Genomic DNA, 60,948 nt, shown 5'->3' on the forward strand with positions numbered 1-60,948 from the left:
CTCTTTTCCTCCGGTGAACAAGCACATGCATTTGAAATATTTGTTACTGAGAGTTTAAAACAACATCGATAAATAAACACTCGCATTTGTAAACATCTTGTCAGAGCCATCTGCTTTGTGTTCTCATGCGTAAATCCGTCCCTTTCACTGACTCTACCGATAGCTCTTTGTAACTTTTAGTTCCTGATAACAACAATGTATCACATAGACTAATGTATCCTATATTACAATGATAAAGATAAGCATAATCCCAAGAGTTTAAAAACAAGAACGAAAAATAATCACACAACATCTTGTGAGAGCCATTAGTTTTGTGTTATATGACAGTTTAACCACTGAGTTAAATCTCGTTGTGTAACTCCTCTGTCAGAGTTTGCCTCCTTCTCTTCCCGCAGTCAGTACGTATTAATATTAATTCCATTAACCATTTACAGACAGTTGTAAGCGTTTGAAGGGATCGGATTGTGATTTATAAAGGGAACAAGCTTACAAGGGTGCATATACACGGTTTTGCAATATTTTTTTTTTTTTGGCGTAAGCCATTTTGTCTTTTGGACGCATGTACACTTGTAGCGAGGTTTCTGGGTACGTTTTTATAATTGAGACCCCTGTTCTGCATCCCCCACAGGTATTTACAGCCCTCTACTGCCATACAGGTGGAGTTTAAAACAAAAACGAAAAATAACACTAGCCTATTTCATTGTTGTTTACAACAAGTCACGAGCTATTTCTTTTAACTCAATGCCATCATTGTTAAGTGCGTGGACTGCAACCTAAATACATGTTTAAACACAGGAGGAAATGCATTTGGTTTTGGTCTTTTCAAACGGGGGAATCCAGGGGTCGCCCTGTATTGCATTTGTAGGGTCCCCCTTCGATCAGTGACGTCACTACTCCGGAGGAATGCGAACAAAAACGACGGGAGCTTTATTAAAAATTACTGAAAACCTCCTATTTGTATAAAATACAAAAGATGCTTTGTTGTTTATGTTTTCTTAAATTTTTCTGGTTAGATTATAATGTTTTTTGCCAGTAATTTGATGGGGCTGGTGACCGAACAAAGCACTGACAAGCTACTGCTACTGGCTGATCATTCAGTTGGTCAGTTAAAGCGCAGTCATTACATTATTAGCGAGTACGTACTGTGGACGAAATCTCGGAAACTCAGTTGAATCCATGTGGTCAGAGAAATTGTGTCGAATTAGACTTGTTGTGCAAAACAGCACTAGTCACGTCAAACTCTCTGAAACTTTGAGCAACTAATAATGCTTAAGGTGTTTCGTTGAACTAGACTTGTTATTGCACCGCTGTGGCCCCATGGTGGGCGATTTCAAAAGATAAACCCCAGAAAACACTCAGAATATAGAATACACTCAGTCGTGTGTTCTCTCTGCCTGTTGGATTTTCCAGTCAACTACCTGTAAGCCTGTTAACCTATTTCCTTTTGGATTAAAATCAATAAATCAATCAATCAATCAAAATTTATTTATAGAGCACCTTACGATCCAAGTGGATCCAAGTACTGTACAGTAAAACAGTAAATGAATACATAAAAGACACTAAAGACAAAGCTCACAAGACCCATAAAATACAAATAAAAACAATACAATAAAACAACCATACAATAAAACAATAAAATCAATACAACTAAAACAAGAAATGTCAACTTCACTTTTCAAAGGCCAGAGAAAAGAGGTGGGTTTTAAGAAGAGACTTAAAAACAGATGCCTGTCTAATGTGCAGAGGTAGATCGTTCCACAGTTTAGGAGATGCTACAGCAAAAGCTCAGTCCTCTCTGTGCTTGCGCTTAGTTTTGGGCACACTTAGGAGCAGTTGATCGGCTGACCTGAGAGAACGGGTGGGTCTATAGGCATGCAGCAGGTCAGAGATGTAGGGTGGAGCAAGGCCATTAAGACACTTAAAAGCAAATAAAAGAATCTTAAAATGGATCCTATGCTGTACAGACAGCCAGTGGAGTGAGGATAAAATATATATTAAAATATATTACATAATTACGCGTTCCAGTTAAAAGACGAACTGCAGCGTTCAGTACCATCTGGAGGCGAGCAATAGAGGACCCGCTGACCCCCACCTGCAGTGCATTATATTAATCCAACCGAGTGGTAACAAAGGCGTGGATTACTGTTTCAAAGTGCTGCCTAGAGAGAACTGGCTTTATTTTGGCCAGTTGCCTCAATTGAAAAAAGCTTGTTTTTACGACTGTCCTTATCTGTCTGTTGAGCTTAAGGTCGATTTTAACCCCAAGGTTAGTGATCAGCTTGATGTAGTGACTCAAGAAACCTAGATCGACACGGGGGGTCCCAGTAGTGCCACCAAAAAACATCTATTTTGTCTTGATTTCATTCAGATTTAAAAAGGTTAGAGCCATCCAAGCCTTAATGTTACTGAGACACTTAAGTAACGGTCCAACAGTTTCATTCTTTTTAAGAGGCATATAGATCTGAGTATCGTCTGCATAACAGTGGAATGACATACTATGCTCCCTAAGTATGGAACCAAGTGGGAGCAAATAAAGAGAGAAGAGGGCCTAATATTGAGCCCTGTGGGACCCCACACGAGAGAGCAGCAGAAGAGGACACAGACTCTCCACAGCTGACAGAAAGTTCTACCTTTCAAGTAGGACCTGAACCATTTCAGTGCAATGCCCTTTATGCCCACCCACCGCTCCAAACGAGAGATCAGGATTTCATAAAAACCCTGAAGAGAATCTCTGCTCCAGTGTCTTTCGTATGGCTCACCTCCTCTGCGCTCACCAACAAAACCCTGACAGAATGCCTTTTGCTTACACAGATTAAACAGATACATGTAATTTGGTCTACAGTGGACAGCAAGGAGGAGTATAAATTTATATTACCGTTGTGCTTATCTGATTGGAGGCACCGCCAGAGTAAGTGGGTGAAGGTTTCCATCATTTTCCATCAATAGTACAGGTTACAGCACCAAATTATAAAACTGCCCCACCCATAGTGACCTTATACAAAGAAGTTGGTTAACATTATACAATCACATGGGATGGGTGTTACACTTGTTTTACTTGCATAGATAAGAAGATTTGCAGATGTGTCTTAAGCTGCAGGGATGGGCAACATTTTCATTGTCCTAAGTGACAAAACTGTTATAAGAAGATGAAACATGGAAGGACGGCTTGCCAAGTTGCCACGCGGTCATCCACTTTTAGCTGGAGCCCAAACCAACGCTAATGTAGACCAATCGGCATCTATGCCTTCTTCCTTGCTTCCACCAAAGACACCCCCTCTCCAGACTTGACTGCTCCTCCAACCACACTTGTTGTTCCCTCCTCACAATTAGGTAAAACATCATGCATCCCCTCCACAGAAGATCCAGATTCCACAGTGACCCATTTTAACCTTGATACTTCAACAACTGTACCGATGGTTTCAAGTTCAAATGCAATGTCCTCTTCTGTTCCTGCTGCCATGAAGAATAAGGCGTTAAGATTAAGATTAAGATTTCTGAAAAAGGTAAAATGTCCTCACTGCAGTCTTATTTGCCTTAAGAAGAACATTGTGAAACATATCCACAGAGTTTAGTCCACTGAGACTGGACGAGACGGTGTGTGTTTTTGTTTGTGAGGTTTCTGCCTGATCGCAGGTGTTGTCGGTTAGTTTAGTTTTCCCCCGGCATGAGCACCTCCTCGTCTCATCAAGTTCTGTGTCTGTCAGACAATCGAGGGGATACTTCCAGCGAATCACTAACGTAATGCAGTATATGGCATGTAGTACAATATTATGAATTCTCTTTAAATACGTTATTCTCATAATATTATGACTTTTTTTCTTTACATGTCAGAGAACACATATAGGCTATGTGGGATAAATTCTGAATGTGCAGAAAGTTTTGAACATGGGCAGATAAGTTACAGTGTTTCCCAAACGTTCATTTATTTGTGGTGGCACGCCGCAATTTCAATGCTGACGCCACATATTGATTTTGTTGATTGAAATTGTAGTTGATTGCAGAGCCCCGTAGCACATTCGCGCAGCACATTCTCTCACTCGTCTCTGTCTCTCTCTCATCCCTCGCTCACCCGCTCTCTCTTTCTCTCCCTCATGAACACCACTGCACAAATTTGTCCAACACAACGCTGTCAAGACCCAGCTTTAAAAAAAAGTTATTAGCCAGCATGTAAAGAGCCTAGCTAATAAGGAGAGCTAAGTTAACGTTAGAATACAGCTTGGTTTTCGAGGCTAGCACGCTGTATATAGCTGCGCCATAGTTACACGGTCATTCCGTGGGAAACGGAGCTAATAAAGTCTAGTCAATAACTGAATTAAAATGGATTAATTTATCACTGGGCCTCAAACACATTTAAATAGGTTACTTCTCCACAAAAGACACAAAAGAGGAGATTTAGTCGTGTGTTGACTCAGTAGGGATGATATTAAATAAGTTGATCTATAGGAGAAAAATATTTAAAAGCAATAAGAATGCCTGAGAGACATTATATTCAATTATTTTTATATATTTTGAATTGTCACCTACCACCTGAATTTTGTGTTTCCTTTTATATAATAGGACATTTCCACCATAAATTGGTGCAGAAAAGACAGAAATTGGAGCAGAAATCTTCACCAGAATGCAGGAAATTAAGTATTTAATGCTCAAAATCTTCTGGGGGAGGACCCCCCAATATTCAGGGAAAATAGCCAACATCTTTTTGGATGGGGGTTGGTAAGGGACCTGGTTAATGGATAGGGGGCGCTGGCCCAAAAAAAGTTGAGAACCACTGATTTAAGGGGTGTTGTGTGGATGCTATGAATGGAATATCTGCAGTACAAAAACCAAGTCATGGCTTTTCCGTCCCTGTACATTTCCAAAAAAACTGGGGTTATGTGCATTAGGTTAAGAATGAGTTAGAGAAATGCAATCAGTCAGAAGTTACAGTACATTACTTCAAGTCAAACAACTTTGACATTTGTAACCTTTTATTATTGATGTTTCCATGAATACAAGATATGATTTTAATTTGTTAGACTTTTGCTTTTGTATTACAAATAATTTTTGTTGTATAAAATTGATGTGACTAAATTTACTTAAAATAAAATCACATTCTTCATTCATCAGTTTCATATGTTAATTTAATATAGTGTGATCTAAACATTTTAACTTTTAAGAGATGAAGGCACGTTTCTATGATCTCTTTCGGGATCCAAAAATGTGTTCCCTAAACACAAAACCTCAGTTGGGGAAAACAAAGCAGGAAGGGAAACTTCCTGTGGCTGTTTGCGCAGCAGCGGAATGGCAAGGACAGACAAGTGCGCTCTCCTTTCAAGGGTTCAGTGACAGCATGGCCATCTGGTGATTCAGGCACTTCCTCTAAGGGCTTGGCCAAAGAAACCAAGTGTTTTGGTTTCAACTTAATTCACACCTGAGTGTGTCTGCTAATAGACATTGCCTTACATGCCGGCGTCTTCTTTCTTTCTTCTTTGCACATACATATCTAAAATACACATACATACACATTAACATGTGAGCAATTGGGGGTTCAGGATCTTGCCCAAGGATAATAATAGACTGGGGATACCAGGGATTGAACTACCCACCAACCCGCCCTACCTCCTGAGCCACAGCCGCCCCTTGAGTCAGAGGCATGAGTTACTGGGTGGGTCAGTTATTAGATTTCCATTCTACACTCATGGGCTTATGAGACAGCATGTTGAGCCTTCTCATACAGCACACTTCCAGGAAACTGGCATTCCTCCTTACATGAATATCACTGATCGGACATTTCCACACCCCAAGATAAGGAGGACATTCTGCTGAAATATTAACATTTACACAAAGTCTGAGTGTCTTCAGACTTCATCCCTGACTGCACATAAAATCCCACAGGAATACTTGGTTGAGTACAGCACAGAACATATATCTTGTGTATTGATACTGACACTTATAAAACGGTTCACACAGCTCCATGAAAAATCCACTCTACTATTACCGCCCCACAGGACCGTCCGCCATCTCAAACACACTGGGTAACCGGGCAATGGCTGCAAGTCATCTTCTTTTGAACGAGACTGGCCGAAGTGTCTCCTTGAGCACTGCATTTTAAATTACAATACAGCCACAAGTGTGACTGTGATTAGCAACATAATGTGATAAAGATTAGTGTTTTCAGAAAGAAAGGAGTGTTACTTTTAAAATCCTGATTTATTTGATCATTACCAGGATCACATTTATGAAGATTAAGCACTGTGAGCATTTGTTTTTACATGTAAAGCAGTCAAATCTAACCAAATTAAGCTTTACAAATGACAATATATACAATACAGCATACTAAATACCAGAGGATATTTTAAATTCTATTTTCATTATATATATGACATGGTGGTATTTAACTGCAGTTATGGTATGGATCATTGAAGGAGCGTTTTCACATGAAAACTATGAATTAGTAATTACAGACCCCTCAGTATCTTTCCATCAGTATCAAAAATTCCAGAATCGATCCAAACAGATAACATCTCATTTAAAGCGATTCTTATCCAATAAACTGTTTGTTTATATTCTCTCTCCCACTGCTTCGAGCTCGCTACCTCCACCTTTTTTGCTCCAAGCAGCTTTGTTTGAGCTCAATTTCTTGCAAAGTATCCCTTTAAACGCTAAGTCCTTCTCATTACATCCTACGAAATGTGGTTTTCGAAATCATCATTCCACTGAAACAGCCAATTGGTTTCTTTTGGAAAACATTAAGGCTAAATTGGACCAAGGAGCAGTGTTGGGCAAGTTGCTCAGAAATTGTAATATATTACTAGTTACTTATTACTCCTTAAAAAGTAATATTACTTTACTTATTACTGGGTGATAAAAGTAATTAGTTACGTTACTATATTACTTTCACTATGACCCCCAAACAAAGCAGTCTCTCCCGACTTTATCATCTTCATAACAGCAGCAAGGAGTGTGATTTTTACAAAATATACAGCCTAACGTTTCTTAATAAAATATAATAAAGCAAGTAAATCCCTACTTTTGAACTAGGCTACATTTTTTTCTGCATATGTATTTATAAGAGCAGTAGCCTATTCAATATTTAAAAAAAATGTTGTTGTTACGTTGCATGCATCAGTGGCAGCAGCGGAGTTACTTTCTATAAGATTCACATTGCTGTGCTGCTTTAGCAGATGCTTCAACAAATTAGATGGAGAATGAAGGCTTTGCTGGTAACAACGTTTACGATGGACGTCAATGCTCTTTGCATCATAGACTGTTACACAAGATTTGGCAGTTGCTACTTACAGCTGAACGCCTCTCTTCCTCGTTCTCCGTTCTTCCTTTAGTTTTTGGCTAACAGCTGACTTGAATAAGATAAGGTCCGGTGCCGCTGAGCTGCTGTACAGTCGCGCATTCACGCCAAGGATGGTGTGTTCAGTAACACAGTTACGCAGCGTTACTTGGATTATTAACTGTAATAATATCACTGTTTTGGAAAAGTAATCCGTTACACTATTTAGTTAGTGGGAAAAATAATATTATTACCATAACTAAAATATTATTACAGTAACAGTTACTGTTACTCAGTTATAGTAGGCCTAATTTAACTACAGAGGCCTCAAAATTGTACATCAATGCCATGATACTCTCACATATGAACTACTGTATGACCAGCTGGACACAGACAGGAAGGACCACGTTACATTCAGTAGAAACAGTTTATAAACAGGCTTTGAAAACACAAAATTAATATTCATATCATCATTGTACCATTTTAAAGCATGGCTTTTTAAACAGGGAAAATATGGTCAACTTTGCTGATATCTTGCTTGTCTATAAAATGTTCCATAGCGACTCCAGATAAAAATTAGTCTGTATGGCTAAATCTCATTTACATTTTGGACATTGCACTCATGTTCATTTATGTGCTGTTCCTTTTAAACAAACAAACAAACAAACAAACAAACAAACAAATAAAAATTGCGCATTATTAGGCATGGAAAACATGGTGACCATCTGATCTTCAATCGTCATCATCTGCTCTTGGCAGGTTGTTCACTTCTGTCTTCATATTTAAAGTTCAGCAGGTTCCAGAAGTTCATAAAGATTAGACGCCTTATTTTGGCATTACAGCATGGATTTATTTATATTAATGCACTAGGTTTTCCAGTCCACAGTATTCCTTGTTAATTCCATTCTATTACAATTTCCTTGTTTTTGCCTTTAGTAAAGGCTTTACGACCCTCATTTTGACCATTGGAATGCAATAGATAAACACATTCATATGAATTTTACAATCTCATTCTTGCCAGGGAGGGGATATGTTTAAAACAGCATTAGACCATCCACGGACACTAATGCAGAAATAGTTTAAGTGGTAGGCAGCTCCATAAGGCAGGGCGAGGGCAGTTTAATTTCTGGTTTTTCAGATTGCTGAATAAAGTCCTCCCACGCTCTACTGGAATGATGTGTCAATCTCTGGAGAGAATCCTTGCCCTCCTCTCAGCTCTGCTACAGAGCTCCCAGATCTCTAAGTGGTCGTTCAACTTACTTTAAGAACGTCTTGTCACTTTGAAAATCAGATTGATTGATTTAATCAGAGGCGTTCCAAACAAACTAAATTAATTTCATCAAGCAACAAAACAAAAAATGTCATAAAAAAGTGCTCAAATAGTGCTGGAAAACTGAAACTCTGCCACAGCTCAGTTCAACATTTACTGAGAACTCACCTCATCACTTACCAAGGTAGCAAAACATGACCATTCAACATCACATTTAAGCTTACGCAATTAGTTGAAAAATTATGAACTGAACAGCCAAATGGTTACATAATCTTAAATGCATGCACAAATGAAAAATCTGTTTTAAATGCATCACTCCAAATGCAGAATACATTAAATCAATTCAAGTCAACACTCGAAAAGGCAAAGGCAAAAAACAATTTAAAAAATGTATTTATAAAGAAATTAACAGTATCCCAAACAAAACATCTTTCTTCCTTAAAGTTTGTACCTTTGTAATATCTAAGCTAAACGATTAAGAGTGAAAGCCAAACGATTATCACTCTTAATGCAAAGGCAAATAATTTTAATATTTGGCTTGTATATGTGTCAGTCAGTCAAACTGTTTCTATGAAGGCCCCCCAAGAACCAGAATCAGTGGCTTCCAACATCCTTTTCTTCACATTTCTCTCATTCTCACAACACGACATTTCAAAAGTCCGCTTAAAGAGGTGGTATTATGCTCTTTGCCTTTTTCCCCCACCTTTATTGAGTTATATATCCTTTTTTTTGTGCATGTAACCCCGGACTCACACAGGCGGCATGTGCGCTGTGTTACAGCTGCTGGAGAAAATTGCTGCCATTGTAGTTAATGCTTGTGCTCACACCTGAAGCACCGCAGTGCGTCCCAGAAGTGTCTCTCCCCTCCGTTGTGCAAAGAATAGGCAGCCGGTCTATTTTTGAAGACGTGTCAAGCAGCAGCGAGCAGATGAGCTGGGCAGGAAGTCAGACACAGAGAAGAGAATCCGGTCGATACCTTGTACAGACTCCCGATCGTCTATCAACTATAAACACAGTTAAAACAGACCAAAAAAGAAACAATTTAACTATGTAGCCTTCTTAACCACGATAGAAGCACAAAAATCAAGAACAACTTACCAAATCAACTAAATCTAAACAATTCAGCTAAATCAGGCAGGCAAAACGAAATATTCTGAAATGCTTCATGTGGGAATTTCAGCCCTGCAGGGAACTGGGGGAAAACGGTTCACAGAGCGCTGTGATCGGATGTAGAAGCACACAAAATGACAAATAAACAACAAGTCAACAAGCAGGCTAAACGCGCTGCTGCTGAAACACTTCTGAAACGCTTCCAGTGCGAGTTGACGCCGGGCTGAGGACGGGTCAAAACAGTGGCGCAGCCGTAACGCAGGCCAAAGGAAACTCTGCTCTGAACTGCCTGGAAACAGCTTGTTTGCGGTCCAGCCATTTCCCTTTATCTCTCTGACGACACAGGGATGAAAGCAAAAAGTGCGACATATAACACTCGCCAAGCGGCTAGTCTGACACGCCCTCACACACAGGTGGAAAAACAGTGAGCTGCAGCACAGCTCTCCCCTCCCTTCCAAACACTAGCTACCCTCCAGGCAGTCAGTGGACATAAACATACTGTGCTGTAGAGACAGAGCTCAGTTAAAACTTTATGGATGAAAGATACTTTTGTTACAGATTAATAACTCACCACTCTCGCTCCAGTCTTTGTTGCCAAGCTGGTCCGCAACATGTAGCCTACAGCTGAACCGAAGCTGTTTACCGGCTTCTCGCTGACCCGCCCTTCTCTGCTTTTGATTGGCTAGTAGTCCTTAACTAGGAACTGCACATGTGCAACTCCCAACAAAGATCATGTAGAGTGTTCCAGTTATGCTGGCTACCTTATCAAATTGGAAAACATGACATTTGAAAGTGCATTATTTTCAATGTCAAAATTTATTTTATCTTTCTCAGTTACTTGTAACAGATAATTAACAATAAATACAATAAGGATTTGAAATTAAGGGGAGTAAAAGTTGAAACCCCCATAAAAAGAAAATACTCAAACTCAACATTTGACATAAGTAAAGTACTTGAGTAACATAACCCCTAAGTGGGGTCACTAAGACAAAACTTTTGGAGCTTTTTTGCTGATCCACATTCTGGAGACTGAAATGACACTTATTTAAGATACTGTAGAGATCTCATCTTTTGATCAGAGTAAGACAGAGATGAGTTTTTGCTCCTGAGGCCAATATGAGATCACAGGAGTCATAGCTGAGTTTTCTTTGAGCTATTTCTCTGATCTCATGGTCCAATGTTCAGGAGACTTAAATTCTCTAATTTTGAGCAGAGTCAGACATAAATGAGATTTTATATGGTTGTTTCTCCTGAGATGAATTTGAGAAGTGGGAGAAAAGGCCTTTGGTGTTACCTTGGTATTAAGCAGCTCATTTGTGTCTAGGAGAAAAGAAGGAAACAACTATGAGATCTCATCTAGGATTTTGCTCTCCTATGGGTAAACATGTTTCCGTAAAAGTAAGAGAAGAAAAAGTTCTGGTCGCTGCATCTACACGCGCTGCCATTGCCATGGTTTCCTACAAAATGTCAAAGCAAAGATAGTATTAGTGTAGAGAGCGAGTTGAGTAATATGAACACATTGTGTCATTCTGTCTCTGTGTGTTCTCTGAGTTTCTGTGTATGTGTGGAGGCAAATCCCAAACTAGAACAGTCAGATGGGTTCTAATTGCTACCAGGAGGTTTCCCCCCAAATGACACACGCTGCTGAAATGTTCCCACACAGTTGCTCAATGCTGTTGTATGTGGAAAGAAAGAATTTTTACAGCAGATCTCTGATCGACCTAAATGCCATTACTTTAAATAAATGAAATTACCTGCGTCACTGATTCTCACAAGAATCAAAAGACCCAATGCTTTAGCTGTGGGTCTATCAAGTGTATGCTCAGTTTTCTTCAGTCCACATTCCTTGGCTTCTTTCCCTGCTCTGCCGTCCCAGGGGGGCTAATAGAGGACAGATGGCCATTTCAAATATGTGAGAGAATTTGGTTACGTACAACAACAAAGTTTGTATAGTAAATGCAAAAAAGCATTGCAATGGGTTGCCATAATTTTTTTTAATGTTGATGGGATGAATAAACATCAAAAGACAATAATGTGATATTTCATTATCAAGATCATAACAAAATAAAAGACTTCATACTGAAAATAATTTCAGTAACTATATTATTGTTATTTTCTGTACATTATATATTATTTTGTCTCAGCATTAAATTGCAGTTTCCATTAAATGTTATGTTAATGCCACTTTTGAGTGAGGACCAGTAATATTTTTGTGGATTGTATACTGAATTTGTAATGTGACCTTACTTTTGTGGTGCAACTTTCACAATGCCACATGGCCCCAATGTCAAAATAAAAATCATTAGAGCCTGTTTAAAGCTGCATTCAGTTCTTTTTTTGCCATTTAGAGTCAGCTGAAGAAGCTTCAAACGCAACACTGACATATTAATGCCTAAAAAAGGTACCATTGGAAACAAGTTAGCAAACAGTTGCATAGTACACATCCATCAGACACGGAGTGGAGTGGTGTTTGTCCAATAATGACTCATTTAGCTCTGCTTTAGCCTTTGTGTGCTGCTGCTGGAAGACAGTCGATGAGAGTGGAGTTTGAGGGAAACCAAAACGAGCTAAAAGTGGCTGAAAAGCAAGAGGGAAACTGCAGAGTTGGTGATAATTGTCTGTGGGTTATTCTCTATGATTAACCATTTTCATATTACACCATTCATCCATCCATCCATTGTCAACCGCTTATCCTGCGTACTGGGTCGTGGGGGGCTGGAGCCAATCCCAGCTGACATCGGGCGAAAGGTGGGGTACTCTGGACTGGTCGCCAGTCCATCATTTAATTAACTGTTACAGAAATATTTTTAAAAACATGACTACCGGAGCTTTCAATACTTTCTTAGATTCTCAGCTGCCATTCATGGTCCAAGAAATAGGTCACTAGAAAATAAGGTTAAATTCAGGTAAATTGAGTTGTTAGAAATTCCATGCTGCTAACATGCGTGCGCTGGTTGTTATCCTTACCCTCCTACTTATCCACAAATGGTAGAAATGGGTTAACCACAAGATAATTAAATGCTCAGTTCCTGTTCTTTAAAACATATGTAATAGTGAGAGGAAATCTTAGAACTCTTGAATCTGGTCTGATAAGGTGTTTTTTCTAATGTTCATGTCAAAGTTTATTTTCATGGTCCCAAAACACATATTTATGTACCAAAGAAAAAGAAAATCTTTAAAAATAGTTCACAAAAATATAATTTCAAAAGTCTCTGTAATTTCCTTAAACAGCTGTTCACTGTAGTTTATATTAAACCTTACTGGAACAGTGCAACAGTGAGGCTTACTGATCTCTATAATAGTTTCTGTGCAACAACAGAGCAGAGGAAGAAGATTCATCAGGCTGTGATACACACACAGTACCTGTCATCCCACTGCCTGATTTGGAACTTTTAACTTCAGATCTATGTAGTGACGTCTATGATCATCAAAAAATACCTTTTTTCAGAACTATCTACATCTGACATTGACTGGATACAACAAAAACATGTAGAAAGACATGTTTCACATTGAAATACATCATGTTCATTCAAAGTATGCAATGCATAACTTTGGATAAGATTTTCTTCTCTATTGTTAAAAAACAAATTGTTCCTAATTGATAATCGCTGAAACATGTGCTTAATATACATGTATGTATTGTTATTTCATTTGATATATTCAGATTCAAAACTTCAGAATCATCACCCTAAGGTATGAGAATTTTATTGTATGTGACCTCTGTAGGAGTCAAACCTACAACCTTAGTGTTGGTAGCTTAGTGCTCTAACAAAAGAGCCACAAATAACTACTTCAATGATTACAGTAGGTACAATAAAATACTGTAAAATACATTACATGATTATCATCCATAATAATATGTTATAGTAGTAAAATACAGTAAAAGTTTGTTTCTTGCATCACTGATTGTAGAGGATGTCTTCATTGATCACAACTTGATTACATATAGGATAGATATTATGGAAATGATAAGATTATGTAAATGCTGGGCAATGTAAGTGTATTGCCTAATGTGAAAACTGTGTAATCTGTCTTTTACAGTACTGTAGCATACTAATTTCAGTACTTTGAAACATGTATCTCCCATTGTTTGTTATTGAATTCATTGGTAGTTAAAACTAAACTGAAAAGATATCATTATGTTCTGTTTTGGTGATTAAACCATTTCTTCTTATGACTTTTCATGAGAAACTTAGATTTTAAATGAATGGCTTGTGTTGAGAGATGTTTACCATCTACATGAATGCACAATGGCATGTATTGAATTTAAGACTGGCTGTTTTACAGGTTAGGTTAAGTGTGATGAGTTTGGAGTTTTGTACTAAGAGTTGTGAAATTTTACCACACTAATAGTACCAAAACAGTCAACAAAAACTGTATTTATTAGGTATATCAATAATTGGAAATTTAAATTTAATGAATCTCAGCAGATTGGAGGCTCTACCTCCTGAGCCACAACCGCAGCTCAGGAGGTAGAGCCTCCAATCTGCTGAGATTCATTAAATTTAATTTAGAGCGGGTTGGCCGTTAATCGGAAGGTCGGCGGTTCAATCCCTGGCTCCCCCTAGTTGCGTGTCGAAGTGTCCTTGGGCAAGATACTGAACCCCGAATTGCCCCTGGCGGCTATTCCGCCAGTGTATGAGTGAGTGTGAATGTTAGTTTCCGTTTGAGCACTTAGGCTCAGTGTATGACTGGTGAATGCAGATGTAGTGTAAAAGCGCTTTGAGTGGTCGAAAAGACTAGAAAGGCGCTAAACAAGTACGGAGCATTTACATTCATTTAAATTCTTAACTATTGGTATAGGTATTGGTGTGCCATATCTGGTTTCCTGGTGAGCTAAAAGCCACTACTTAACTGGATTACTTGGGACAAAGTCTATCAGCCATCAAGGCAACAGGGTATCAAGCTGTTTGCTGAGTACATGAGCTGCCTGTTGCTGAGAATCTCCTTCCTGCAAAGAAAGATCCAACTATTTGGTTCTTGTCAGGGTGGGTGTAGGTACTACTAACAAATGACCCATGTTTCTCTCTTAGTTTACACACTGCACAGTCAGGGACAATTTCCAAGTTTTCAAGGGGCGCTATGTGTCAGCCCAAGGACATTCATGTTTTTCATCTGTGTTTTGGTAAAAGGAGGAGTTAAAACTGAGCAAAGTGTTGTCCAATCCTACATCAGCAGGCAGTCATGTGGGAGGGATCAGCAGGCGGAACCCTGAACAGTCCCCTAGCTCCCACACTCTGAGCAGCTTCTACCCAGAGAAAATTGTATCTACTTTTCCTGTGTTCAGATAGTTTAAACAAGATCAACGACTGAAGCAGAAAGGATTTTGGGTTGTGTTACCATGGCATCTCTGAAAACTGTGCTTTATCTGGGAGTCTGTCTATCTGTTTGGATCATTACTACTGCAGGTAAGACCACTAGATAGATAGATAATTTATGTAACATGTCCCAACATTCCCATTAGATTGAGATTAGAAATATTAAAAAGGATTTATGATTGTTATTGATCCATAAAAACTGAACTTAAAGATAAATAATTGTGAAACACATAGACAAACATAGAAACAATAATAATCAATTATTACTATATGGCTTGACAATAAAAATAAAATACTGCTTGCAGGCATGGCATACAAATGAGAAAAGACTATATACAACATTCCAGCAGCGAGACAGTTTTGTGTGGTAGCCAGCCAGAGACCGCTGTTGTGAATTTTAGAGCATTATAGCCTAAATTGTTATCATTAATTACTAGAGCGATGGTGGTCTACGGTGGTCTACATTGTCATCATTTAAAGTGTTATTTTATAGTGTAAAGTTAAGATCATAGTGTTAAAACTCTATAGCTCTGAGTGTGTGTGTGCTCCTTTTTGTATCTAACTGCCCACAGGCAGTAGCACATGGTTGTGTGTGTAAGCAGGCACGTGTGCTCTGGGAACAGAATGAGCACAGCAAGACATCATCAAAAACACCAGCAAAATTTAATCAGTATTAATAAATAATCATTCTTAATTCATCATTTTTAATCATTCTGTTATCCTTAATTAGTATTAATCATTCTTAATCACTTTGTTTTCACCTAGATGTGTCTTGTCTTTACTTAAAAGTGCTGTACTGTAGTCATGAATGCAGTAACAAGCTCACTGTGGTTAAGATCCCTGAGTGGGAGCATTGACTGCAGACACTGAGACTATGCACGCCTTGTTCAACTGTTATCTACTGTAGATTTATGACTACATGATGAACTGCTGATGTGTTAGTCTGCTGATATTAAGACTACATGTTTAATTACCAACTAGGACTACATGCTTAATTACTGATTAAGGGGTTGATTGTCAACTTCCAACCTCTGATGCTTATAGCCTGTGTGAGCTTTGAGTGAACTTGCTTATAGCACCATGTGAGCATTGGGTGAACTTGCTGAAGGAGCATTTGCTAGCTTCGCATGGCAGAAAGGTTGAGCTTCTGAGGCAGAAAGTGGATGAACAAATGATGATAAGCAGAAAGTAGAAAACAGCCAGCATAACTATTACTGTAAGAAACCAAGCATTAATGAAAGGCACAGCACTACATATGTTATTCTTGTAGTAATTTTTTAAGAAATATAACTGTGTGTCCGATTATGCATGCATAACTTTTGAAAAAACAGTGAGATTTGAGTTGAAATGTAAATGAGGAATTTCTTATCCTGTAATGTAAAAATATAGAAAGTCAACAACACAGAATGATGAATGATAGCTGGAAAACGTTGTTAATTGGTAAAACAATACGTGTAAGTAGCATAAAAGCAGAGGATAAGAAATTCACCATAAAGAAAGGAGTGGGCACACCAGCCCAGAATGGATATATAAGGCGTCTGCAGACCATAGGATTGACTTCATCCTCCGGCCTGCTGGGATGTTGTACGGGTTTATTTGTCCTGTTTTGGAATAAACTCTTTTGCACCGACTCTTGACCATCTCCAGAGAAGTTTTTGACTGCAAACTTATTGACTATAGTGGAAAGCTAATGGCGTATTTTTTGACAAAGTTCATAAAGCTGGTGAAGGTGGGGATCAGGTCTAACTGGCCCAGCCTGGTCGCACATCTGACCCAATCCGCTCCTCACTTTTGTCACAGAAACTGTTTTTTTGCACACTTAACACAGACACAGGCAGAGGTGGGCCTGGCTCAGGCGAGTCATCTGCGCTATAAAGCTTTGCTTTTATTCATCCAGCTTTTGAAATACTTGCCTGTGAGATTTCTGCCTCCACACCAATACAGTGGAGGTAATTGGAATTTACACAGACCTCACTGTGCACAGTCTCAGTGTGTATTCATTCATCTCCATTGTGTTGGTCATTGTGTGATGGTCAGACCTTAGTCTCTGTTGCCATGGCCACCACTGGTCACTCCTTGGCACATCCCCCATTGTTGCATATAAGTAGTAGCCTATTTACTGTTGCAGGGAAAGAATCAGACGGATACACAATGTAGATAAGGATACATATATACTATCTATACTAGAAATGTATGCATGTACTGTATATTGGTAAATGTTCATGTAGTAATTATGTTTACAAAGGGAGGATATTCATGCGATTGATGCAACAATAACTTTGCACAGTTGTAACATTCTCCAGTTGTTCTGTGGAGGGGAAGTATTTAAAACATGCAGGTGTGGGGCGCCGGTTAGGTCACGTCTCTCTCCCACATTTCCTGTCTCTCTTCAGCTGTTCTATCAAATAAAGACAAAAAATATTTTAAAAAAACATGCAGGTGGAATCAGTAAATGTTCCATGACGCTATTTACCTAATCATGACAGATGGAATGTTGGTCCTACTAATGTAGCAAACAAAATGTCTCACAACATTCTTTAGATGTTGTTTTTAACTCAATGTGAACCTAATGGAATGTTACAAGAATATTGCTGGACGTACAGTATCTCAAACTCTATAAAAATCATTACTATTTACTATTAAGGAACCTCTTACCTTTGGCTCATATTCAGCTTTGCTCACTTTTGTTTATGAGAAAGAAAGGATGAGATGTGATTGTCAAAGTTTTTCTCCAGCTGATTTATCAAAACTGATGTATGTTTTGTTTATACATTACGATCACTCATTGAAAAAACTGAAACAGGAATGGAGAATATTCAGACATCAAGGATGAGTGGAATATAATGCTGTGTTATATTGTATTCATAGATAAGAACTTTGTGCCGGCTGCAGAGGAAGTACACTGGATATCTCTGGACTTTAAAACCACCCTATTCTGGACTACTAAGGCATCAAAATACACATACACTGTCAAGTACTTTAGGTGAGTAGTGAGTGGGTGTGCATACTCATTCCCCTTTGTCCCCCCAGTCCTATGCTCCTGCACACAAACACACACACACACACACAAGTACAGAAAGAATAGAAGTGCATTAGAAGAAACCCTATTTTTGACAGTGCTGCTGCCAGTCATTTAAATGTTTCCATCCGTGCAGTAATGTCACAGCAAATATCGTGGGACAAATTAAATTTTTAGCTTCTATAATCCATGTTTAGACGCTCAGACGGCGCTCAGGATAGATCAGGACGACGGTTGCTTTACTGCAATGATCTGTATGATCCTGGACTGTGTGTGAGAGCTTTTGGATGTGTAGAAGAACACAGAACATGAATTAACATTAGAGTCTGGCCAGAGGTGGAAAGAGTACAAAAATATTCTACTCAAGTAAAAGTACTTTGATGTACTTTTACTTAAGTACAAGTAAAGTTACTGTTATACAAATCTACCTAAGTAAAAGTAAAAAGTAGCCCAAAGACTTTGGCGGGCCGCACTGGACTGGGAAAATGGGAAACACTGAACTGTATGAAGTCATATCCCTATTTACATTCAAACAGGTGGTCATTTTAATGGGATATCATAAGCATTAGTAGAATAAATAACTAGTTACCAGCAGGTTGCTAATGCCAACCAATATTGTCATGCAGTGATGTCTTTTTGGCTATTAGGAGCAAAGCATCTTGAATTTTAAGCCCCTTCACAGTCCATTGTGGAGACTGATGCACATGAGTGTCCACATTTGATCTTGGATGATTTTCACTGCACTAGCTTTCTCATGATGCATCAGGGGTCCTCAGCTACATTAGTTCTAAGCAGACACTGTGGGGGCCGGACTTTCAATTGCCATATTACTGTTTAATATTTTCAACTTTCGCAAAATGAATGTTTTTATTAGCTTATATCAGTGTGAACAGACTCCTTAAAAACATGGTAGGCCTAAATCCATAATGATAAATCTACATAGGCTATACTAAACAGGCCTACTTAACTAGAAAATGCGCAGCCAAGGAGTTCACTGAGGAATGATGGCTAAAATCTGTAATTGTAAATGTAAGTCTGATTTAATCAACCGGTTTTGGCGCTATTATGCAGCTGCCCGTTATTGTGCATGAGACACCTATAGTGACTGGTGGTAACAGCAGATGCCTTTTGATACCACAGGGCACAGACGTCTGGGCCAGCTAAACAAACTACTGTCAGGCAGTTATAGGTATTTTCCATAATTATGTGAGCAGTCATGATCTGACTTTATGCTGCACACAGCTGCAAACAGCGAAAGTGAAAGGAGTTGGTTACCTGGCTGAGAAGGTGTAGGTGTGCAGCCTGTCTGCATGCAGCTCGTTATCTAACAGCTCTCTGTGTCTGCTGCTGACTGTTGTATTACTCACTGCAATATTTCAAACTGGTCCGCTGTCAGTAAACTGCTGAAAATGACGGTTGTCTTGTTGCGTAGCCACATTGCAGGAAATGTTCAATTTGCATTAGCAGAAAGTTAATACAGCATTTTTTCACAGCTTACACTGCATGATAAAGCTGTTGTTCTGTTGCACTTGAAGCCAAAGTTGCAAGTTTTTCCTTGCACATTTTTTTACTCAGTAACGGATATGATTGAAAATGTAGCAAAGTACAATACTTTAAACATAACATACTTAAGTAAAAGAAAAATTACAGATTTAAAAAACTTCTTCAAAAAGTACAAGTACACAAAAAGCAACTCAATTCAAGTAACGTGAGTAATTGTAATTCGTTACTTTCCACCTCTGATCCTGTTGGTGTGGCAGGAGATTTTTAATTATTAATTTATGTTGCTGCGGCTCGTGCGTAAATGCGCACATCGTCTCTGGAGTGCTGCTTCCCCTGGTATAACAGTCTGAGCCTGTCAATGATAAAAAGAAGCACTTTTGTGGACGTCATTTTAACAGGGGCAATCGCCCAGCTGCCGGCTGAAGCATCTACTGCACTGATTCAAAACCTTTTGTACCTACAAGTAATTTACACACCAACATATGTGAATTAGGGCCAATGTTTAAAAATACTGAAATGACCCTTTAAGAACTTGATAAGTGTCTCACTGTCAGACAAATCTTTGATTCTTGATGACTTTGTTACTTCTCACAATTTGGCCATCTAATGTCTTAGTGAGACATAGCCCAATCAAAGGACTGCTGGCCTCTGGTGGAGCTTTGCCCACCTAACCATAAGACCCTGAATCCCCCAAGGGCCATAGGCCATGATGGAGTGATAGGAACTCCAAGAGTGGAGGAGGTGTGTCCACCAATCCGAACTGACTGGGGTCTGTTTGTGAGGAAGTCCAATATCCAGTTGCAGAGTGTTTTTGTATTTGCATTTAAACCCAGATTGCTGAGCTTGCTTGGTGCATGTGTCTGACTTAGTTTCTAATCATTCGTGTATGACTTTTGACAGTTATACAGTCAATGCTGATTTCTAGTAACGGAGGATGCTAATTTCAGTCCCTCCCAAATCGATCATCTTGTTGATAGTGCTGCAGGCTCGCTGCGAATAACACTCAACTCTGTTGCCCCTCTAAAAAAGAAAATAATAAAACAAAGACGGTTAGCTCCATGGTATAATACTGAAACTTGCAAATTAAAGCAAATATCGCGGAAACTTGAGAGGAATTGGCGTTCCACCAAACTGGAAAATTCTCGTTTAATTTGGCAAGATAGTCTTAAAACTTATAGGAAGGCCCTCCGTAATGCCAGAGCAGCGTACTACTCGTCATTAATAGAGGAAAATAGGAACAACCTCAGGTTTCTTTTCAGCACTGTAGCCTGGCTGACAGAGAGTCACAGCTCTATTGAGCCATGTATTCCCATAGCTCTCAGTAGTTACGACTTCATGAGCTTCTTTAATGATAAAATTCTAACTATCAACTCAATCTTTACCAACTAACTTCTTCATCTAGACCATCAACCTGCCTCTTAGACCCCATCCCGACTAGGCTGCTCCAAGAAGTTTACCCTAAATCAGCACTTCTCTACTAGATATGATCAATCTATCTTTATCAACAGGCAATGTACCACAGTACTTTAAAGTAGCTGTAATTAAACCTCTTCTGAAAAAGCCCAACCTTGATCCAGATGTTTTAGCCAAATATAGACCTATATCTAACCTTCAATTTCTCTCTAAGATCCTTGAGAAAGCAGTTGCCAAACAGCTGTGTGACTTTCTACATAGAAATAGTTTATTTGAGGATTTTCAGTCAGGATTTAGAGTTCATCATAGCACAAAGACAGCACTGGTGAAAATTACTAATGACCTCCTAAGTGCATCAGACAAAGGACTTGTCTCTGTACTGGTTTTATTAGACCTTAGTGCTGCTTTTGATACCATTGACCATCAGATCGTATTACAAAGACTGGACTCCTATTTATAAGATCGATTTCAGTTTGCACATGTTAACAATGAGTCCTCCATGCACACCAAAGTTAGTTAGTTCCACAAGGATCTGTGCTCGGACCAATCCTCTTCACTTTATACAGTATATGCTTCCTATTATCAGGAAACATTCCATAAACTTTCACTGTTATGCAGATGATACTCAGTTATATCTATCGATCAAGCCAGATGAAACTCATCAGTTAGCTAAACTTCAAATGTGCCTTCAGGATGTTAAAACCTGGATGACCTGTAATTTTCTAATGTTAAACTCAGATAAACTGAAGTTATTGTTCTGGGGCCCAAGCACCTCCGTGACGCATTATCTAAAGATATAGATTCCCTTGATGGCATCGCCCTGGCCTCCAGCACCACTGTGACGAATCTTGGAGTTATCTTTAATCAGGACATGTCGTTTAAATCTCACATTAAGCAAATTTCAAGGAACGCCTTTTTTCACCTACGTAATATTGCAAAAATCTGGAACATCCTGTCTAAAAATGATGCAGAAAAACTAGTCCATGCATTTGTTATTTCTAGGCTGGATTACTGAAATTCCTTATTAACAGGCTGCTCAAAAAAGGAAAAGTTTAAGAGCAACAATTTAGTTACAGTAAACGGGCCTGACTCAGTTTAAAAACTGGTTTACAGCAGGTTCCTGTTCTGCAGCAACATAGAACAATAAACACAATTTCAACACATTTTCAAGTGAACAAGTGAAACATTAAGTACGGGAAAACAAGACTAAAAACAATATATGAACAATCAATGTGTACAAGTATGAGTGTTAAGAAGAAACAGTTTATATGACTTTTTGAAATATGTGATGGATGATAATGTCCGAATATGATGGGGAATGTCATTCCAAATTTTAGTGTAAATATAGAAAAAAGATTTCTGACCGTAGTTGTTTTTGTATGATGGAACTGGAATGAGTGCCTGTGAGACTGACGTAGTGAAGCGTAGTGGTCTCATATTGTATGTCGGAAGAAGACCTTTCAGTGCCGGTGAAGAGCTATTTTGAATCTGAAAGTAAAATGCAATAGTATGACTGTTTACGTAGTTCTGATAAGTCAGAGCATTTGTGCGTGTGAGCGCACTGCAATGATGAGACCGCTTTGGAAGATTACTGTGGATCTTAAGTGCTTGGTAATATAGTCGGTTCAGTGATGGCCAAGATGGCACCGCAGACGGCCGCCCCGGGGTTACGCTCCGTAGTGCTTTTGTTAATTAACGCTGTTTTCTGCCGTCCCTCTCTGGTAACTTTTACCAGAGAAGAGCTCTTAAACATTGGACTTTCAACTGCTCATACTATTCCACTGCTCTTTATTGATGCTGGAACTTTCCTGGAGTTACTAGTTGGAGGAGCGGCAGCTCTGTTTAGGATTCTTTGGAAACGGTGCAGGGGAAAACGTGCAGGCGCGCTGGTTAAGCTGAGACAGCGGGAATCCACCCTCCCTTCAATCCACCTGGCGAATGTCCGCTCTCTGGCCAACAAAATGGACAAACTGCTTCTCCTCAACAGAACTAACTCGGACTTCTGCAGATCTGCTGGCTCACCGAGCGCATCCCGGACAGCGCACTTCATCTACCGGGATTTAATCTCATCCGCGCGGATATCACAGTGTTGAAGAAATCATGCAGGCCTCACCTAGAGTCATTATTTATAAACTGTAAACCATTTTATTCACCGCGGGAGTTTTCCTCGTTTGTTCTGGTCGCTGTTTACATTCCATCTCAGGCCTGTGTTAGTGAGGCGCTACTACACCTGAAAATCTGTGCAGACCAGCTGGGCCCCATCTTCACCCAGATCTTCAACAAATCACTGGAGCTGTGTGAAGTTCCCTCCTGCTTCAAACGCTCCATAGTCATCCCGGTCCCAGAAAAAACCCTCCATCTCTGGACTAAATGACTACAGGCCCGTCGCCCTGACATCTGTAGTCATGAAATCCTTTGAAAGACTGGTGTTGGCCCACCCGAAGGACATTACAGGCCCCCTGCTGGACCCCCTGCAGTTTGCCTACAGGGGATCAGTGGATGATGCTGTCAACTTGTATCTGCATCACATCCTGCAACACCTCGACTCTCCAGGGACATATGCAAGGATCCTGTTCGTGGACTTCAGCTCGGCGTTCAACACCATCATCCCGGACATCCTCAGCACCAAACTCACCCAGCTCACTGTGCCAGCCTCCACCTGTCAGTGGATCACAGACTTCCTGACTGACAGGAGTCAGCAGGTGAGGCTGGGAAACATCACATCCAGCACCCGGACTATCAGCACTGGCGCCCCCCAGGGGTGTGTGCTCTCCCCACTGCTCTTCTCCCTCTACACCAACGACTGCACCTCAGGAGACCCATCTGTCAAACTCCTGAAGTTCACTGACGACACAACGGTCATCGGCCTCATCTGGGACGGTGATGAGTCGGCCTACAGACGGGAGGTTAAGGAGCTGGCTCTCTGGTGTGGTCAGAACAACCTGGAGCTTAACACGCTCAAAAATGTGGAGATGACCGTGGACTTCAGGAGGAGCCCCCCACTCTGCCCCCCATCACCATACTCAACAGCCCTGTGTCTGCTGTGGAATCCGTTTCTGGGTTCCACTATATCCCAGGACCTGAAGTGGGAGCCCAACACTGACACCATCATCAAGAAGGCCCAGCAGAGGACGTACTATCGGCGTCAGCTCAGGAAGCTCAACCTGCCTAAGTTCCAGCTCCTCCCCTCTGCTAGGCGCTACAGAGCACTGTACGCCAAAACCAACAGACACAGAAGCAGTTTCTTCCCACAAGCCATCACTCTGATGAACAGCTGATTTCTGACTCACAGTGTCAGGAACAATTCCTGTGCAATAACCCAGTAACTCTCTCTCTAATCAGCCACCTGTTTACTGGTTTCCACATATAATTTATTTATTCACAATTCTCTATTTCAGTGCTGTTCATACTGTCATATTGTATATACTGTATACCAATACACCTACATCAGGTCATAAGGTCATAGGTCTTATTTATTTTTTCCAGCATCCTTTGCACTATGTTCCATCACACTGTGTACATGTGTACATGTATGTGTACCAGTATATCATATCCACCTTCAACATGTACATAATGAGAATAATAGTTTACTCTTGCATCCTTTGCACTCTGTTCATAGTGTGTATGTTAGTGTTGTCTATACTGTAGTTTGTGTCTGATTTTATTTATTATTATTTTATTGTTGTGTTATGGTATTTTTGTACGAGTAAACACATCGTGAGCAATGTACAATCCTGAGTCGAATTCCTCGTATGTGTACACATACCTGGCAATAAAGCGGATTCTGATTCTGATTCTGATTCTGATGTCCTTAGTGGTAAGAGACCAGATTGGAAGACAGTAGGACATTGTTGAAAACACAATGGCATGTAGGTAAATTTCAGAAACCGAAAAGGAGAGATATGACCTAACCTTGTTATACACATTGAGTTTCTGATTCAGCTTTTTTGTTAATCTAGAAATGTGTTCCCGATATGTAAGGTGTGAATCAAGTAATACACCAAGGTAGTTGTAGGTCTTTGTGATGACAATTTCTTGGTTTGCAAAAGTAATAAAATTAGTAAAAGAAAGACTTTTTCTGGGTGAATGAAAATACATACATTCAGTTTCTTTACATTAATGGTCAGATGGTTCTTTTTCAGCCAATCATGTAGCAAGTGAAGATCAATTGATAGTTTATGGATATGGTGATGATGATTAGATAATTTATGACATTAAGGTTTCACTCAGGTGAGTCCTGAACCATCCCTTAGTTATGCTGCTATAGGCCTAGACTGCCGGGGGACTTCCTATGATGCACTGAGCTCCTCTATCCTCTTCTTTCTCTCCCTCTGTATGCAACCTCATCCCATTAATGCATATTACTAACTCGACTTCTACCCTTTCCAGTAGTCTTGTGCTTTCTCGTCCCTCTCCTCTCTCCTCCTATCACTTCCTGCAGGTGTTTATGGCTCTGGAGCTGTGGAGTCTGGATCTGTGGTTGCAAGTCACCTGCTGCCCCCGTGTTCCTGCTCGACACCCTCTGCTACAATAATTGTTACTAGTCCTATTGCTATTATTACTGTTATCATTAACATTACGATTATTGTCAGTAACACTACTATAAATACTGTACCATTTTCATTCAGTCTATAGCAACATCACCTTTACTGTATGTACCTGTGTGTATATTGTGTAGGCTGCTTCCCTCCTCCCTTCCATCCCTCTCTCTTTCCCTCCCTCGGTTTCACCCCCAACCGGTCGAGGCAGATGGCTGCCCGCCCTGAGCCATTGTTCTGCTCGAGGAAGTTTTTCCTTGCCTCTGTCACCTAGTGCTGCTCTTGGTGGGAACTGTTGGGTTTCTGTAAATATCATCACAGAGTATACCTGCTCTTTTATGAAAAGTGCTCTGAGATTACTGTTGTGATTTGGCGCTATATAAATAAAATTTAATTGAAATGAATTGAATTCTTAGAAACCACCAACACATGACATGAAAATTCCTAAGTTTTCCGATATTAATGACTCTGTTATCTGGTTTAATGAATGGTTCCTTAGTGGTTGACACCTGTTCTCGATGTTAAACCAGACTAGCCCCAGTTGTCAGTCCGTCCCCTTGGTTAAATTATTCCATTCAACGTCAGAGAAGAGATCATAAAAAGATGGAAGAAACAATCCTCCAAGTACAATACCTTCACATGAAGGAGCTACTAACCATGCCCAAGCAACTCTTAAAAGATCAGAGAGCAGCGTATTTCTCTGGCCTGATCAACAATAACAAGCAAAACCCTATTAACCAACTTCTGAATCCTGCCAATTCTGGATTTCCTGCCACCTTCTCTGACGATTGTGAAAGTTCTTCTTTGGCAGGATCAATGGTTTCTATCAATGGTTCCAGTTTTCTCTCTATTGTCAATCTCTCTCTTCTGGCTGCATACCACACTATTTCAGCCAGTGTCTTCCCCTTCCTCAAATAACTCTCCCTAGATACCACCATTTTAGTTTTCCAGACTTTTATTCTTAAAAGTTTTAATATTTAAAAAATGTTGTCTCCTACCAGCTTCTCCAACTGGTTGAGGGAGATAATGTCTTTGATAAATTTCAATCTGTCTTCTGTCAAAAACACAGCACTGAAACAACACTGCTCAAGTAACAAACAAAATTAAAGCGATTTCACACTGTGTTGCTTTGTCTCCACATTTTATCTGCATCTTTAAAAATAATAATATTTTTATATATAATATCATTTTTAAAAAAATGTAAATTTAGCTTATACAAAAGTGTCAGATGATGCCAGTGACAGAATGTGTCAGAATGTCAGCAGTCTGTTGGTTCTTTTGATTTAAGTCATTATTCTCCTGTTGTGTGTGTTTTGTCATGTGACTATCAGTGATGATCATGACTGGATGGAGAGTCTTGACTGCATCCGAGTGTCACATTCAGAATGTGATCTGAGCAACTCCCTCCGTCCCTTTGACAGGTAGGAACAAGACTTCTCTCATCACTTCAAGGCCTGTATAATATTTATATAATAGTTACTTTACAGTGAGCTGAACATAAATCATATTTATTTGTAATTTCTAATGCCACTCAAATATTCATACCGGCCAGCAAGCTAACACTGTATCATGTCAGCTAAGTGCAGTCAATGTAATGTTATCACACAATAAGCATGGATAAGTTCAACATCAAACAGATAAAAATATTACTCTAACATTGCAGTGGGAGTTTACCTGAGTTTCTTGCTTGTTGTGTGAAGCTCTCTGTGTTTGTCGCTCATGAGTTCAACCATGTGCACGAGCACAACTACTACTATCAGCAGCTACTGCTACCTACTCAGTTAGCCTTTCAGCTAGCCATCCTATTGCTGATTCTGCCTGGACAGGAAGCTTTGTGCTCCGGGTGTGGGAAAACATTAACACTCTCAAATTACCAAGGTGGTTGGGGAAGAAAAAACTGACTGCTGGAGAAAAACCGTCAAGCTTGACGGTTTTTCAGAAGCAAAATAATAACAATTAGTTTAAGCATAAATAACAAGGCAACTAACAGTTGCCAACCATGGACAACCCAAATATGTGTCTGTGGGTGTGGCAGCAGGCAGGGACGAACCCAAGCAGCTAGGGCACCTTGCAATCCCCACAGAGCAAGAAAGACCACAGACCACATGCCCCGGGGAAAGCCACGCCCCATCCCAAGGGAGAACCAGAGGCAACAAGGTACAAAATAAAAGGTTGTTAAATTAGTCATTATACAGCACAAGGCTGCATAACGAAACAAAATTTGTAATTCCTTTGTGCTACACACACAACATATAGGCTAAGTAAGTGTATGCCTATGTTAAAATATGGTAACATATAAAATAAAATAAAACAATAGTTATTTATATACATATATACATACACATATACACCTCAAACATTCCACAGTGCATTTTTTGAATTTTCTTCTGAGGTGAATGTAAACAGCAGCAACCAGATGATAATATGAAAGTTTCATCTTCACAATAAACAGTCTGACATCTGGGAAACAGAGTCCATCCTGACTGCATAATTTGTGCACCAAGCATCATTGATGTAAACACACAGTCCACTTCCCCCTCATCTTGCCGGAGTCTTGCGCTAACAGCTCGGAACATGGACCACCTGCCGAGTGTTTGATCCGGGGTGTTGATGGATGTGGGCACGACAGTCTCTGAATTCCGTTGTTTGGTCAACATGAGTCCCATTTTGTCAAGACCGGATATTTAGGAGCAAAATTAAGTCCAAGCTGGGCCAGCATGGCTCCTCTCCTGGCTCTCTTTCCTCTCCTCTGAGCGATCAGCACCCGCTGTGGCGCATGGTCCAGTTGTGGACCAGTTGTGGTCTGCTGCTCATTAATCCAAAAACCCCATCTTCATCTTCCAATGACTGAGGTAATGCATGTTTTGGCAATAAAGCCAGAATAAACAGATAAAAAACAAAAGTGTAGCAAAGTTTGAAGGAGTTAACGACTGCTGTGTCTACAAGCACTGCCGGTTGCCATAGAAAGCAACAGCCCCCAGCCCAGCGAGAGGCCACCCCCTAAATGCCGGCAGAGCTAACAGCACCCACCAGCCACTTTATCAAAGAGGAAAGTCTTAAGCCTACACTTTAATGGTGTCTGCCTCCTGAACCCAAACTGGAACCTGGTTCCACAGGAGAGGAGGTTGACAGCTGAATGCTCTGGCTCCCATTCTACTTTTGGAGACTCTTAAGAACCACAAGTAGGCCTGCATTCTGGGAGCGCAGTGCTCTGGTGGGGTAGTAAGGTACTATGAGCTCTTTAAGATAAGATGGTGCCTTTGTAGGTAAGAAGAATGATTTTAAATTCTATTCTGGATTTTATAGGAAGCCAATGCAGAGATGCTAAAACAGGAGAAATGTGATCTCTTTTCTGGTCCCTGTCAGAACACGTGCTGCAGCATTCTGTATCAGCTGAAGAGTCTTAGTGGATTTATTTGAGCAGCGTGATAAGGAATTGCAGTATTCCTGCATGGAAGTAATACATGCATAAACTAGTTTTTCAGTGTAATTTTTATACAGGATGTTCCTGATTTTTGCAATATTACGTAGGGGAAAAAACGGTTTGCTTGCTGAGTTAAACAACTTGTCCTGATCAAAGATAACTCAGAGATTCCTCACAGTGGTGCTGGAGGCCAGGGCGATGCCATCCAGAGTAACTATATCTTTAGATAAAGCATCTTGGAGGTGCATGAGCCCCAGTTCAATGACTTCTGTTTTATCTGAGTTTAACATTAAGAAGTTACAGGTCATCAGGTTTTAACATCCTGAAGGCACACTTAAAGTTTAGCTAAGTGATTAGTTTCATCTGGCTTGATCGAAAGATATACTTGACTATCATCTGTATAACTTTAAAATTTATGGAGTGTCCGCCTAAAGGAAGCATATATAATGTGAACAGGATTAGTCCCAGCAAAGATCCTTGTGGAACTCCGTAAATGGAGGATTAATCATTAACATGTATAAACTGAGATCGATCTGATAAATAGGACTTAAACCAGCTTAGAGCAGTTCCTATAATGCCAATTAAATGTTCCAGTCTCTGTAATAGATATCCTATAGGTCAACTCAAAGACATTAGTCATTTTCACCAGTGTTGTCGCTCTGAAAATCCTCTAATAAACTATTGCTATTTAGAAAGTCACACAGCTGTTTATCGACTGCATTCTCAAGGATCTTAGAGAGAAAGGGATGGATCGATATAGGTCAATAGTCAATAGACTAAATCCCTTTGATCAAGAGTGGCTTATTAAGAAGAGGTTTAATTACAGTTACTTTAAAGTACTGTGGTACATAGCCTGTTAATAAAGACAGATTAATCATATCTAGTAAGGAAGTACTGACTAAAGGTAAAACTTCTTTTAGTCAAGATGAGGTCTAAGAAACAGGTTGATAATTTAGATGACGAAATTATTGAAGTTACTTGGTAAAGATTGAGGGAAGCAAGGTAGTCTAAGGTTCCTGAGTTTAGAGACAAGGTGAATTTCGTCTCTAATAATTAGAAGAATTTAATCATTACAGAAGCTTATGAAGTCGTTGCTATTGAGGGCTGTAGGAATACATGGCTCAATAGAGCTGTGACTCACCGTTAGCCTGGCTACAGTGCTGAAAAGAAGCCTGGGGTGTTCTTATTTTCCTCTATTAATGACAAGTAATACGCTGCTTTGGCATTATGGAGGGCCTCTGACTATCTTGTCAGATTAAACGAGATTCTTCCAGATTGATGGAACGCTATTTCCTTTCTAGTTTCCGCAATAGCTACAGCAATCATCAACATCAATGCACAAGTGACGAGCCCAACGCGCACATTGCGAGAGCACGGCGACACCCAACGCCCGGCAGCCCCCCGCGAATCCCGCATGCGAGGCTGGGCAAACGAGAGAGACCGAGCGCCATAACACGACAGCGAAAGCCAGCGGAGAGAAACACCAGCAGCAAGTCCCACCCCGGCAGCAAACGCGCCACGTAGGTCACCGTGCACCCACCAATAAAAGTCTGCCGTCCCCCCAACCGCCGGAAAAACTAAGGCCGCCCGCGCCAACCGACAGCACGCCCCCAGGCCGCTGTGCAACACCAGCCAAACCAGGCAAAATCAACTAACTTAGCTGCATGCCACCACCAACCCACCCACCCATCAAGGGCAGAGAACTCCAGGCACAAACCCAGAATAAACCGGAGCACAGCCCTGCCCCGCACCCACATTGCACATCCCGAAAACTAACTTTATACTTCAGTATCCAGAGGGGCCGACAGAGAAATCTGGAAGCATGGATCTGAGGCCAACGAAGCAAACCAGGGACGCAAACTGGTCCCTCCAAGCCAATGAGGAAATGCCTCCCCCGGACTCCAATGCACAAACTAAACGCCCAGTAACCATCCAGAGACCCTGCACGGGGAAGGGAAAAAACCCCCGACAATGCATCAAGATGCATCGACAATCGCCCCATAATCCCACCGCAGCCCTCCAAACCGCAACCGGATCAACCCGCGCAGCGCCCAGAGACCCCCACCCCTAGTAGCCAGGGCACCCCGCGACCCCCCAAAGTGCAAAGGACCCCAGACCCCAGAAATAAGCAAAAGCCAGAAGCCCAAGTCCCCAGACCCCTAGGTCCACGCCAGGGAAGCCACGCCCCCCCAACCCACCCCAGATCAGGCAAGGCGGACACCAACCCCACGGCATCCCCGACGCCTGGGGCTCCAGGGGCAGGACACAAGGCCAATGAGAATCCCCCCACTCCTTCAACCCCTCTGCCTGCCTCTGTAAATGTATTGTTTTGTGTTGGATGTCATGGATTGTGAAGTGCAGTAAGGGAGGTAGAAGGCCGAGGCCGCAATAAAGCAGCCCCACCCACCAAACGCCCTGCAGCCTGCCTGCTTTATTAGAAGGCCGAGGCTGCAATAAAGCAGCCCCACCCACCAAACGCCCTGCAGCCTGGACGCCAGGTCCCTCCAGCCCAGGGCTTATAGCAAGAGCCCCTCTAGCACCGGCAGCACCCCAGAGTCAGCGACAACCCCGCCCAGCCCCCCCAGTGCGCAGACCCGCCCAGACCCAGAGATTCCAAAGCCCCAAACCCCAGACCCCCACACCCCGAGGCAGCTCAGCATAGCCCCGACCCAAAGCCCAACAATACCCCGCACTCGCCGGGGCCCCTCCGGCAGCCCCACTGCCACCCCCCACCTCACCGTTCCCACACAATCAGGAGCACTCCGAGCACCACCAGGTTATCGGAGCTGGCACAAACCCCCCACTCAGGCCAGGCCAGGCCAGAAGACCCCCACCCAAGCGCCCTTCCCTCCCTAGCAGCGAAGCATCCCACACACACCCCCACCGTCTCCAAAGAAAAGAGACAGCAATCACCCCGCGACAGTAGCAACAGCCCCTCAGCCCTAGGAAGTCAGCAAATGCACCCAGCCCAGCCCGCACCCCCAACCCACCCCGTCAACCCCCTTCTTCCCGGTCCCCCACCCCTCCAACAACCAGTCGCCAGACCCCTCAGAGAACCAAAATACAATTATCAGGATGCACACAGAACAGAGCCGCACACCAGCCCAGTCCAGGCCCGCAACTGATGCCCCCAACCCCCGACAAGTACGCAAGCCAATCATGACCTACAGGTGAGCCAACCAACACTACCCTGCTACCAATCTAACTAACGCCACACAACAGCCAAGTAATGCGCTGCACAGGAGAGAAGCCAGCCGGCGCAAACCGCCCCCATCCCCCCACAGCCAGGGAGACCACAGACCCCCACCCACGGCTACACCGTGACCGTTCATCATACCACAGTGGGGAATTTAGTGTTTTCTTATTTTGCAGGATGTCAGGATTATTCCAGATTGGGGTAAATCTGCATGGGATAGGTGAAGACCCAGACATTTTGAGAAGTTCCCACCAAGCTGCCAGGGAAGTGCTTATGTTAATGCTTTTAAAGCAGGTATGATGTTTGATGCTGGAACTGATGAATGGCATATCGGAAATTTTAATTTCCTTACAGAATGTTTGTTCTATGTCCATCCATGAGTGGTCCAGGGGGCTCTGATTGATCCATTTTGAGATATATTGTAGTCTATGGGACAGAAAGTAATGATAAAAATTTGGCAGTTCTAAACCACCACAATCTTTTGCTTTTTGCATAGTTTTTAAACTGATTCGTGAGGATTGCTTTTTTTCGGAAATATGCAACTTAATTTAATGTGAAAATCGTATATTCAAATTAATCACAATGATCAAAAACTATAAAGAATACCGCGGTCTACAAAAAATACAGCGTCCCATTCACTCACCCTCTTTCTGCTACTGGCGTTGAATAGGTGTTTAAATTAACTATATGGAAATCACCACCCACATCCACATGACTTACCAAAAAAGTGCAAAAACAAATAAACCTATATACAATTAATTCCAAACGTGCATGACTCCTACACCTACTTAAAGCTGGGAATATTACTCATAATCCTTAAGAAATAAATAATTAATTTAGAGATTTTTATAAAAAACTTAATAATTGATAAATAAAAAGACTTGGTGAAAGAATTACTCCGGAAAGCCCCGCCAAACTCGGATTTCGACCTTCAGCCAACCACATTTTTTACTGCACCATTTTCCCTGTCGAAAGTCTGTGGTAAGTGTCTCTAAATTACTTATTAAATCATTGTTTTGCATTTTAATAGAAGCAGCAATGTAGAATATTGATGTCCACCTACACTGCAGCTGGTTGTATATCTTAAAACCTATACAGTCTATGCTTAAAACACAGAATTCCGAAGGGCTAACGTGACAGAGTTGATGGCTGACGTTAGCTCCAATGTGCCATTAAATGGACGATCAAAAGTAAAAAGCCTTAACTTAATCCAACCTGCTAAACTATATTTCAATTTAAAAAATAATTTACAACATGACAACTGATGGTCCAGCAGCAAGACCTTAACATAACTTAATGACTTTAGCTTTCTATAGGATCACGTTCCAAGTTTCTCAAAACCCAAAAATTCCGGAGCATAACATTACACATAACACAGATCATGCTACACCGTAGCCCACATTCTCAGCTGATTATAGGTATGAGAATTACTGTATGATGAAATGACTGTATTTCAAAGTGTAGCCTAGAACCTCTACAGTAGTAGAAATATGTTGTCCAACTTTATATTGTATGGCTACGGTAACACAATTCACTCACACTGTATTTGTAATCACTGTTCCACCTACTCCCACACCAGTAGTGAGCACAGACCCAGCTGATTTTAGTTTCTACACCCCTGCTTCCAACTTGTGTGTGTGTTTGCTAAATGAGTGAGTGATATGGGACATGAGCGACAGTAGATACAGCTATTGGATAACAAGTTAACTTGAGCATGTACCATGGCCACAGCTGACTCCATGCTGGTGTTCGGAGTGTAACGTTAGCCTAAACAGACTGTTTCACTTACGCATGACAAACTGTTCTCACATCAACTCAACGCCAGATAAATAACGATACATGATACAAATGTTGACTGGCAAGACAATGTTGGTAACGATTGCAAAGATAGCGGAATATAAGTTTACGGGATCGATGGTACGAAGCTGTATCACAGGTTAATCAGGGCACTCTGCCACAGCTAACAACATCTCCACTTTGCGGTCCATCTGAGCATCAAACACCTCAGCCTGTTTCCCTTATGTAAGTAAGAACACGTAAACCTCCCGTAGCACAAATCAGAAAGACAGCATGAACTTTTGGACAGTTTAAATATTGACGTTATGCAGTGTTTTGAACAGCGACGCAGTCACGTCCATGATCACGCTCACAGTCCTCGCTTTGAACTAATCTGCAGGTGGGAGTGGTCCCAGTGAATCATCGTGCAGCTAACGATGCAGCCTGCAAACTACATTCAGAAGCATGTATCTACATGACGATACATTACGTAGATAAACAAAGTTTTCGGGACGTTTGCAGTCAGTGGATCCTGAAGCGACGCATGCGACACATCTGGGACTATCACCAGTTAATTTCCACCAGTTAAACTGTCACACTGGCAGTAACGTTAAATGACTGCAGAGAGAACAGGAGGAGGACAGAAGGAAAGACTGAAACAGACTGATATCTTCATTCTTTGTTAACATCACTCAGTACTGTGGTGTCAGATGTTGGCTTTATATTGACTTTGCTGTTGTTAACATTATTTTGCTGCTCTATAAACAGCATTTAGTTGTATTTAGAATATTCAATACAAACCCTATATTGAATTTAAAAACAACCAGGCAGCCAATATGCGCACTTCGATATTTTTTTATTTATGGCAAGTGATATATCATCATCTGAATATATAACAATTTTAATGCAGATTTTCCTCTCATCGTTCAGGCCTACCTCACGCCCACGTTTGCTTCATTTCTTATTTGGTCTGTTGGTTGCTTGCTAGGATGGCTGAACATTTTATTTAAAGCCAGAGATAGTGCTAGTGCCAGTTAATATTTACAGACTAATGGAGTGTTGCAGGCTGCGGTTGTGAACGCTGGTTTGAAGTCAGTACAGCAGAGAGTAGTAACTGTGTCTGTTGTGGTAATGCTAATAAGTTAAATAATACACACACACACACACACACACACACACACACACACACATTTTCGAGCAACGGTTCGGTTCGTGTCGCGGTCACCCCCCCTTTATTTTTTTGATAAAGGTAAAATGTGTCAAAAAACTGCATCATGAGATGCTCTGGCCTACAAATCTTGTTCTCAAGAAGTCATGTTTGTTTGTGACAGACCCCAATTTCTTTCACATAGTGATATTTAATAGTTTACTACTACTTATGAATTTCTAATATAATAATTCCCACACTAATTGAGACTAAAGAGTTATATGGCAATATCATGTTTTAACCAGTGATTTGTCATGACCAGTGATTAGTGTCATGGTCAAAAGGTATCACTGAGTGTGTTTCGGGGTATACCCTTTGGATATCTTGAGCATTTCATGTGGGATGACTCAGTTTGTGTTTTTTCCCTTTCATCGAGTTCTCCATCCCAGCTGGTCTACGTCTCTGAAGAAGTAGCACAGCAACCCAATGCTGGTGTATTTACTATCAGATTTGACAGGGGTAAACTTGATTCCCATTTCTTTCACCATAGTCCATGTAACAGACTATTTATTATACACATATTTATACTACGTGTTTGGTCCTTCTCTTTTTGTCAACTGTGAAACCATTAGAGGACTATGGAAATGGAGACCCTTAGATAGTGTTGGGTCAGATGTGCGTCCCCCTCTCTGTGTCCTAGGCATGCTGATCATGCTTTTTTAACCATAACCTGACTTTGTGGAATAAGCTGGTGTCTTTTGTGCTGTTTGCTAAAGACAGGACATTCCTACTATTTATATATGTTTTGTAACACAATTTTCACTAATTCTGCATACATTTTCCTTTGCTGGTGTTTTTGATGATGTCTTGCTGTGCTCATTCTGCTCCCAGAGCACACGTGCCTGCTTACACACACAACCATGTGCTACTGCCTCTGGGCAGTTAGATGCAGAGAGGACCACACACACTCAGAGCAATAGAGTCTTAACACTGTGATCTTAACTTTACACTCTAAAATAAAACTCTAAATGATGACAAGAGCTATAGAGTTTTAACACTGTGATCATAACTTTACACTCTAAAATAACACTTTAAATGATGACAATGTAGACCACCATCGCTCTAGTAACTAATGATAACAATTTAGGCTATAATGCTCTAAAATAATTCTCAACAATAGGTGCACTCAGCATTGGTCTTAAAAATTTGTTGGAGCTTTTTAAAATATTTAAACAGATGTTTTGAAAATTTGCTTTAAAAATACTGATCACTCATCACAACTTTACTGTTTACCAGCAGCACCCACACAACCCACACCTAATGTAAACAAGATTACTGAACAGTATTACAATAACTTCAGTAAAACAGAACCAGGGGAATGTGTTGCTCTCAGGAGGAGGCTAGAAGGAGCACATACTGGCAGTGGAAATCTACATCTTTCCACTGCAGAGGCTCTGTCTACAACATGGAGGAGAAACTAGTTTTAATGAGTGTATAAGTACAATTTAAATTAGATAAAAATATCTATTTTAATCTAATAGTTTACTGTTGGTATGTTAATATATAAATTATTTAATTTTGCTATATGTAGGCTATTGTCATTTTATGTAATAGTATACTAAACAGCCCACCACTAGTATAATATTAACTCCAATTGGACAAAATAGCAGTTTCATATTTGTGAGTTGTTTTCAATTACATTGGTCTCTTAATTTGTTAATGATACTATCTCATTAATGATCAGAACCATTCATTCAGGAGGAGTTCAACATTTGAAAGTTTACTGTAGCACGTCAAACAATTATTATGTCCCGCCGCATCCAGGCTGTGATTGGCCAGTTGATGAAAAGTGAAATTGAGGAGCCCATCGATATTATGAAAAGTTGAACATGTTTCAACAAAAGGCACCTGATAAAGCTAAACAGCCAGCTAGCTAAACCCACAACTTCCTTTTCTTCTCCCTGTTGGTTTTGAACGATTAGCGGGCGGGTGGGGTGGATTACGGTAAGGTTGTAGTTACTCGCACATTGTGCTTGTAAATCATTTTTCCTGTTCGCACGTATCGATTTTTAGGGGCATATCCGAGCAAAATGGTCGCACCGTAGAGCCCTGTGTAGGTGTATTTACTGGAAGTTGTTTATGATTTTATTTCTATAACCTTATAACCTGGTGGAGGTCGTATCATCAAGGCAAAGAAAGCTCAGACTCCTCACAGCAACAGATGGTTAAAGGATAATCTCAGTATTATATATTTAAACCTGGGCCCCATTGTCACTTATTTAGGTGTAGAAATGACTCGTAGGTACAGAAAGTTTTAAATCAGTGCAGTAGATGGATTCCTCGCGAGACACATTCAACACAAACACACAGCACGCACACTCCGGCATCACAACGCTCTCGAGCTTATTTGGTAGATTTTGGTTAGAGTTGATTGGTAGATTCCAAATGATGGCATGATAATGACGTTCGTTATGGGCTACAATTCTTCCGTGCAATGTACTTTAAACCAACATTTTTATTATTAAGAGAGATTTTACATGTACCATGTCTTTTAACAACAATTTCAGTATTTAAAATGAATGTGCAGTATAATAGTGAGTGCTAAAGGAGCTGTCACACTGAAGCAGAACTACAAACTAAACCTTGAGGGTAAATGTTTTTATTTTTAATTGTATGGATTACATGAATGTTATGGTGGTTGTTGTTTTCCCCCCTGCAAACATTAAAAGGTTTCCTTGTTTTAAGTGTAAGCTGGACATGCTAAAGTAGAAAATTGTAAAACACTAGAAATTAGTTATTTAGATTTTTATTTCAACAAGGTGTTTGGCAAGAATAACACTTACGGTGAGTAAATATTAGTGAATCTCAGCATTTGCAGGAGTCAATGAAAAGGTTTAACACTAATGAAGAGTGAATTAATGAGTGTAAATTATGAATAACAGTGGATGATTTTTGTGGTTTTAATTTTCATTAGGTTTTTATGCCCAAGTCCTCTTCTGTTTATCTTCGATTTAAATAATTTAAATGGTTGGGGGGCAGACACCATCACTATGGAGCTATACCTAGCCAAACTGGCTATGGCTATGAAATAGAAGTGCAGCTAATTTCACGTTTCTCATAATAGACTACAAATAAACTACACTTGTTACACGTACCATTATAGCTAAAGGAGGCAGAGGAGTAACTGAACATTTAACGCACCAAGTAGGAGAGAGCAGGATAGCAAGAGGGAGACAAAGAAGCTATCACTAGCTGCTAAGCTAAAGTACAATGGCAACTCTTCCCATAAGTGATATTTAATATTCCCCAATATTTAATATTCTCTGACTGTAGCAGCATTGTAGATATACTGTGGAAATTACACATTATACGTTAAACTAAGGATTTACTCCATTCAATGGAGTAGAGATGGATGAGAATGTATAAATAAGTGTGATTGTCTCTGAAAATGAAGTTTGTGAGTTTAGGAGGAAAAGTAATACATCATCTGCATAAAAGCTTATCTTGTGGTGTACATTTTCTGTTTGAATATTTTTATTTTGTCTGATAGCAGATGCTAATGGTTCTATAAAAATGGCAAAAAGCAAGGGAGAGAATGGGAAACCCTGCCTGACCTGCAAGACTGAAGCTTGGAGAAGTATGATAATTTCTCCTGACAGCAGCTCTTGGGGAGCTGTATAATGTTTTAATCCAGTCTATAAAGGAGTTCCCAAATCCAAATTTATGTAAAGTAGCAAACAGAAATATCCAATTTACCTTACACACACAAAAAAGTGGTTTTTCAGTGGTACTTTGGGGTGGTTGGGGTACTATATAGCACTGCTGCCTTACAAAGAACCTGTTAAGCCCCTGTATAGTTCTTTATGCTGTGTACACATACAACGCAAATTTAATCCTTGCGATGCTTTCCTTGTGCGGGTTTTATCGCTGGACAACTGTGAGTGTTCCCACAACGCGATAAGCGAATAAACATCATCCGCGAATACTAAAGTTATAGGAAGCCAAAGTAAACATTTTGCTGTGATTTAATTGCAATAAACGGATCAAACTGATGCCAAAATAACTACAATATGATGCCGATTTGTTAGACATATGAATACATGCTTTGTCAGGTCTCTCAGCACGTCAGCAGGATGACATTTTAAATGTTTGTTTTCAGAATGGAGTTCTGGACTCCCTTCACCTTCACATTCAGTGAGCAAACTAACAGGCTGCTATACACAGGTACAGAATCTAGGAACAGAAATAGGAACTAATTACAACTGATATGTCACTGTAATAACAAGCAATATCTGTTAGGATTTGGTTTGGTGCTGTTTTTCCTGTGTTTATTTGATATTGTCATGGTTTGGAGTTTTGTAGTGTAGTTTATTATTTTGTTCATTCGCTTTAAGTTTTCTTAGTATCTGTCTAGTTTCATATTCTAGTTATGTCCTGCATTTTTATCCGTGTCTTAGTGTATACTCCTGGTCCGTGTACTTTGATATTATTTTGTCCATGTTGCCATGCGTTCTGTTTAATCTTAGTTCAGTCTGTTTTCCCTGTTAGTTGTAGTTTGGGTATATTAGTGATCTGTCTGCTTATGTTGTGGTTCAGTCACTTATTCTCTGTTTCCCTATGGCCTTATTGGTGTCTATCTGTTTTCCCCTGCTGTCTCTCTGCCTACCTGTTTCTCGTTAGTCTCATGTCTGTCACCTGTGTTACTCCCGCCCTGCTCGTTAGTCCCTGGTGTGTGTATATGTTTGGTGTTTCTCTCCAGTCTTCGTCTGGTCATTGTTTGAGTTACCCCCTGTCTGTCGTGTGGATACGCCCCATCTTCTGTTGTCTTCCTTGCTCGTCTTGTCACCTTTTTTCCTTTGGAGTTTGGATTTCTGTTGGGATTATCTTGTTTTTTGGACTCTGTCAGTAAGTGTGCTTGCCTTTTGTTTGTTTTCTCTCAATAAACCCCCGTTGAACTGTGCCTCCTCTGCCTTGCGTCCTGCGTTTGGGTCCTCCAACCTGCCTTACCACCACTTACCGTGACAGAATGACCGGACCACAAATAGACCCAACAGACCTAGCATTGTTGGCAGAGGATATGAGGGAGTGGACCTCGACCTGCGAAAGGTTAGGTTCCTCTATCCTGGATTCCACAGACTTGAATCGCAGACTGCTTGTCTATGGCCTCATGGAGAAGACACTGTGCAGCAAGCCAAAGCTGCTGAATCTCCCCTCCATGGCTGAGCAGTTGGGCATCATCAGATGGATGAAGAGAGACCCGGAGCGGATACTGGACGCTCTCAAGGGTTCACAGCCTGGTGGCACTCAAGCCGCTAGCCCCGGGCTGCTAGCCGACCTGCACATGTCCGGCCCCTGGTCTTCTAGCACAAAGGCTAGCCACCCTCCGAGTTTCCCGCCTGTTCCACCTACAGAGAAACCTTCTGGAGGATGACGGGGTTCTCGCCACAGCAGACAGGCTGCTCAGGGGTCCAGCGCCTTGTCCTCCAAGTCACCCAGGGTTTCCGAGACTGTGCTCCTGTGCGGCATGGAACCTGAGCACCTCCGTCCTACTGAGCCGACTCATGTTCCTCATGCTCCGTCGGTGGTCCAATCGACTACTGGTCCCTCGTCGTTGGTCCGACCGGTAACAACTCCGCCGGAGGTCCAGCTGACTCCTGCTCCTTGTTCCCTGTTGGTGGCCCGATCGGTACCAGTCGCGCCGGTGGTCATCAGCCCAGCCGCTCAGTCTGTGGTCCTCAGCCCTGCTGTCCAGTTGCTGGCCTTCAGTCCTGCTCTGCCACTTGAGGCCCCAGGCCTCCTACGACGGCCTCCTGCCCGACCTCCAGAGAGGTCACGTCTCCACCGCTGGCCTCCTGAGAGGTCTCGCCTTCATCAGTCACCTGTCTGGCCTCAGGTGAGCCCTTGTTCTTTTGGTCGTCCTCCGGGACGTCCTCCTGAACTGTGTTGCCCTCATGACCCTGCCGGCCGGCTTGGTCAACCTCCGGAACTCTGTTTTTCCCCTGATCTGCCCAGCCTCCTGGGTCATCCTCCGGAACGATCTCCTGAACTGTTTTGTCCCCCTGGCATGTTTTTCTTAGTATCTGTCTAGTCTCATATTCTAGTTATGTCCTGCATTTTTATCCGTGTCTTAGTGTATACTCCTGGTTCGTGTACTTTGATATTATTTGGTCCATGTTGCCCTGCGTTCTGTTTAATCTTAGTTCAGTCTGTTTTCCCTGTTAGTTGTAGTTTGGGTATATTAGTGATCTGTCTGCTTATGTTCTGGTTCAGTCACTTATTCTCTGTTTCTTCCTGGTTATCATTAGTTTCCCTATGGCCTTATTGGTGTCTGTCTGTTTTCCCCTGCTGTCTCTGCCTACCTGTGTCTCGTTAGTCTCATGTCTGTCACCTGTGTTACTCCCGCCCTGCTCGTTAGTCCCTGGTGTGTGTATATGTTTGGTGTTTCTCTCCAGTCTTCGTGTGGATACGCTCTGTCTTCTGTTGTCTGCCTTGCTCATTTTGTCACCTTGTTTCCTTTTGGAGTTTGGATTTCTGTTGGGATTATCTTTAGCCTTGTGTTTATTTTCCCTCAATAAACCTCCTCTGCCTTGCGTCCTGCGTTTGGGTCCTCCAACCTGCCTTACCACCACTTACCGTAACAATATCAAGAATTCCAATGTACCTATACTCAGGAATGGGCAAAAATACATCAAATTTATTTTGAAAAAAAATACAAAATACCCAAGTTTTTAAAGGAGACCTATTAAACTGCTTTTCCAGTCCTATGTTGTAGTTCTCTGACTCCTGTATGGCAGCTATTTTATTTTCTTATACTGACTTTTCATGTAGGGCTTCATTTCAGCCTGTGTGTGATACAAGCTGCAAGTGTGTGTGTGTGTGTGTGTGTGTGTGAGGCCTCCCCTCTCAAAGCCCACTGTCTTCTGATTGGCCAAGACCTGAAGCATGTTACCAGGCTGTTGTTGTTGCTGGGCAGAACAGGCAGACGGAGCCGTTGTTGGGCTGTTGCCATGCCCATATATGGAACACCAGCTCCTTCTGGCTCGGTATTAGTCAGACTTTAGTGATGCAAATGAAAACTGTTGGTTGAGAGCTTTAGCTATTAGCTAGCCGTAATCATGTTTCCTGTCAGTGGTGTTAAATATGGATTAATTTCATGGCACCTACTTATTCTCCAGCCTATGGTTTGGCTTTGCTGGTTACTTAGCGAGACAATCAGCTGATCAGTAACGTTAATTGGCAATAAAACCATAACGTTAGCTTGGAGCATGGAAGCATCAGCCAGCTAAACTTTTACTGACTGGTAGAAAAAAATGTATTAGATGGATTGGTTTATTCTCCAGCGCTGTGCTTTGGCTTGTGGTGTTATGTTAGTTGGATTAATTTCGTGTAGTTATCTCTCTCTCCAGCGCTCTGTTTTGGCTTTGTATGTTACGTTCTTGAGAATCAGCTTTATCACTAATTGGTAATAAAACAGCAGCTTCCAGACTCAAAGCTCAGATCAGCCAGCTAAACTTTGAAAAAAATATGTAGGTGGATTGTAACTCCATATAATTATTCTCCAGCCTCTGTTATGGCTTTGTTACGTGGCCAGAAATGTGCCGTTACCTTCCTGAGACAAACAGCTGATGAATATTATTGGTAATGAAATGGTAACAGCAGAGAAGCTCAGATCAACAGCTAAACTTCACATTTTACTGCCCTGGTGGAAAACATGTATTTCTTTTTACTGCTAATCGTGATATATAACAAGACTGTGTCTATCAAGTGACCAATAATAAATACTTTCCGAATTTGTATTAAAAAATGTTATTGGAAATTGTGTCCCACTGTGCACATAAATATTTAATTTTTACTTTCACATGCTAATGCCCATTAAAAACGTTGCCGTTTTACCACACGCTGAAATTATGGCTGTTAGTACTACTTTGTGTTTCTGTTGTATTTCAAAAAAATTAAATAAGACATGTTGGTAAGATTTGCATGCTTGTCAAAGTGAGAGGAGTCTTGATCCTCACCTGACAATGCCTTTGTAAACTTCATGTATTATGTGGTTTATAATGGACTGTGGTGCAGAAACAGTGAGGCTTACATCGTCCTGTTATCTGTCAGTGGTTGTTACATGTCAAGCAGGCCTGTTTTTGTTTTGTTTTCCTCCCCCACTAATTTCTGTGACTGGCTCACACCTGTGCAGCCTGGCTGAGCTGCACATTGGCCAAAGGAGGTTGGAGCTGGCCAACCACAATGGAACATGCAAAATAAAAGGAGCACCCTAGAAGAGTTTGGTCTCTCACCCCATGCAATCAGCCTTGTTTGTAGCAGCAGTGTACCACAACCCTTTGTTACACATTGTAGTTTGATGAATAAACTTTCATCTGCTGAGTTCTTATCGGCACTTTTATGTTGCGCCCCCGAGCCGGGGTTGTAACAGTGGTCATACTTGATGCACTAGATGTGATAGTTTTTGAGAATTTCTTCATTTACTTTGGTATGTTAGTCCAGATGAGCCAACCCTCCCAAAATGTAAAATAATGTATTACAGGAGTATGAGACATCATGTAGTACTTCATTTCTTCATGTGGCTGTTGTTTATTAATGAAAAAGTAACAATAATATTCAAAAAAGCATTTGGTTTTATATAATTTCTTAACACATCTATCTAAAGAAACCTAATTTCTTGAATGGCAATCTCTTTTATCTCAGATGACATCTTTGTTCTGTCTCAGGCACCGTAGCTATACTTCTCGCTTGGGTAGGGGAGGGGGGGTGCAATTCGCAACCCTCACCACTAGATGTCACTAGAACTTACACACTGAACCTTTAAACAAGCATGTACAAAGTGCTCAACACACCATTCTATCCAGAAATTATTTTCTGTTTTTATTTATACAAAAATACTAAACACTGTAGTATTTTGATACAAATTACATAGGCAGTATTTCTGATACATGGATTTAAAATATGTATTTGAAATACTAAATAGTTTGTAGTTAATTTTGTAATTTGTATTTGATGGGCTTCATAAAAATGGCTATGTCTGCCTGTACTCATACTGGAAGATATATAAAAAAATCCACTCCTCTGTTCGAAAGGAAAAGTTTGCAAAGCCTCCCAGACATACCTCCACCAATACAACATGGAGCATATTTTATTAGCATATTTTCATAAACAATATTTTAAACAATCATTACAAAACAAATCTTACCTGGACGTTGCCTCATGGAGATACAGTTAATACGTTGCCTACTTCACCCAAGTGAGTGTTAGATCCCAAGTTACCCCTATTCAGGAGGTACTGGACCAGCTCTCTGTCTTAAGTGCACTTCTGCGTCAAATCGATGGCTTAGCCTCTGCGTAGCCCCCTACCCTACACCGTCACCTACGGCGTAGCCTAATGTGCACCTCCTCAAAAATGTAACCACACGTCGAGTTGACGCGGACCGTAAGCTCTGTGATTGGTCGGCTGGGTAGCCTCACAATGCCTCCGAGGTGACAGGAAGTGCCAGTGCTTTGAAGTAACTTTTACTAACGGCCAAAAAAGCAGCTGTAACACGGTGGATCAATATATTTGACCGTCACAAACTGAGCGAAATGACTCGTTTCACTATCAGAATGTGATCCACTTGGTCAATAACATTTGAAAAGGCTATACCAGCCGCACGTATACAATTTTACCCCCATTCACATTAGCAGAGGGCTAAACCGGAAGTTAACCTGCTCTGCTGGCAAAAGTCAACTCAGTGGACACTGTAGTGCTACTGCCAACTAGTGTTTGGGGGTGTAATTGCAGATACACAGACACACAAGTATAAATGCCTGGCTACGTGCGTATACCCTACACAGGAGTATAAATCAAGCTTTACCCTGGACTCACACAGGCGGCGTGTGCGCTGCATTACGACTGCGCCACGGCTGCCGGAGCAAATCTCTTCCATTGTAGTCAATGCTTGTGCCACAGCGCGTCCCAGAAGCGCGTCTCCGCTCTGTTGCGCAGAGAATAGCCAGCCGGTCTATTTTTCACCGAAGACACGTCAAGCAGTCGTTTATTTGGTTGCAGATGAGCCAGGCACTTTCCTTATACAGAAAGTTTAAGTATACTTGGCTTGTAGTTGAGCTTATTCTTGTGGTAGAGTAGCCTATTAAATACTTTTTAATTCAATTTTATTTATATAGCGTCAAATCACAACAACAGTTATCTCACAGCGCTTTTCATAAAAGAGCAGGGCTAGACCATACTCTGTGATGTTATTTACAGAAGCCCAACAATTCCCACCAAGAGCAAGCACTAGGGGACAGAGGCAGAGGACCTCTTTTTAAGAGGCAGAAACCTCGAGCAGAACCATGGCTCAGGGTGGTCGGCCATAGAGGTACAGACAGTAAAGGTGATGTTGCTATAGACTAAATGAAAAATGGTACAGATAAAACAGTAGTGTTAATGATAATAATCGTAATGTTAATGATTATAATAATAATTGTAGCAGAGGGTGTCAAGCAGGAACACGGGGCAGCAGGTGACTTGCAACCACAGATCCAGACTCCACAGCTCCAGAGCCATAAACACCTGCAGGAAGTGATAGGAGGAGAGAGGAGAGGGAGGAGAAAGCACAAGACTACCGGAAAGGGGAGAAGTTAGTAACATGCATTAATGGGATGAGGTTAAAGAGAGAAAGGAGAGAAAGTAGAGGAGAGAGGAGCTCATTGCATCATGGGAAGTCCCCCGGCAGTCTAGGCCTAAAGCAGCATAAATAAGGAATGGTTCAGGACTCCCCTGAGCCAGCCCTAACTATAAGCTTTATCAAAGAGGAAAGTCTTAAGCCTACTCTTAAATGTGGGGACGGTGTGTGCATCCTGAACCCAAACTGGAACCGGGTACCACAGGAGAGGAGCTTGATAGCTGAACGCTCTGGCTCCCATTCTACTTTTAGAGACTCTAGGAACCACAAGTAACCCTGCATTCTGGGAGCGCAGTGCTCTGGTGGGGTAGTAAGGTACTATGAGCTCTTTAAGAGAAGATGGTGCCTGACCATTAAGAGCTTTGTAGGTAAGAAGAATGATTTTAAATTCTATCCTGGATTTTACTGGAAGCCAATGCAGAGAAGCTAAAACAGGAGAAATGTGATCTCTTTTCCTGGTTCCTGTCAGAACACGTGCTGCAGCATTCTGGATCAGCTGAAGAGTCTTAACGGACTTTTTCGAGCAGCCTGATAATAAGGAATTGCAGTAATCCAGCCTAGAAGTAATAAATGCATGGACTAGTTTTTCTGCATCATTTTTAGACAGGATGTTCCTGATTTTTGCAATATTACGTAGGTGAAAAAAGGCGTTCCTTGAAATTTGCTTAATGTGAGACTTAAATGACATGTCCTGATCAAAGATAACTCCAAGATTCCTCACAGTGGTGCTGGAGGCCAGGGCGATGCCATCCAGGGAAACTATATCTTTAGATAATGCGTCACGGAGGTGCTTGGGCCCCAGAACAATAACTTCAGTTTATCTGAGTTTAACATTAGAAAATTACAAGTCATCCAGGTTTTAACATCCTGAAGGCACATTTGAAGTTTAGCTAACGGATTAGTTTCATCTGGCTTAATCGATAGATATCACTGAGTATTGTTGCGTTTTTTCAGATTTTGAGAAAGGAGAGGCTGGATCCGATGAAAATTAACAAGAAAATTTAATTAAAAAATAGGTGAATAAAAGATGGCATTAGAGAACAAACATGAAACAAAAACACTGCAGTGGACTGGAAAGTTGTTCCTCTTTTCAGATTTACAGCTTACAGTCCTGATTCTCACAAAATGAAATTAATATCCTCCAGGTATGTGGGCGGGTCTTTTCCTCCAAATGGCTCAGGACCATAGCCACTCAACAGTATCATCTGCATAACAATGAAGGTTTATGGAGTGTTTCCTGATAATATTGCCTAAAGGAAGCATATATAAAGTGAAGAGGATTGGCCTGAGGGCAGATCCTTGTGGCACTCCATGACTAACTTTGGCGTGCATGGAGGACTCATCGTTAACATGTACAAACTGAAATCGATCTGATAAATAGGACTTAAACCAGCTTAGAGCGGTTCCTTTAATGCCAATGAAATGTTCCAGTCTCTGTAATAGGATCTGATGGTCAATGGTATCAAATGCAGCCTTAAAATCTAGTAAAACCAGTACTGAGACAAGTCCTTTGTCTGATGCAATTAGGAGGTCATTAGTAATTTTCACCAGTGCTTTCTCTGTGCTATGATGAACTCTAAATCCTGACTGAAAATCCTCAAATAAACTATTGCTCTGTAGAAAGTCACACAGCTGACAGATCAGGAATTTGGAAAAGACAGACAGGTGGACTAAATCCAGAACAGAAGACAATAGACCAGGATGGAAGAAACCGAACAAACAATACATCTAAAAGGGAAACAATGAACTTAAGAACACAGAACTAAGGGTCAGAACAAAGAACTAAGACACTGAACTACACACTAAGACATAGGACTAAGAATTAAGACAGGGAAGCAGAACTACAGACTAAGACATGAACTAGGACATAACAGGGGATGGTGAAAACAGATGTAGACCAAACATAAAATCACCATAAGAATAAACAAGGCAGATCAGTAAAACACAAGACATGGAACAAAAAAACCCGCAAATAATACCTGAAATCCTCAAACCATGACAAAATTAAATTTCAAGTTATGCTATTCAGATTCAAAAACAATACAAATTCAAATATGCTATATGGTCTTTGCTTCCGGCGCTGGCGCGAGCAGGATGCTGATCCAGTAGCTCCGTACGTGTCGTGTTGTTTTGTTTTATATACTTTTAAGTGTGTTTTTTTTTTTTTAAACTTTAACTCTTTATATAACACTAGCTGTGTAAAACTTTATATATCCTATGGATACAATTACTCTTTAGGGACAACATAGCAGTGGACAACTTGTTTATTCAAGGGAGAAGCTGCTCCAAACAATGGGACAACCTGTCGTGTGGAGCTGAGGAAGAGGCACCGAGGCTGCAGAGCCGAAGCGAAGGTGAAGGCTAGGCTAGCGGCTAAGCGGTGGAAGTACAAGCCCTCGGTTCCGTCGATAGTGATGGGGAATGTGAACTGTCTGACCAACAAGATGGACGAGCTGGCTGCCCTTGTGAGGACGAACAGGACGTTCAGGGAGTGCAGTTTACTTTGCCTCTCTGAAACCTGGCTAACCCAGAACACCCCGGACGCTAATGTGGATCTACCTGGATTCACTACAGTGAGAGCGGACCGGGACTGTGGACGCAGCGGCAAAAGCAAAGGAGGGGGACTCGCGCTGTTTATCGACAACAGATGGTAGAAGGAAGAAGAGGATGGCAGTCAAGGATGGTGACAGGGATGAGCTGAAGCGCGAACATGGGGAACACAAGGTCCACCTGAGAGAGGCGAAGGAGGACTACAGAAGGAAGGTAGAACAGAAGCTGCAGCACAGCAACATGCAGGAGCTCTGGGATGGCTGAATACCTCCAAGACCAAGGAGATGGTGGTGGACTTCAGAAGGAAGAAATCACATCTCCAACCTGTGTCCATCGAGGGGGTCGATGTGGAGGTGGTCAGGATTTACAAATATCTGGGGCTGTAGCTGGATGACAAGCTGGACTGGACAGCAAATATGGACACTCTCCACAGGAAAGGGCAGAGCCGTCTGTACTTCCTGAGAAGGCTGGGGTCCTTCAACATCTGCAAAAAACTGCTGCAAATGTTTTATCGGTCTGTGGTGGCCAGCGTCCTCTTTTATGCTGTAGTTTGCTGGGGTGGAAGCAGCAAGAAGAGAGCTGCCGGTCGACTGCACAGACTGGTGAGGAGAGCTGGCTCAGTGGTGGGCTCAGAGCTGGACTCTCTGGTGACAGTGGCAGAAAGAAGGACCCTGGACAAACTGCTGTCCATACTGGACAACGCCCACCACCCTCTGAACAACACCTTCATCGGGCAGAGGAGTGTGTTCAGTGGCAGACTGTGTCCTAGCCCAGCTCCACTTACTTCCATTTGCACTCCATCTGTACTGTTTACTTCCATCTGCATTCCATTTGCACCTTTTACTGTTTTGCACTGTGGCTACTGTGTTATATTTTTATTTTTATTTTATTTTAATATAGGTTTAATGTATGTATATTTTGTATGCTACTGGATACTTGAATTTCCCTCTGGATAAATAAAGTATCTATCTATTGTAGCAAACCTAGATTTAGTTATGCATTTTAATAAATTTATGAGAATTAATACCCAATTATGAATTTTAATATTCATAAAATCAAATTTTATTCCTCGTTTCAGGGCACCACCAGAATTGTTATAAACCTAGAGTCTCCGGACCTCTAGGTAGTTTTAATAATTATACAAATATTACTAGTGATCAGTTAATAATTGCTCAATTATCTTAAATCAGTCAGTCTCATATCTAAAGGGTCAATTCTCTTGGCAGGGACGTAGAAATAGGCAACACACACAGTTCTTGATTATATTACAGTGAATTTATTCTCTAATGTGATAAAAAGATGGTTGAATACCGGGAAAATAAACAATTGCTGAACAATGAGAAAGGAGGTTCGATTGTGGGAAGCATTTGACTCATACGGCATAGAAGAACTATTGAAAGTAAGCTAACGCTATGAGTTTAGGAGTTAAAAGGAAATCTGACCACAGAATGTGTGTTAAGTCTTACGGCTTGTCGGCCTGCTTTAGCCTGTTGCTGGTCCCACGCTAGCTGCCCGATCCTGGCTTTTTGCTAGGGATTCTCCGGGGTTCTCCGTGTCTGATTGAAAACGCCTCCTCCGTCTGGCAATTCGGCTGTTTTCAGGTTTCCTTCGTTGCCGCTGGCGAGACCACGCGGCTTGGTCTGACCTCGGTGAAGGTGGCTCGACGAAAAAGGCTTAAAATGGAACTTGGTCGTTCCTGAATTAGTCCAGTGTAACTTAACGGACTGATAACTTTTAACAAAACAAAAAACAAAAGAAATAAAGAAAATAAAACAAACTGAGGGGCAGATCGATGTCTCGGCACTTCACATGTGTAGCTTCAAGCGAAACAAAAGGCCTGTTTCGCTGGTCGACTCTGAGGGCGTTGCCTGGCGAAGCACGCCGAAGCGTGCGGAAGCGTCCAGAGAGAGCCGAGGGGAAGAGCGGAGAGCGAAGAGAGAAGAGAGAACAAGCGATGTCGCGTGTCGCTATTTTGTTGCCTGGGGCGTGGTTCCCCAGGGGGCGTCCTTTCTAAACTTAAGGTCTAAAGAAAAGAAATCTATTTGCACGTATTATAATCAAATATTTTCCACAATCGAACCTCAATGGTCAAACGGTTGTACTGTTTTAAGTTAAGCATTTGGTAACAGGAAACAGTTGTCACATTATTGGTCAGGATATTTATACATTTAACGGCATTTCCAACGAGGGCATGTAATACTTATTTCGTCCACTTGGGGGAGCTCAGGTTACATGAGGAAAGCTTAGATTAATCCAAGATCATCTCTCCTTAGGAACTGGGGAATATTGTTGATTCATCCTTAAATTCAAGCTGGCGATTAAGAGTATAGTAAGACATTTCTTTATCATCATTTCTAAAGGAATTTTGTAGGAAAGTATTATGAACAAGCATTAATTACATTAGATGGAGTGTCTTGCTGAAAATAAAAACTGCAAAAGTAACTTTCTTTTCAGCACTAATATCAACAACAGATAGCAACAACATGTTAACTACTCAAATAGAGGCAAACATAATCAAGTAACTAAAGATTTAATTAAACTTAATTAAATGCTTTGAGTCTTTGGAGACTGCAGTCCTTGGTCATCCAAAGTTCGGCTACCTGGGTCATGTCACACTTGGGTGAACAAGGTCAGTTGCCACGGAAACATGTGTGGAGGGGGGCAGTTTTGATAGGCTGTTCAGGGAAATGATAATCGCTGGTTCGTGTCCCTTTGTCAGTTTAACAGTCAGGCCCCGTGTTATCAGCGTCGGAATCAAAAGGGTGCCAGTTTTATGGTCAGGGATAGCACTTAAAGAAAGCAACTTTACCCCCCCTTCTTCTCTGGGGGACGAGAGAGGAATTTGGAGTAGCTCCAAATTTATTCAATATAGAATGCACAAATCCACACCGTTGTTCACTACACTATCTATCTATCTATCTATCTATCTATCTATTTATCTATCTACTGAAATTGAGTTTTTTAATACAATTATTCAAGTTCAGCAATTCACATTCAGATCTAAATTATTCAAATTCAGATTCTACTAACAAAAATATCTGCACATATCTTAGTTTCATTAACCTGACTTTTATCCACGTTTGCCCTTCACAAATCTAACTTTAGGAACTCTAACTAAAAAATAAATGGCAGTATATACCGTATGGCTTGAGAATTTTGGCCTCATTACAACAATTGTGTGAAAATTCAATCACCATGCATGTTAAATGCACATCACACGTGTTTGTATTCCTGTTTGATAGGTCCTACTATGCTGACATCTTAACAGAGCCTGCGACCATGGACCATGACTATGACCTGGATGAGTTCCCTCACACTTATTCCCCACACTTCAATCCCTATAGAGAAAGTAGGTATTGCCACACACACAAACGCACGTTACAGTTGCCAGTGAGACATACTGTATATGTTTAAAAGTATACAGTAGGATAAGTAAGTAAGTAGCCTACTATCAAGCTTTAAGTGTCTCCAGAGGGAGCTGTGTGAAGTCTGACAAATGTCCTCAAGTGAAGAACCACGTAAAGTCAAGTCAAACACAATTCACGTATAATCAGGATAAGCACTCTAATGTTTTCAAAATAGATCTGAAAGATGATTCTGACTCTGATGTCATCAGGCAAGTTGTTTCAGTCGCTGTACCATGACTTGGTCTCAAGCTTGACAGAACCTGACACTGCACATGCTTTAGTGTCAAACAGGGAATGAAATTAGCACCCGCCACGCGTGGGTAAATTGGTGGCGGTAGCAGGTAAAATCGTTGGGCCATCCGTCACTTTGGTGGACAGGGAAAATGCAACAACAGAAAGACACGTGTAGTACGGTTAGAATATTGTGGCAATCGGCGCACACACCTGCGTCTCACACACAGACAACCACCAGTCAGCTGAGGAAATATCTGTGAAATCCTGCATGTATATTGCTTGTCTGTTTTGAATAATACAGAAGATTAAAAATAATCGCATATTAAATATTAGATTATTTTCCAAAATCACTCAGCCCTAGTTTAAAGTGCTTAAGTCAATCTCAGTCATTATGTTCTGTACCATTACATGTATTCATTTAGCTGACGATTTTATCCAAAGCGACTTACAATTGCTATATATGTCAGAGGTCGCACGCCTCTGGAGCAACTAGGGGTTAAGTGTCTTGCTCAGGGACACAATGGTGGATGTGTCACAGTGGGGGATTGAAGCTGGGTCTCTCACACCAAAGGCATGTATCTTATCCATTGCGCTATCAACACCCCCGTGTACCAAAAAAGAATTAAAGTTTACATGGCACAGTATCCTGGTTTCTATTTGAGTACTAGCATATCCATGTTTCTGAAATCAGGCTATAGTGTTTACATGCACAGCAGTAATCACGATACTCCAAAAACCCTCATCACTAGTGCACATGTGAAATGAAATTCTGTCAGATATCAGGAAAGGATCAGGTGCTTATACATTGTTCATATTAGAGGTATGTTTTTTTTTTATGTTTAATGTTCATTTGTTAAAGGAGGCAAAGGCTGTTTTGTGACTGTGTTTGAAGAAATAATAATGTAACTTTCTTGCCTGTGACCTGACCCTGGATAAGTGGTATTTACAGTCCCCTCCTAAAGTATTGGAATGGTAAGGCAAATTCCTTTATTTTTGTTGTTCACTGAAGACATTTGGGTTCATGATCAAAAGATGAGTATGAGACAAGAGTTCAGAATTTCAGCTCTCATTTCCTGGTATTTACATCTAGATGTGTGATCCGAGGACGATGGGGGATGCTGGAACCAATATTTTGGAGATGTGATTTCTCTCATCCGTCTCTTGATCTTTCGCTCTCTCTTCCTCATTAACAAAGCTGCACAAATCTGTCCAATGTCGGAGACCCAGCTATTAAAAGTTATTAGCAAGCATGTAAGGAGCCTAGCTAATAAGGAGCGCTAAGTTAATGTTAGAATACAGCTGGGTTTTCGAGGCTAGCAAGCTGTATCTGCGCCACAGTTACACTCATCATTCTGTGGAAAACACTGAGTTATGATACTGTATTAACAGATGAGCTAATAAAGTCCAGTCAATAACTGAATTAAAACGGATTAATTTATTACTGAGATGAAAAGGGGCCACAAACACATTTATAGGTTACTTCCCCACAAAAGAGGTGGTAAGATTTAATCATGTGTGTTGAATCAGCAGGGATGATATTAAATAAGTTGATGTACAGGAAATAAATATTTAAAAGCAATAAGAATGCCTGAGAGCCTCACTAGATTATATTCTATTATAATTATATATTTTGAATTGTCACCTGCCACCTGAATTTTTAGACATTTCCACCATAAATTGGTGCAGAAAAGGCAGAAATTGGAGGAGAAATTTTCACCAAAATGCAGGAAATTAAGTGTTTAATGCTCAGTCTTCTAGGGGAGGACCCCCATACTCCCCCACTTAATAAGTGCCCCATCCAAGAAAACAGTATCTGGCTTCACACACAGTTTCTGGGAGGAACATTCACTTATTAGTTAAATTTAATTACTTTTCACATGGCTTTTTTGTTACCTTTTCCATGTTTTTATGATTTTATTATTAACAGTAACAATAAAAAAAAATCAACAATATTCAGGGCAAATAGCAAACATCTTTTTTGATGTGGGGCAGTAAGGGACCTGGATAATGGATAGGGGGGCGCTGGCCCAAAAAAGGTTGAGAAGCACTGACTTAGGACATATCACTGTTTGTATTAGACCACAGCATTCTTAGGTGAGCAAAAGTATTGGAACAAATAATCTAAAAATAAATAACATTTAATATTTGGTGGCAGAACCCTTGCTTGCAATAACTGCCTCAAGCCTGAGACCCATCGACATCACCAAACTGTTGCATTCTTCATTTGTGATGCTATTCCAGGCTTTTACCGCAGCTTCTTTCAGTTCTTGTTTGTTTCGGGGTGTTTCTCCCTTCAGTCTCCTCTTAAGGAAGTGAAATGCATGCTCTATTGGGTTAAGGTCAGCTGATTGACTTGGCCAGTCTAAAACCTTCCACTTTTTCCCTGATGAAGTCCTTTGTTTTGTTGGCAGTGTGCTTTGGGTCATTGTCCTGCTGCATGATAAACGTCCTTCCCATTAGTTTCTATGCATTTTTCCGTAAATTGGCAGACAAAATGTTTCTGTCCTCTTCTGAATTCATTCTGCTGCTACCATCATCAGTTACATCATCAACGAATATTAATGAGCCTGTTCCAGAAGCAGCCATGCTCGCCCAAGCCATGACATGACCTCCACCATGCTTCACAGATGAGCTTGTATGCTTTGGTTAATAAGCAGTTCCTTTCTTTCTCCACACTTTGGCCTTTCCATCACTTTGCTAGAGATTAATCTTGGTCTCATCAGTCCATCAGATTGTGTTCCAGAACTTTTGCGTCTCATCTCTGTACTTCTTTGCAAATTTCAATCTGGCCTTCCGATTCTTGCTGCTGATGAGTGGTTTGCATCTTGTGGTGTGCCTCTACATTTCTGCTCTCTGAGTCTTCTTCCAACAGTGGATTGTGATACCTTCACCCCTGCACTGTGGAGGTCATTGGTGATGTCACTTACTGATGTTTTGGGGGTTTTCTTCACAGCTCTCACCATATTTCTGTCATCAACTACTGTTGTTTTCCTTGGCCGACCTGTTGGACGTCTGTTGCTCAGTACTCCAGTAGTTTCTTTCTTTTTCAGGACATTCCAAATTGTTGTGCTTGCTATGCCCAGTATTTGTCCAATGGCTCGGGTCGATTTTCCTTCTTTTCTCAGCTTGACAGTGGCTTGCTTTTCTCCCATAGACAGCTCTCTGGTCTTCATGTTGGTTTATCCTCTTCAACAGGAAATGCTGTCTTTATAGGTTTGAACCAGGGATGAAAACTTAGACTAGTCATGCAGAGCTATTTAATGTTTGGACAATCAACCTAAAAGGCAACACCTGGGGAAACAAGAAACATCTGTCAGTCACATGTTCCAATAGTTTTGCTCACTTGAAAAATGGGTGGGTTCAAACAAAGGGAGGTATGTCCTGAGTTGTTTAACACATCTAGATGTGAATACCAGGAAATGTTTGCTGAAATTCTGAACTCTCATACTCATCTTTTGATCTGAAACCCAAATGTCTTCAGTGAACAACAAAAACAAAAGAGTTTGCCTTACCGTTCCAATACTTTTGGGGGGGGCAGACCATGAAGACCATTTAAGGTAATCCATAATAGTGGAATAATAAGTATATGGATCCTTTACATAAGTACCAATTCAAAAATATTAAAATCCTACAATCATTATTTTACTGAATACTTGCTGAAAGTATCAGTGGAAAAATGCTCTTGAGATATTAAGAAACTAATAAAAAAGAAGGGTTATGACATGATTATTGTGCTAGGAAAAAATAAAGATGTTCTGTACACATACGCTTGAATTGTATTTTTGGACAACTTTAATCTTTGCTCTTTTGTTATTTAAGCACCTCAATCTATCTATCTGTTATCAATTGTGAACACAGAAATGATAACAAAGTAATAGTGCTAGTGGAATTGACTCACATCCTTCAGCTGTATTAATAACAGGCAGTTGGTTTGTCTTCTTTGCAGCTAACATCAGTGCTGTGAAATTCACTGTGGAGGTTGTGGATGAGAGCAGAGTCATTGTCAACATCACAGACCCTCTGACCAGTATCCATGAGCGTGGGAAGCAGCTCAGCATCAGAGACATTCTCAAAAGTGACCTCAAGTATAAGATCAGCTATTACAAGTCTGGAAGTACAGGCAAGGTACAGTATTCAGCTGTCAGCACTGAGGCTACATCCACTACTACGTTTTTGTTTTAGAACGCAGACTTTTTTTGTTTCGCCTCCCGTCCAGACTAAAATGGACGCACATACTGTACATACTGCACATACTATGTGACTATTCACATACAGAGGTGTATGTGAATAGTCACTAGATACGCGTTTTCAGTCATTTTAATATAGACAAAGATCAATTCTGATACACAGCTAAAACGCTGGTGTGGACAGAGATCGTACAATAAAACGTACATGGACATATTATGAGCTATGGATGGTCCAGATGTGCTAGTAACTGTAAGAAGTCCACCATAATTCAGTCTTCTCCGAAATACTGTACGCCATTCATAGAATGTTACTCTCCTTGAATGGGGTGGTATGTAAAGTTGTTTTTGGTTTCTTAATGATCAATTAGTCAGGTGACCCATAAATGACCATAAATAAAGTAAATACAAACATCAATACATTTATCTTGTAAAAATAGTTTTTACAGAATACAATATTTTCTCTCAAAACATAAAAAAGGTTTACAAAAAATATATAAGCTATCAATATTTGTTGAAACCAGCTTTCTTCAGTAATTGATATTTTCCCACAAACGGGTAAAAAAGTTGAAAACTACAATTTTCAATAAAAATTATAAACTGTTTAAACCTCATTTTCCAAAACAATGTGCATTCAGATTTCTCCCAGTTACACCCAGTTATAGATGAGTCAAACAAGTTCCTGTCAGTCTACAGTTGACCATGCATGGATTTACACTATTGTATATTTTGTATGTATGAACATTCACTGTATGTTTTTCTCATGAAGCTTTTGTCTGGAAAGAAATATTGTATTCTATTTGCAAACATTTAGAAAATATAACTGTAATGTCAATTAGAAGACTTTGTATTTATGATTATTTATAAGTCACATAACTAATTGATGGACACAATATAAAGAAACCAGAGACAGCCTCAAACAATGCAAGATAGCCTTAAAATGTTTGTTGAATAAAATGAGGTATATTGGAAAAGAGTGATACGTGTTTTCATTTAGTAAACTTCTGAAATGTCTATAACAATATTGAATTCCATTCTCATGTTTGTAAGTCTATGCGTACAGTAAGTGTGTAACCTTATATTTAATGGACAGATTTGATGGTAGTATCAATTGTCTCAGCTAACTCTCAGCAAAAAAGCTGTATTTCTTTAATGTAGCAAATTGCTACAAACATTACATGTAGTTATTGATATTGATGCTTCTTTGGAAGAAATTAATGTAATGTAAATCCATTTAAGGTTAATATATAAATAAGTGTAGGTTCATTCTGAAATAGAGTAACTTCAGAAGCTGATTTGATATTAGTAAGATACAGTATATTTTAATTTGTCAAAAGGTGATGTGGACTCTAGAGATTTAATTTGATATATAAATATGGTAGTCAAATAAATAATTCATGAATGTCTAAATGTCTGAAAGGTAAATTACGTAGATGTTTAAGTGAGTTATTGTAATATTTCCTGTTTTTACCTTATAGAGAGACATCATGTCTGACTCCAGTACGGCAGTGGTGTCAGGGCTGGATGCAGGACAGAGTTACTGCTTCATGGTGGCAGCTTTCATTCCCTCCAGACCCCAAACTACCCAGAATGGAGCCTGGAGCACACAGCGGTGTACAAATGGACACATCATGCAAGGTGCACACACACTGCATACAATACACTAAACAGGGTATGGACATGGGAAGATTCGGAGAGTAACATCTGCATCACAAGACTGCAAAGACTCACATGGCGGGGTTTCTGAAGACATGCCAGTGTTTGATCCAATTCCTGAAACTTGAAAATGCCCATTCTGGCAAGGGGTGATAGTGGGGGGGCATAGCTCAGAATTTATAAATGCTGAGGTCATGAGTCCTGCTTGTGGATTACATGGATAGGAAGTTCTTATGTGCGTCAACTGGAAAAAAGCTTTCCAGCTTTCTTGTAAACAAACAAGGTTTTGTTCACATTCACTCTGTCTCACTCAAACACACATTGTGTATCATTAAAGGCTGACAAACAAGCATTTCCTCTGTCTGTGAAGATTCTCAGTCACCCTGCTCACAGTTATCCAAGGAGGGTTGAATCAAAGGCTGGACCTCGTTGAATATACTTGAAGGGGTTTCATCTCTCATCCAAGAGGCTTCTTCCGTTCTGACTGACTGGCAGGGAGTCCCAGTTACCAAGGTGATGGATACAGCTTGGTTTGTTAGTGCACCTGGCTGTTGTAATGACATCCAATGTCATTGGAGTCATGTGAGTCCAGATATGTTTGCTCAGTCTCTTGGGAAGAGATGACAGGACAGCGTATAAGTGGTCTTGCGGGACTCTTGAGAGATGGTCTGTCTAGTTTGAAGTAGATCGCTTCCTTTACTCTGTCCTCCCCTTACAAGATATGAAAACTGTTGTCCTTGAAAGATTGCCCTTTATCCTTCAGATGTAGGTAAATTGCAGAGTCTTGACCTGACCTTCTGTGTGGTGCCATGCGTTTGTGTAGTAGTTGTTCAGTTTCCCAATATCCAGGTCTGAGCATTCCTCCCTGCATCTGGTGGCTTTCTTTTGTTTGGGTGTGCGGTCTTTTGGGTGTACCGCTATCTGTCTTAGCATGTTCTTGGGTTTAAAAAACACAGAGATGTGGTGTTTGTTGAAAATCCTCTTGAGTTCAGTTTGACATATATATATTCTTCTTTTCCTCATCACCCGTAGTGTTGGTGTTCTTCCTGGATCTTGTGGCTGTTTTCCCAAAGGTCCACTTTGGATAGTCACATTCTTAAAGTGCCTCCTTCTTATTCAATTTTCCTTGAGCTAAGTATTCTACAACTCCAGTGGGTGGTGAAAGTCAAAGAGTAAGTATTGGTCTGTGTGTGGGTTTTCTGTATACTCTATACTATTTACTTGTATAGTATCTGTATACTATACAATGTGGAGACTCCCGTCCTCTCCAAGGACATTTCCTATACTATTAAACATCTGCTTATCTGATTTTTGATATTTTGTTTGTTTTGTGTGACACTAGGTAAAGTGTGTTTCATGTGCATGTTGTGGAACGGGCAATAAAAAAACAAAACGCATAAATATCACAGAAACGACCTGATACTTGGCATAGCAGAGGGTAATATGGATTAAATCTTATTTTACTACAATGTTAAATCACAATATTAATATATATCACGTTGCAGTATATCTTTCAATTAAGTTTACATTGAGAAACTATATATATAAAAAAAAAAAAACAAGATCCGAGTGTCAGTTTTTGACTCATCCAGTGAACTAAATACCTGAATGAATGAGATACTTTATCACATGGATACGTATATAATAACAGGGACCATTTTGCTGCTTAATGAGGGGGTAGGGATGGAACCGCAAATCCTGTGATCACCAGGCAACCTGCTCTATCTCCAGAACCGCAGCTGCCACGAGGTGTTCCCAAGCCATGTGTAACGAAACCAAAGATGGAAATACACATCACAGTGTAAACTGTATTTGTATTAAAGTGATGAATGATGAGCCAGATTCAATCTAACTGTGACTCTCATTGTCCCCACCAGAGTTGAGCCTTGGAGCATGGGTTGGTGTAGTCTTCATCCTGCTCATAGTCCTCATCATCATCATCACGGTGACAGTCCTCTGTTGCAGATGCTGCAGACGAAGAAACAAAACCCTCCATACATCCCAGTCTTCAGCACCTGTTTAGTGTGCGTGTAGGTGTCTTTAAACACAGGGAGCTCTATCTCCTCGCTGTTTCTAGGAGAATTATTTTACATTGCTATGCTCTTTCTTTACAATGTGTTCTGACCATTCTTTTTATTACATATATTAATTACATTAAAAGTTAACATGTGCAGCTTCAAATGACAACTCAAAAGAATTATGCTTTTCAGGTAATACTGCATTTCTGGCATGTATTCGATGTGTTATAACGGCCCATATGGACCCATGCTCATTAGTAGTACATCAAGAATCATGTGCAACTGTGTTTTAGAATATAAAATGGTAACCACAGCAGCAGCTTAAACTGAAAATGTTTTGTCAGAAGCTAATTAAGATTTAACCCATTAGATTGTATGAGTGCACACTAAATGATCACTCCCTCACAACTTTTTCCCCCAAATTTGACCGTCTCTTTTTCTTTTACCCAATATGAACACCCAGCTGTCCTCACACTGTTTTTTCTAACACTACAAGCACAGTAAATTAAGCTCTTTAAACTACACATTCAGCCCATTCATCTCTGCAAATACACATTCAACTATACTTTTAGCCTTATGTGAACTCATTTAGATAAAGTATTCTATTGCTTTTGAGTCGAGTTGCTCTTGATCAAAAGAAAGACAAATCAATAAAACAACATTTATAATCACATTTAAGAATGATGTTCATCGTTGAATTGTGCTTTATTTTAAAGAGGTGGTATTATGCTTTTTGGCTTTTTCCCTCTCCTATTGAGTTACATGTCTTTTTTGTGCATGTAACAGGTTTGTGTGTAAAGTGAAAAAGCCCAAAGTTCATCCCAAAGGGAGTTCCCATCTCCCACAGAAAGCACTGCTCTGAACTGCCTGAAAACAGCTCGTTTGTACTCCAGCTTTTCTTCCACTTTGCTGTGACGTCAAAGCAAAATACTTGTCATAATGCTCGCCTAGCGACTAGTCAGACACCTGTTTTCTTATTGTGGAAATAAACATTTTCTCGAAGCATTTTCATTTCTTGGTTAACATTTCCTGGTGCTATTTTTCAGAATGTTTTTAACAAATGCTTTCAAAAAGTGATCTTGTTCTCTTTTAAGGAAGTAGTTTTCTGTTGCTGATTGAGTTTAATTTGTCAGTTATATTTAATTGTTAATAAAAATCTTCACAGAATCTGTGAACTATAAATTATTTCTATTAGTATAATATTCTAACATTAAATTAAAAGTAATTTCATAGCTAGTTAGCAGTGTTGGG

The 60,948-nt window shown here is 40.7% G+C and overlaps 1 protein-coding gene across 2 annotated transcripts; it reads left to right on the top strand.

The window, feature by feature from the left end:
* Nucleotides 1-14,872: 14,872 nt before the first annotated feature.
* Nucleotides 14,873-60,704, top strand: LOC119901599 (tissue factor-like). 2 transcript variants are annotated; one of them, XM_038717174.1, is made up of 7 exons: nucleotides 14,873-15,052; nucleotides 17,831-17,945; nucleotides 26,767-26,856; nucleotides 51,441-51,547; nucleotides 55,786-55,964; nucleotides 57,502-57,661; nucleotides 59,557-60,704. In XM_038717174.1, exons 1-7 carry the CDS (start codon nucleotides 14,986-14,988, stop codon nucleotides 59,700-59,702), a joined length of 864 nt encoding a protein of 287 aa, XP_038573102.1. In that variant the 5' UTR covers nucleotides 14,873-14,985; the 3' UTR covers nucleotides 59,703-60,704. The 2 variants fall into 2 exon arrangements, with proteins under 2 accessions (XP_038573102.1, XP_038573103.1); XM_038717175.1 differs by lacking the exon at nucleotides 26,767-26,856.
* The last annotated feature ends 244 nt before the right edge of the window (nucleotides 60,705-60,948 follow it).

This window comes from Micropterus salmoides, unplaced genomic scaffold, assembly GCF_014851395.1.
Source record: "Micropterus salmoides isolate LMB-PRFRI ecotype aquatic unplaced genomic scaffold, ASM1485139v1 Ms_hic_scaffold_14, whole genome shotgun sequence".
NCBI classification, from domain to species: domain Eukaryota; kingdom Metazoa; phylum Chordata; class Actinopteri; order Centrarchiformes; family Centrarchidae; genus Micropterus; species Micropterus salmoides.

What these genes read in the sequence shown, in the direction of transcription:
- LOC119901599 (XM_038717174.1), top strand. Translation starts at nt 14,986, where the DNA reads ATGGCATCTCTGAAAACTGTGCTTTATCTGGGAGTCTGTCTATCTGTT. An exon ending in TACACTGTCAAGTACTTTAG is followed by an intron (nt 17,946 to 26,766) that starts GTGAGTAGTGAG and finishes TGTGACTATCAG; the next exon opens with TGATGATCATGACTGGATGG. An exon ending in TCCCTCCGTCCCTTTGACAG is followed by an intron (nt 26,857 to 51,440) that starts GTAGGAACAAGA and finishes CCTGTTTGATAG; the next exon opens with GTCCTACTATGCTGACATCT.